Source organism: Dermacentor andersoni, chromosome 10 (assembly GCF_023375885.2).
Source record: "Dermacentor andersoni chromosome 10, qqDerAnde1_hic_scaffold, whole genome shotgun sequence".
NCBI classification, from domain to species: Eukaryota; Metazoa; Arthropoda; class Arachnida; order Ixodida; family Ixodidae; genus Dermacentor; species Dermacentor andersoni.
The window spans coordinates 112,364,727-112,436,815 of record NC_092823.1 but is presented as its reverse complement, the minus strand read 5'-3'; the positions used below and the strand labels follow the sequence as shown (position 1 = coordinate 112,436,815).

General features: G+C 44.8%; 2 protein-coding genes, 2 long non-coding RNA genes and 1 other non-coding gene across 7 annotated transcripts in view; 1 reads left to right on the top strand and 4 right to left on the bottom strand.

The window, feature by feature from the left end:
* LOC126544697 (uncharacterized) overlaps positions 1-7,905 on the bottom strand; it is a 10,145-nt gene extending 2,240 nt beyond the window's left edge. The window contains exons 1-3 of one of the 3 annotated variants that reach the window (XR_011890640.1): positions 7,866-7,905; positions 2,906-3,221; positions 1-853 (exon numbers count right to left, since the gene is read on the bottom strand). The exon at positions 1-853 is cut by the window's left edge and continues 2,240 nt beyond it. This is a non-coding gene — a long non-coding RNA (uncharacterized lncRNA). The other 2 variants (XR_011890638.1, XR_011890639.1) reach the window with 2 other exon arrangements.
* Positions 7,906-22,404: 14,499 nt separating this feature from the next.
* On the bottom strand, positions 22,405-41,046 carry LOC126543640 (uncharacterized). The gene is made up of 3 exons (XM_072284732.1): positions 40,931-41,046; positions 31,236-31,548; positions 22,405-25,348 (listed from the first exon to the last, which is right to left on the bottom strand). The coding sequence occupies exons 1-3, from the start codon at positions 40,998-41,000 to the stop codon at positions 22,468-22,470; spliced, it is 3,264 nt and encodes a 1,087-aa protein (XP_072140833.1). The 5' UTR covers positions 41,001-41,046; the 3' UTR covers positions 22,405-22,467.
* On the top strand, positions 35,784-35,858 carry TRNAS-UGA (transfer RNA serine (anticodon UGA)). Its single transcript has one exon. It is a non-coding gene; the product is annotated as a tRNA-Ser (tRNA).
* Positions 41,047-46,845: 5,799 nt separating the features above from the next.
* Positions 46,846-54,906, bottom strand: LOC126544702 (uncharacterized). Its single transcript, XM_050192157.2, has 3 exons — positions 54,760-54,906; positions 50,873-51,188; positions 46,846-48,542 (listed from the first exon to the last, which is right to left on the bottom strand). Exons 1-3 carry the CDS (start codon positions 54,875-54,877, stop codon positions 47,369-47,371), a joined length of 1,608 nt encoding a protein of 535 aa, XP_050048114.1. The 5' UTR covers positions 54,878-54,906; the 3' UTR covers positions 46,846-47,368.
* Positions 54,907-61,924: 7,018 nt separating this feature from the next.
* Positions 61,925-67,870, bottom strand: LOC126544713 (uncharacterized). Its single transcript, XR_011890632.1, has 3 exons — positions 67,754-67,870; positions 63,181-63,490; positions 61,925-62,307 (listed from the first exon to the last, which is right to left on the bottom strand). It is a non-coding gene; the product is annotated as an uncharacterized lncRNA (long non-coding RNA).
* Positions 67,871-72,089: the final 4,219 nt, after the last annotated feature.

The following is a 72,089-nucleotide window of genomic DNA, read 5'->3' as shown; positions in this document are numbered from 1 at the left end:
TGTGCCTCTTGTACTTGCTCCAACGCGATTATTTTCTCCTGAAGAAAGCGAAGCGGTACCGACGGCCCCGGTAACTGTGCCAGACCCGGAAAAGGGGCGTGTGACTGCACCTCCTACGGTTGCACCGGTACCTGCACTTCCTGCAGAAGGTGGTGACAGCGTGCCTACTGGGCGTATTCCAATGTTGATATTTCCTGGAGAAGGAAATGCGACTGTTTCCACCTTGCCCGGAACTGTGCCAGACCCTGCCAAGATTGATGCGGATGCACCTCTTGCGATTTCGCCAGTCCCGCTATTTCCCACAGCGAGTGATGTGGGCGTTATTGTAGTGCTTACTGCTACGCCGTTAGTTCCTGCAGACGGAAGATCTAGTCTTGTCACTGTACCGACGCCCACACCAAGTCCGGTTGTACCACTCAAAGCTGTACCCAAACTGTATGTCCCGTTACCACTCTCAATGCCACCTGTCGCACCAGGCGAAAGCGTACTTTCTGGGGCGGTACTGACACCACTCGAAATTCCTATTGCACCTCCAATATGACGAGCGAAGCCGCCTGCACTTCCTCCCCTGCTAGCATACCCTGCCTCGGGAAACTTGAAAAATGGCTTCGTGCGAAGATACCAGTCACAATTTTCCTGGCGCACACACATCTTCTCTCCGTTTCTTTCGAATTCGGCGAAGCCCTTATCACAGACGCAGTCGCCCCTGTAGCAAGTGATGATGCACTTTTTGGGAGGGCTCATGCCGCACTTGGGTCTGCAGCTGTAGACGCAGGGCTCGAATCTCGAGTGCGGAGGACACACCGGGAGACAATCCTTCACTTTGACGCACTTCCTCCAGTTCTTCTCATCTCTGCAGAAGAAATTGGTCAAGTTAGATGAAGGAGGATAGTAATGAGCACGTGCACTAGGGTAAGGTCATATTTGTACGTAGTGAGAAAAAGAACTTGTTAACGGATGCTACAGCAAAACAGGAAATTCGGCGTGTTTTCAATGCTGATCATACGTAACTCTAGCTCAAAACTGTAGCCTATTTGAATCAAAACCCTGGTGCCCGGATTATGTAAGAGCGAGACAATTTGTGTTCATACTTATCCGATACAACATGGCATGTCGTGCAATGTTTGTACTTATGCCGCTGCCCCACTTATACATATAATGCATATATAACGAGCTTCGGAGCTCTTTAAATGGATATGATCCATCAAAACTTACGAGATATCCTTTTAGACTGCTACTCTTCTACTGACTTTCGTACTCTGATCGCGGTCACTTTGTTTCAGTAGTATTGCATCTGCTAGGTTCTGTTGTACATAAAAGCACACATGTCAAAATATATTTATCATGCTAGTATAGCGCAGACTCAGTTTGCCCACGGCGTTTTCGCTATTCGACCTGTCACCTAGTCTAAAACAGTCACGTCTCATATTTCTCGTCTTCCTCGGGTTGGGATGAAGAGAAGTGGCGTCAATACACCCTTTTAGGCTACACCTGAGCGGGGGTAGGGGACGCTTAGTGAAGGTACATTTGAATCGTCGCGCTCTGGTTGTCTAGAACACTCAGGAACCACATTTTACATGAGATCGTGAAAGCGGAGCAGCCGGAACAGATTTGATTTGTTCAATACACCTGCAGAAATGTAGTACATGAGACGCGCTAGACACTGGGTGGTGTCTCAGTAGTCGTCCGCTCCATACGTAAGTGAATTGGCATCGCAGTATTTAAAAAAATGTATATATTCTATTCAAGAAACGTCGCTGTCACTTAAAATTTGATCTATATAAAAAATTGATGCTTGGGGAGCATCTCCAGCAAACATAATCTGTGTGGTGATAAGTTCTATGCTCCTGAGCAGGTTGGTAGTTTGAACAGATGAACCAAAGAGGAAAGCAAACTGCCCAAGAAGCTAGATTTTTGTTAGCCCAGTACTGAAAACTGCCAAAGATTTTTCCAAACGGGCCATTTCTACACGTGATTCTAATATCAAATAATAACTGCGATTTTTGGAGAGATTCGATATTACTTACTCTTCTACTATTCGCTTGCGCAAGAAAGCTGGTAATTCAAGAAAAGGTGTGCCAGTAGCATCGTGAAAGTCATGCCCTGTCTTTCTGGCCATATGGTGGCGCTTAGCTCCTGCTCAACCGTTTCCTTCCCGAATATTTTTTGTGAAAGCTTTCCTTAAACACTATCTATTTAAATGCTTCATGTAATGGGCATAATAAGTAAGTGCTCCGGAACGATATATTTATTCTGATAACACATAATATTATTGTTATATAATATGCGCGGTGCAGCTTGAAATTGCTTTTTTATTTGACAGTAACATAAAAGTTAACATCACAGCCATGACTTCAATGCCCTCAGTGAAATATCGTGCAGTTGACTGCTACGTGGCATCACATTCATGGTCATGTGCAACGTCCTTCCTTATGTTCCATCCGTCGATGACTACGGCATTCTTTCCCTTTGCCAACTTTAAAATGTTACCTCTATAATATTCAATCATTGAAGCCCCATATGTGAGGCCAAGCACACAACTAGACACATGGACGCGCTGAGATTGCCTTTGGCGAGATAACTTATCACGTTCTACTGTGGTCTAGGCGACTTCGTCGACGGTAGCCGCTGTGCAACAACGTGTGAACATGCCTAGCTAGTCTACAGGAAGTAAGGGCACTGGGAGGAATCTTTATCGTCTTGCTGGGTGCGAAATCGAAATCAGACATTTCCGTTCACGTGACCACTGCGATCGCTCTGGAATAAGCTGTACCAACGGCTCTGGCGTACTTTCCCAACCTTGAGCCTCTACAGGGTTCCGCATTGCTGGCTTCAAACCGAGACGGAACACGGCAGGAAGAAGTGGAATGCATCGTAAGTGAAGTGAACTTGAATTTGAACTCACAACACCAAGCCCGGAGGGCAGTCGCAACCAGGAACGCACGCCCTGCTGCACGAAGCAGTTATTGTCTTGTTGCACGCAACGGGACAGGCAGACGCGCATAAGTTCCAGTCCTTTTGCCGGCGGTACTTGCAGCGAATGCACTTCTTCCATGGAACGCAGTCTCCCCAGGAGTTACGGACGTAGCCACGCTTGCAGACACATTGACGTAGTTTCCTCGATTGCCAAGTGGGCGTGTGCCAGGGCCTGCAGAACCTGTCTCGCCGTGGTTTGCCGACCACGCGCACTTCAAGTTCATTGCATTTGGGAGCGTCACAACCTGCAAATTATGCAGTGAACATGTTATCCGCTGTTAAACCATGTCTTTCAACATTAAAGGCATCATAAACACGCACGCTCCGTTCGCAGTTCTCGCGGTGATGATCACTCTCTGAAGTGTACCAGAATAACTTACGCTCTGTGGACACGTCTGAAGATTCATACACACAGCTAATACGCACTTCTTATGGAAGAAAATCCTCGATTCGCTCATTAGGTGATGCTGCACTAGTGACATTTCCGCATCGTTCACACTGCAACGTAAGATACATAGTCACCAGTGCACGGAGTAACTTGCAGAATTTTATAAAAGACACAGCACGGTAAATCGAGCGTCGAGATGTGCCACCCAACAAAAACAGAAGAGAGACACAAACAATCAAGCTGTGGTTGCGAGGGCTGACATCGTGTCTAAAAACAGTCGCGCAGCAATTATCGTCAATGTTGGCTTGATTCTGATGGTAGATATACTCCGATGTGGTGTTGGCGACAGTTATTGTCTAACTCGCTTGGTTCAGTGCTTTGGGGTCTGTGGCTGATGCGACGTTGCACTGGTTCCATGATTTGCATTCGCTGTACCAACGGTATTAAAATCTACGCGAAGACACATATCTCGCGTGGTGCCAGGATCGGCCTACCATGTGACCACCTTTGATGCTATTTTCTCAGGGTGTGTGTGTTGGCGGGGGGGGGGGGGGGGGGGGCAATAAAGCTTCCTTTTATGAAGTAGCTGCGTCCTTCGGCTCCGATATATAAAACACGCAGCAAGGAACTCGCCGGTAGTAGCCGAGCCAACATGGTATAACTTCTGCTACCAGCCCCTCCTTCCCGACCTCCTAATCCAGCACAGCATTTGATTTTACCTCAGCTAAAACGGAAACCCCTTTTTTTTAATTGCTGCGGTAGGACAACTGTTATGTGGTGTTATACGAGTTCTACTGCATAACCAAATGCTGCGTCAAGGAATGGTGACAGGCCCTTTGAGTGAGCCAGTTACGATAACTTTATTCCACTGGAAAAATGTAGATGGCGTGGTTGTTTCATCCTATTGTAAAACCGCGGAGACCCTGCACGCATTTCCCACTCTCTTGGCGCTACGCAAAGAACAATACTAGTGCTTGTCCGGTCATCCGTATACGTCAGGCAGAACCTTGGCGCCCATTTTGTATGTCGGTTTTGCTTTTCCTGGAAACCCAGCCTGTATAAGAGACGAGTGATTGCTTGCATTGTTTCATGAAAGTAATGTAGTACCTTTTTCGAATTGTCCATACGTGAGAGTGGGACAGACTTTTGTCGATGGAAATAAATGCAATGAGCAATTTGGTGAGCCGAAAAATTAAAAGGCTGTCTTTAAAAAGCAATAAGAAGTTTTATTTATATCCTGTTTTCGATTCAGTAGTTGTCGTATTTCCTTTTGTAATATATTATGTGTGTGTGTGTGTGTGTATATATATATATATATATATTGTGTCATAATGTCATTTATATTTGTCGCTGAGCTCTGGCCAATGTTTGAAATTCTTTTTATTCGATTTTAAGCAGTCCTGTCATCATTTTGAGGTATAAAGAACACTGAAAGGGCGACAAAGAACCAAAAGGAGACAGACTACGCGAATAAGATTTATTATTTAGGTAGAATAAAGCATTGTGAAATGCGGGCGCCCTTAAAATGACCAAAGTTGCTTGGTTTTGAAACTTCATTTTTGTGTGAGCGTCTACTGCCCCTAAATTGCCATATCACTGGCAGTGAATGGTGTCGTCGCTATGGGATAAATATCCGAGTAATACAAAAACATGCTTTACGCAGCAACAAACTTGCCGCTCCAGTCAGTCACTTTATTATAAATTAGGTTCTGAGATATAGCAATCATAGAAATTCTCATTTCAACTCCAGAAACAATTCTTAGTTGCTTAAGGCACAACGGCAAACGTGCCACTTTCGGCCTCTTTCAGGAATTAAAGGTTATGTTAAGGGGTATGTGGAGGCCTGCAAAGTAATGATAATGAGAAGCAACCCCGTTGTGCTAAAGAAACCTGTTAGGCGGCAGAAACATAACTTGCTGGCTGCGGTATCTAACGAGAGTATGCTTGGGGAACTGTATCATCGGCTTATTTTGCAATGTGGAGACTTCTCTATAAAACACTTTAGGACTTTCGTACAGACCAGATAATAACATGGTTGTAATGCGATTGGAGACGGTTTCATTAACCTTTAGTAAAGAACAAAGTGAAGTGTGACAGTAGAAGAGGACTACGCACTTTTTGAAGTGTATGGAAACCGAAGTTGCATTTCATTCAGGCCAATCAGAAAACATCCAAAAATATACAATTCCACAGAAATAAATAGTACTTCCGTGCTGGTATCATTAACAGGTTATGTATATAAACTTCAGACGCCAGTGGTCATGATGCAAATATGTTACCTCTTTGTGCATTTTTGTCCACCTGCCGAACCACAATTGCTATACGCTGGTGCCCACACTACAAAGTGGAACACATCGCCTGGAGCATGCTACGATATGCGCAACGAAGTACTACCACTGTATAAAATATCAGCTTTTACTAGCAAGACTAGGTACCTGTAAAACACCGTACCCTTACCTACTGTTTGAAATATCAGCCTTAATGACAAGATAGATGCCTGTAAGACACATTACAGTTTGCCTACAACTGAAACATAAGTAACTCAGCGGTTTCACAAGTGGTACTAAATTTCGCCGGCATCTTAAGCCTGATTCCTCTGGAAGCTTGGTGCCACATATTTTTGCGATACAGTTCTTCCATACAGTCTTTTATCTGCCGATATCAGTGCACTAAATGAAACACTACTTGAATTCACGTTGTCATCCGCTAGGTATACACTACCGTAGCAATTCAGCCTTCTTGATATGCCATTACTAGGAAGCTCGTCGCGTAAGTACAGTAGGAGAGGAAATAATTACGACTGGTGTTTGTTCTTCCATGCGCTAGTGCCACACACTGCTTAGTATTTGTTAGTACATTTTCGGTAGTACATGTAATACTTCAGAAAGCTGCACTACTCACCTGTGCAGTTCAGCTCACCACATATCAAATCCACAGAAGCGATGGTTAGAAGAATCGTAATACAGCGCATCCTACTATCTCAAACACTTCAAAGAAGTTGTGCGGGCACGTATCCTTCATATTTCTAGAAAGCTTTATTTCTGTACTATGTACTGTGCACCTGCTCGTCGATCAGGATTAACCATTGTTCTAACGATGAAACGCCACTCCTTCCTTTGATTTCAAGAGATACTGAAATTCTACTCGCACAGCTTCAAACGTGTGCCTAAATGATGTGAAACAATGAGGGCAACGTAAAGGTTGACGTGCAAATCAGTTTCGTATGGCATTGCTGCACCTCAAGGTTTCATGCCAGGAAATTATCTCAGTTACATCAGAGCGACAGTTCTTACACGTGGGGACAAAATGTTAGGACGCTCCATGCTTTAATTCTAAGTTACTGATTTCACAATCGAAGAATGATGTATAGAGCCTCTGCGGAAAGTTGCGTAAATCGTAAAGTGAGTCCTGATATTTTTATATTTTAATGCCGTTACAACATATCATTGTTTAAAAACTCCATTAACTGATAAAGTGCATTCGTCGACTCTGCTTTTTCAACCTATCCAGCCTTCATCAGACAGTTGGTTGCATGCATTCGTTGCGACACAGTTGCGGTCGTCGTCGTGCCATGACCGTTATTCAAGCCATCATACCGTAGTCATGCCGTCGTCATACCGTCGTCCTCACGCTTTCGTCGTCGTACACTAATCACCGTATCATTCTCTTCATGTGGTCGTCGTCATGCTGCAACTTCGCTGGTTTGAAGTACATAGCTTGCATAGCTGGGCTTCAAAAATTAGTAGCATACTTTTTAGTCCAGGGTCAACAAGAATTCCCACACAACTTCATCGAGATTTCAAATGTTGAATGTCTCTCCTGAACACATGAAATAAATACCACAATTTTTCAAGCGCCTCTCCTTGGCTTAAATATGCTTTCTTGTCCTAACTCGTGTCGACTAACCGTGCTAAGAGCCTTACAATAATGATATCATAATGGTAATAGCCGTTGTATGGACACTCAAATCGAATTTTTCAGTGCGCTTCTTCCTATTGTTACTATGTACGTTTATTGATGCCGTTTAAACAGGCTGAAGTAAGCGAAAATCAGCTTTCCCATTTCGATAAGAATCACATACTTCCGGAAGAAGCCGACTATCGTATGCTCACGCTCGGCCGCCGCCGTCCGCGTAGGAACTTAACGTCGGCCAGACTGCGTATTGGTGTCGTAGCCATCTGGTTTCGCTAATTATTCTTAGTTTTGAACACTCAACTAGCCTCAAACAACGTTTAACTCAAGGTCAGACCACACGCGGGCTTGCCAGCGCGCGCTCACACATGGCCGCTTTCGGCTAGACACCTTGGCAGACTTCGCTTCGTACTGAGCTATTATTGGCAGCGCTTGAAAATGCGAAAGCTGGATGTGGCTACTGTTATTCCGTCAAGTTGGCGCAGGAGAACGCCGGTATGCACCGCGTAGCATGGCCATAGTAGAGCATATCAGCGCGAGCGCGCACACAAAACCTGTCGTAGGCAAAGCAAACGCTGCGCATACGCACGGCAGTTGCACCACAGAACACCTTGCACGTTGCAGCGACCTGCTATCCAGCGCAGTTGCCGCGGCTGCCGCGTGGTGGCGCCACGAGTCCACTCCCTGAGCGCACTACGGCTCGCTGAGAAAGCCGCGTTTGGCGCGTCGTAGGCGCCAGAATTTAAAAACAAGGAGTCCCGGCGTCTGCGTGAACATCCAAAATGCAATTCAACCTGCGCGCCGCGGTGACATTCCTTAGGCGGAGCGTTGTGGGCATGCCCCGCTCAGCCGCAACGTTTGCAGTGCACATCATAGAAGAACGAGCCGGAGCATGCCAATAACTCCGCTTCTGCAAGACGCAGTGAAGTGCGCGTTGCGGCGAAGTATTGGCGAAGCTTACACAATTTAACAAAGAAAGCAAGAAGGGTAGAGGAAATTGCCTGCAACCATTTCGCTTTCGCTCAATCAATGTCTATCTGATAGGTGTGCATAGGTGCAGGACTACCAGTATTCACGCGAAATTTAATCTAGGCTGGCCACAGGAGGCCAATTTGGTGGCAATTTAATGAAGAGGTATTATGTGCCTTGTTGAAGTCATAGCATTACTTCAACTGCGTTATTTATGTTATTTTTATGGCAACCTTTTCTTATGTGCTGGACTTCAACCCTTCTTTGTAAAATTCTATATGTGAATGTTAGTTTGCACAGGCAACTGACTGAAAGAAAGGAACTCAAGAAGCGAATGAGAGATTTGGAGGCATCCACCTGATTTTATTATCCTCCGACGCGCAACGGGCTAGTATTATTACCAGTCACACCTTCTTCTGCGTGGCCGTCACCGGTTGGTTGGTTTTTTCCGCTGTCCATACCTCCGGGGTACAATCTCCGGAAAACCATGAAGTTCCAGAAATTGACAGGTCCAATGGCTGATACACCTGGTGGCAATCGACCTCTTCCAGAGATTCCGTAGGGAATGCCATATAAAAGAAGTCCAGGTTGGTATGGAATGCCTGAATACATTCTGCAGACATCCCGACCATTGCTTGCGTTGCCAGCTGTGAACGAAACCCCTGGGTATAGTCCAGTACTAGAGCTACCAGCTCCCGTGGTTCCAAATGTACTCGCTCCCCCAGCCGCACCAGCTCCTGCATAGCTAGTAGCGGGCGCCCCGCCAGATAGTAAGCTGACGCCCGACCCGCTAACTCCCGCTGTCCCAAGTGAATTTCCACCCCCAGCCGCGTCACCTTCGGCACTGACACTTCCAAGTGCACTTCCAGCAACGCCAAGTGAAGTTGCTCCCCAATTGGCGCCAGATCTAGTGTTGTGACTTCCGAGCACAGTCCAAGGGAGTAATCTGACACTAGAACCACTGAGCCTCGCAGCCCCAAATGAATTAGAACCCTCAACCACACCTGTTTCTCCATTACCACTTGCGAGTGAATTCCCTCGGACCTATCCGAGAGCAGACTCACTAACTCCCCTAGCCCCCAGTGAAGTTGCGCCACCTCAGTCAGAACTACTAGCAATGCCGCCAGTACCAGCCAGTGTATTCCCTGCGGTATTACCAGCTGAGGACATGCTGGCAGCTGCGCTACCAAGAACTGGAACGCCAGGAAAGCCTCCTACAGCCGGGCTTAAGGTGATAGTGGCCCCACTTATACTATCACGACCGTTCCCTGAGGTTCCCGTTGTGGTCGTTGCCCCCGGCAGCGCTCCGCCAGTAACGCCGCCAGGTATTCCGATGCCAGGTAACCATACGCCCAAGGGGGCCCCTCCAGCACCGGTTGCTCGTGTACCAGCAGGTGTATTTCCTGCGGTAGTAGCTGGCATTAGACCTCCAGCTGATGTTCTAGCACCATTTCCACCGAGTAGTCCTCCAGCTACATGTGAGGAGACAACTGCTGATAATATTTGCGAAGCCTTGCCGCCTATGCCATCAGCTCCATGTAAGCGCACGCCCCCTGTGCCCAAGGAGAGACCCGCACTACCACCACCTAAGGAAACGCTTGAACCTACAGGGGATGTTAGTGTACTGGCAGGTGCGGTCACTCCTAAACCATGCGTGTCTATACCCAGCGAGCCGCGTCCGATATTTCCCGCGCCAGGTCCGGTAGTGCCAGAAATCGGTGTGCCTTGCCTACTTGCTCCGAGACCAGATTCTCTAATAACCATAGTACCACCTAAGGTACCACCCGCTGTGCCTCCAGTCATACCGGGCCGCTCCCTACCAACGATATTAGCAGGGGTTGCACCAAATGCAGACGTTAGTGTACCGACAGGCAAGTTCAGTCCAATATCATGTGCACCTATAGCCATCGTGCCGCTTCCCACACCGTCCATACCAGCTCCTCTGGTAAGAGAAATCGTTTCACGTCCACCAGGTATAATGGCGCCGGCATCTGCAATACCCACACTGCCTCCTACAGATGCACCAGCTGAGTCAAAATTAATACCGCCCGCGTTACTTCCCACAGTATTTGGTACACCTACTGCAGATGCTACTCCGCCAGCAGGAACGTGAACTAGAATACCATGCGCACCTGTACCAATTGTACCGCTTCCGACGCCATTGGCTCCAAATCCTGCAGTAAGAGAAATGGGGGCCCCTTCTATGCGTGTGCCGACAGCGGCATGACGAACACCCATTGTACCACCTACAGAGGGTCCACCTGAGCCTAAATGAATACCGCCTACCTCGCTTCCCGCCGTATTAGATAAAGATGTACCTATTGCAGATGCTAGCTTGCCAGCAGGGAAGATCCCTCCCATATCATGTGCACCTGTACGCATCATACCACTTCGGGCCCCGGCCACGCCAGATGCTGTAGTAGGCAAAACGGGCGTGCCTCCGGTATCCGTGGCGACAGTTCCATGACCAACAGCCATTGTACTATCTAACCTGGTGATTGCTGATCCTAACCCAGCGGTGTTAGTTGAGGGTACACCTGTAGATGTTAGGGTGCCGACAGGGAAGTTCACTCCAATACCATGTGCACCTACATCCAGCCTACCGCTTGCGACGTGACCTACACCAGAACCTGTAATAACATAAAAAGGCGTACGTTCACCGCGTACATTTATGCCGTCTATCCCAACACCCGTAGTACCAGCTAATGAGGGACCTGCTGAGCCTATACTAATACCGGCGTTTCCACTTCCTGCGGTATTTGTGGAGAGTGCACCTACTGGTTCCGCTACTGTGCCGGTAGGGAAGGTCACTCCAGCGCCACCCATTCCCATTGTACCACTTGCGACACCGCTTGCGCCAGATCCTGCGACCAGAGAAAGAGGTGCAGCTTCTCCACTTGCAGGGGCACTGGCACCACCAGCCACGCTTGTACCGCCTAACGATAGTCCAGCCGGGTATATTGACATACCTGACGGGTGAAGTCCTGACGCTCCAGGTAAATGTGCACCCCCTGTACCTACTACGATGCCGCCTGGACGGATAGCATCTCCAGACATGTTAACCCAGCCGCCATTGACAACTGACCCAGTGTTTACGAATAACGTGCGAAGGTACCAGTCACACTTTTCCTGGCGGACGCACATATGGTGACCAAAGTACCAGAACGCGGCAAAGCCCTTGTCACAGACGCAGGCGCCCCTTTGGCAACTGGTGATGCATAGCTTCGGAGTCGTAATGCCGCACATAGCTGTACAACTGGACACGCAGGGCTCAAACGTAGAATTTGGAGGGCATATCGGAGGAAAGCTTGTCGCCTCGACGCACCTTTTCCAGTTTTTTGAGTCACTGCGTAAACACATGGAAAAACAAGCATAACGGTCATCAACATATTTTGACCAAATCGACAAACATAGCCCAGTTAAAGCTATTATGGAGCAAGGGTACTGCTAAAATTAGTCTATACAGAGAACAGTAACGGGGCACGCTGCTAGGTAAGACAAGGTATGAAGACAAACGAACAACGACATACGCTCTCGAACATGAACGCGGAAAGTCTAGTTACCTGAAAAACCACTGGTAGAACATGTGCCCGGCAAAAAATATCACGGCTTGTTTGTCGTTCAATGCCCCATTTTGGGCATATGTTTCAATGCCACTCTGAATACATCATGAATGGCGGCTCTGATGTACGCAAACTAAAAAAAAGAACGAAGATACGACAGCAGATAGCAATTATAGACCTAGTGAATGCCAGAGAAATGAAGCATTGATGTTTATTTTGACTGCATTTCATGGTAAATTTGTACATCGCAGTTTAAATTGAGCCCGAACGCCTGCGCAGAATATTTTGTTTACTCAATACTTACTACAGCGATCGCCTCTTACGATTCACTCCCCTAGTTATTCTTGTGTCCGCCGTTACCCCTGGTGTCCGTCGCTGGAACCCCAGAGTGCTTCGCCAGAATTTTATGAAGAGTGCCGCAGAGCTTCGCGATGAATATCCGTATTCACAAATTGACAGCCTAAGGTTCCACCTGTCAGCCACTCTACCAACGCTTAACAAAAGGGTGTTGCGAAGGGACACTATTCTGCCTGGCCTTTCGAGCGCTTCTCAAAAGGGTTTTGTCACGGTGCACTGTGTAATTTATTCATAAAGCATTTCCTAGCTGTAAGCAAATGTAGGCCGAATCTATCTACAGTGATTGTCGATGCGATTTGCGCTTATAGAAGGCTATTCGCTTCATTATAGCAGTGATGCGACTTAAGGCACATATTTTGCTCCTGTGAGGTTATTTACGTAGCCTTAGTTGTTATCTTGCTTCACAGCGCAGAACACACTGCTATTATCCAGCTCTTCTGTAGCGGTAATGTCGGAGGCTCTACATATAAGCTGATTCTTGGTGAGTTTGTTCCTTCAAGCGGTGTGAGCTCGAAAGTGGATGGTGACAGCCATCCTCCTCTTTCACCGCATAAACCTTCTCTTACCGCCGCCAATAGGGATTAAGGCTGCTGTAGAAGAGGAGGGCTGCTCTTTACGAGCGTTGCACCACAGCGTCTAAACATTAAGCTGCCCAAATCAAGCTCCTGCGTGACAACTATTGCGTCTAATGCGCGTGTTCTCGGATCTGAGACGGCGAGAGCAAAATGGGCGAAAATGCCAAAGAAATCTATCCGCCTTAATTTTTGCGAAACCATTGACAAGAAACGAAATGCTGCACCATTAAATGAAGGCATAAAGAAAGTGCTGTTTCCAGCGAATCTGTATTCTTCGAGCAGTTGCATTAGGAAAATAAGACCTAGATTCGAAAGCACTTTAGGACTAAGACTAAATCAGACCGAGGGTCGACAGCTCTGTCATTACATTGGTTAACATAACAGATAGCGGTCTCATCATGCTTTCAGGCCTTGCTGAATACTTTTTTTTACAAAAGATGCTATTCACTCATTTCTAACTTCACGGGCGCATTGTTCATAACCTTCCCCGCATGTTCACTGAATTGAGCCTCTGTAGAGTTAGGCTTACCAATTAGAGTTTTTTTTTTACAATTTACGGAGAAATGCCGCAAAATAACGTGCCGACTTCACCTCTTCACTTTGGTTAATCTCAAGATGTGCATAATCTGTCAATGTGGGTCCGCATCACGTGACCGGACCCTTCCAAGGGGCTTGCTTGTGCTCGCTAGGCCGGTAAGAAAGCTTAAGGAGATTTGGATGTATTTCTACATTCGTGTTAACAAATATTAGCTGTAAATAATTTAGCGCCGTGAAATTAGGTCACTATAGCTTTCTCATTATAGTGTTTGTTTCCTTACCGAGAAAAATAGTGTGAAGAGCTTTAAAAGTCAAGTGGCAAAAATGCCAGAAAGGCTGCGCTAAAAAAAAAAAGAAACAGATGCTGATAAGTGGCAACATTTTTAGGAAAATAAACGCCACAAATTTGTTCCAAATTTAATTTGATAGAGATGCCGGAACTGCAAACCTCATTTGTTAGTTCTAGGGAAGTGGACAAAACCACGCATGGTTCGTAAAAGCCAGATAGTAAGACAATGCTGCGGAGTGATTCAATACGCAATTTACTGACTGGCTCACCCACATTGAGCTATGCAAAAAAAAATTACGCACATTTCCTATGACACTTCCAATACGTCTATCGTGGGAGGGATAAAAAGAGGCTAAAAAACAGTGGTACAGCTATTATTTTTCAAGGTCATATCTAGGCCGGTAACATTGAAGCTTTGAGAGGCATCACAGAACGCACCCCTCAGTTTTATTCGCACAAAACCATGCAAGAGTTACTGCGGATGATATTGCGACCAGTTGTCCGCATCAGTGCAGCACACTGTGGGGCCAGCTGAAACATTCCCCAATAGAATTTTGAAGAGACCTTCCCAATTCACTACAAATGCGAGACGCGACAAACAGTGTTCAATGCGTATCCTTCATAAGTTGTCACCGCAGCTATAATGCAAAAGTGAGGCAAGCTTTTTTTTCGCTATCGACCGCACCATGCCAGCGTCTGTAGGTGTTTTTCACGCTTCCTATGTCTCGCCAAAAGTTGTCAACGTACAACAAGGCGTTCGCCTTGTTGTACAAGGTCTTAATCGTCCCGTGTCACAGCTACAACGTTTTCGCCATAAGCCGTCCACAACTGAAATCACATGCCCGGAAGGTTTACAGTGCACGTATAATGCAGGAGTGCAGATTTTTGGGCTCGTTTGTTCGTTGCATCAATTGAAGTCATAGCACTAGATGCTGACACGGACATGAAAGACGACAGGACGTGCGCTATAATACAGGGTCGCACGTCCTGTCGTCTTGCTTGTCCGTGTCAAGATCCAGTGCTATGACTTCAATTGACGTATAATGCGTACTTATGCGCTATACTTCTTACTGGTATCCGGGGAAATGTGCGTATGCTTCAGATATTAACCATCGCTTTTACATGGCGAATTGCAGGCAGTTATTGCTTTTTTGTTATGGCTGTAATGACCCCATACCAGAACAGAACATATTAATTGGTGACATTAAAATTCTTCTGAAAGAAAAGCGAAGCACTTACTACGGCGCTAAATTTTCAAGCGTAATTGTTGCTCAAGGTAGTGCAATTTACAATGTCGTAGAATGTACACACGAGACTCCACCCATAAGCATCTTTCACTGCCGGGCACCGCTATGGCATGGCTCTCAGAGGACAATGTACAAATAAAAGCGTGTTTCCTTAAGGTGACAGGGGCTTTGAAAAGTATTGCCTCCACTGCTTTCTGAGGCACGCGTTACTTGTACTACTAACCACACGGTTTCGTACAGATGTTACTACAAAGAAAATTGGCCTTTGTGCGTACGGTCGCGAAAAGTATTGCAGAAACGTTAGCTTAGGAATAGTGCTTAGTAGATCAACTTGCCTAAACTTTATCCTCATGGCATCAAACCGCTTTGACACTCACCGAATTGATCCCTTCCAGCTTAGCGTGAAGTTACAAATTCAAGAACTTGCAAGGATTGTGCTTGTGCAATTGGTATGTATGTGCACTTAAAAAAAATGACTTCAGAAATTAGCAGATGAAGCACAACAAATAAAGGCACGAGAACGACTGAAGGCATAACAGGAAAAATCATTCATTTAGGTCACCGTGCGCATGTGCGGAAGTACGTTTACTTCTGAATATTACGACTACTGACGGCTAGTAAGAAAGCTTGAACTAGCGCTGAGTGCGACTGTAACCCTCTGATAACCAAAATTGAAGTCATAAGGCAATTTGGTAGGAAGAAAAGGCAAAAGAATTGAATCTAAGAAAGTGCACTACACAATTTCATGAGGACGTGTTACTCTGTATGATTGCTTTTACCAAGTGTTCATTTCTGCGTTGGCTCTCACTAGACTGAAGGATAACCAGATTGTCTGCTAATAGATAAGTTGCTTCTTTCCTTAATATACTGCCAAATCTATGGGAGCTTGATATTAGTCATTATAGAAATTTTATAGTTGTGTCGTGTCACTTGGAGTGACTTAAACATACATACTTCATGCATGATTACTTTTCTGACACGTTTGCACCATGTAACAGAAAAATATATGACATTAGAGGTTCTAGCACATTCACTAGCATTCCACGTATGAAATGGTTAGATAAGACAAATACAGTCACCGCCTTTTATCCCCATGAGGTGTCAACGATCGCCGATCCAGAATTCTCTCTAGGGTTCATATGACTAACCACGACCACGCACTTGCTGTGCAATCCGACACCTAAGCTCATGACGACGATGAATTGAAAGTGCCGAGTGACCGCACCAATTTGCATTTCCGTTCATTCGTGCGAATGGCCGTCATTTTAATGTACTTGCCTCCCCACCTCCATCGCCAGCAACTCGGATCCATATGCATTCATGAGCTACACCTGCAACAGTGCTCGAGAACTCTACCACTCCTCTCGCTAATTCTGCAAGAGCGTAGAAGTACTTTGAAATAAAAAGCAATTTTTTCATTTTTAGAAGGCTTGCTGCCACCAACTGCAACGGTCAATGATTAAGCCAATGAAATCTCGAAAATAAGGATTGAGAGAACAACTTACACAACCCAGCCTGGAGGGCAGTCGCATCCAGGAGCGCACATCTTCATGCAGATAGGTATTGTCATATTGGAAATCACGGGGCACGCAGATGCGCATGTGTGCCAGTCCTTTTGACGTCGTGCCTTGCACCGGCTGCACGACTTCCTGGGTACGCACTCTCCCCAAGAGTTACGGACGTAGCGAGGCTTGCACACGCATTCACGCAGCTTTTTCAGTTCCCAGAGAGGCGTGTACAAGGGTCTGCAGAAATTTTCTCGCTGAGCGTGGTCGGTAACGGGGACTTCGTTTTCACCGCATTTCGGAGTGCCGCAACCTGTGAATGCAATACAAGCGCCAAGTTGACCAAGGTACCAGTAAAACAAAAACAGGCGATACGCCGACTTCTTTCCTCCCATAAAAGAGTACAGATGGTGAGCTGCAACGCAGCTGAATGCTGGGCCTGCTGTTATTCGAACTTGGATAACATTTTTAGTGCTAGTAGACAATGACAGAAGGGAGATGTGAAAACCGCTGTTTGCTAACTTCAGTTTATTCACGGGAAAATTCACACATTTGTAGACTTTGCTAAAGACCTCCATCCTCACCACTGGTCAACATGTTATGCAGCTCTTTCCAAAACGGTTGTCTATTTATGAGGCAAGATGACAGACACAGTGCTAACGCAGCCTTCACCACTAAGCTTGAAGCTTGTGCCTGATAGCTTGTGTGATAAAATAAGCAAGACCAGATAGTCTGAGTTCACTCGCTCGCGCTTGGCGCAACACAATGCAGATTAGCGGAAATGGCCGTTGCGAGACGGTGGCTTTCAGTCTTTGAGGACAAGTTTGATGTCCTTAGTTGAGTCGTGGCGGCTAGGATTCGACCTGGGAAGAATAAAACACAGTGGTATTTTCGTCCTGTGTCATGACCTGACGTGCTATGCTCAATCGTATTTCAAACTAATTGCGGCGTAGCGTTCGGACGCAGAGCTCAATCAATCCAAAATAAAATACTCCAATAATGATTATTTACAGATGTTATCCCGAGGACTTCGGGTCTATAGCTTCAAACCAAATAAAAGTAAGGAAACACCGAGCTACTTTTTGTAAAGAATGACATATGTTTAAAAAAAAAAAGTGCCATGCTGAAAACAGTGGGCGGTACATGCGAACTGGCAAAAGTTTACGACCTTCGCATTTTTACTTCACAATAGTAAGTTCGATGCAAAATTGCACCCCTCGGTAGAAAAAAGTACGGGGAATTATCCGCATTAGAAACACCAGCAGAAAGCTAAAATAAAAAAAATAAAAAATTCTTTCTTTCTTAAGTGAAATTTGCCGTCCACTGTACGCAGGATAGGCCGAGCAAGAAACACAGCGTTTCTTCTTCCACCATACACTGTTCACCCGCATAAAATAACGTGAAGGAAGGGTATCGAGGGAGGTGAAGAAAGGTGCGCCAAATGCACAGCTTATATATATTACGGCTTCTCTATTTCGGCCTCGTTGGTTTGAGTAACGCCTTGAGTCAATAACAACACACCAAGGGAATGCGCCAAAGACGCGACGTAAACGTTTGTCTCAATCACTGTTACTTCAGTGCGTTTTGTAGAAGATAGACCCACTCAGCTTAAGTCATAACGCCAACTGCGCGGCTTTATTAGGACATTTTGTATTGCTGATTTTCAGTTTAGGGGAAGCAAGGATCATTACAAATTCACGTTTCCACTAGAAATAGGCCAACTTCGCTCCAATATGGAAGGATCAAGTACATGTATTATAATTAAGAATCGGCTATCTCTCTATGATCACGTAGAGTCACTCCAGCGTGCCTCATAAGTATAAATGAAATAAAAAATATTCCTTAGTTCTTGATCAAGATGTTGATCCCGACTTAAGAATCCCGCACTTCGACAAACATCCAGTTTCACCATCTCGCCGACGTAAGTCTGTATCGTTATTTACCCAGCTTTGTGGAGCTTTCAGCAACATTAGAAAGCGTCAACAGTATAGTTATGTCATATTAAATGTACCAGCGACAAAAGTTATCCGCATGTTCGTTCGGTATACTTATGAACAGAAAGGCCGCTTTACAACAGAAGTTATTTAAATTCCTTTAGAAATGTTGTACCTTGAAGTTTTCGAGCACCAGCTCACGGAGTGTTAAAAATAATCATATATGTCCTAGCGATCAGAGAGTCATAGTACAATGTTGAAGGGTACTTTGATGCACTGGTCCTCCAGTGCGCCTGAAGCGCTGACACATAGTTCACTTTTGGCGAAGTCGATGTTTTGGAACGAGGCGTGTAGGCCTCAGCAGATTTCGCCGGGGTAGCGGCCAACCCTCGTGTTTGTTTCATCGTCGAGGTGCATTTGTCAGGCGGGATTATCACGAAGCATGCATTAGATGAGCACGAGAATTTAATTATTTATCCTCTTGGCGGCATCATCAAAGGCTAATTTCATGAAAGTTTACTTTCAGAGAAAAAAAAATTGACGGATCCCCGGCATTGTGAGAGTCGATGTAAGTGAAGCTTTGCATGCTGTTTTCTCTGATGAAAAATAATGAGATGTGATGTTCGTGGCGAATGTGCAATTTCTTCAGCGTTTAGTCTAATACGAGAGTGGTGAGTTGATTTTAAACGTTACCTTTTGTACGCCACTGCTGTTTGTATGCGTAGAACACAGAAAACCCAGGGAGACGTGTTTGCTTGAGGCGTTGGTCTGCGTCATTTTTCATAATATCTGGGCGGGTTGAACATTGTCGTTGCCTCAAATGGCACATGACATCGTCGTAGAAGTGTTAAACCTTAACTGAAATATGGGGCTGTACGTAATTCAATTATTATTATATTTTTACGTATACATTGTATACACATATTCGCGGTCGGCACTGCTTAGCGGGAACACTCTTCTCCGCACGACAATTCTTTCGGCCTTGGGTGTCTTCGACGATGAGAGCACGCTTTGTAGCCAATTTTGCTGTCACGTGCTTACGTGCTCCTTCTGCAGGCTTGGCCAGCACGCTCTTGAGACGCCAGATCCAAGCGCTCTCTTTAGGCTATGAATGATTGTAATGTTTACACTATCACACCCAGCATTTTCATTTTTGTCGCATAGGACAGCAAGCACAGCAGGTGCCATAAGCACCAACTGTGAAACACTGCCGTGGCGGCGACGGCCGGGATGCGTGGAGGCGGGCACCATCTTGTGGTGTTGCAAGAAACCCAGTGGTGCGCGTGAACAAGACTACAGCAGCAGCTCCCGGAAAGTTGGGAGAAGAGGAAAAGAAAGGTTCGCTTTAAAAATTCTCCCATGTTCTTCAGGGGCGCTCCCATCCCTCTGCTGCACAATTTAGGGGAACGTTAGCAGAAAACTATTGGTCTGCGGCATACGACTCGCTAACGTTGAAGGTCCCTTGCGATTCATAGTAAACATTCCTAAGGTGCTATGACGTGAAGCCATGCCGATCTGTCTCCCATTTCTGGCACTAACTAGTTTAGTCAAAAATGCTTCGGGCCGCGGCCACTTCACGAGTATATCACGCGACATGAAGAAAACCGCAAACTTACCATATGATAGTGCGTGTACACACCGATGATGCGTGATTAAGCCAAACAAACGTAAAATAACTATTTCTGATTCTATGCCTTTTTGGCCACTATCTCTCCTCTATTGGTAACAATTTTCGGGGTTCCGCCTATTTCGCTTGTGTGTCACGCGATGTCATAGACAGCGAAAACTCGCCACGTTTATCATGTGCCCGCACTAAAAATGCATTATTGCGCCTAACGAATTAAATATTTATTGGGATAGCCGGAGGCTCCCTGTTCCTAATTAAATAGAAGATGGCAAGTGGCCCGCCAATTATTTAGGCACTGGCTACTCCGAGCTGCCGAGAATCAATTTCTCTGAGCATAATAAGATCTTTTGCGCGGCACTAGGACGTTTTGGGACCCTTTCGGCATGTATACTACATCGCTCAGACAACGCTTCTTCGCCGAGGATCTCTTTTAGTGGCATTTTTTAGCCATCCCTTGCACACCGCCACAATTTTCGATCAGCCTATGGAAGAAACAGCAAGGAGAAGCCGAACAATCGCAGTCGCGGGCACTGCCCTCCCTATACGGTTTTCTGCTTTCGCTGCGCTAGCTTGTATCCACTGAAACCTTCTATACTTTTGCATGCTCCACGTCTGTTAGCGAATTACAGGTAAAAAAGCCTGTAAAGTTAGGCAGTGCTACTTGCTTTCAATGAAACAATAGTTCCATCCAGTAAACGAGGAGAGCTTTTCATTGGGCTGTTCAAAGAACGCTTCAGGTCAACGCACGATGCTCGCATCGGACGTAAACGTAATTCGATGTCATGATGTCGCAATAAAATCAATATGGAATTGTTTTACGTTATAAAGCCTCTGCCTAGAACAGCGATGCCAATTATTTTTGGAAGTTTCCAAGCTTACAGCGCTGCTGCAAGACATATATCATTTGTGAGCGGACAAAGCAGCGTTTTGCACAGCAAGCTGCGGTTTTCAGACACCCGGCATTTCAAAGCTCACAAAGGCACAAATGCCCTTCTTAAATTTAATTCCGTAAGTCCATGTTATCAATGAGTATTACTATTTTATGCTTCGACGGCAACGCGCCCAGCTGGTGGGGCACGTCAAATTCTGTGGTCCCTACAGAGACCATGTAACTGGCCTGTGTGTGTATGAAGAAGCGGTAATGCTAACGCACACGTGTTACCGTGCGGCACGCCATGCTGTTTGTATTAGTCACCAAATGGCGGGTCAGGTGAACGCGTTCATGGACGTCGGTATCACATTGCGCTCTAAGAGTGTATGCTGGCGCCTCGCATCAAGTGGTACTTCATGTCGACATTTAACAGCAATGTTAACACATCTGCTGTCACCGAATATACAGGTGCGTCATAAGTTCGCCTTTATAATTAGCATCGTGGCCGTCGAACCGGGTTCTATTGAAATCGCAAGGTAAACACAAACAAGTTTATCTGAATGATTTCGAGTTCTACGTGTTATGACACATAAATGTAACTGTACCACTTCAGTCGACATGTGGGCAATTGGTAATGTTATGGAGATATTATTACTACGCAGATATTATTGCACAGAATGCCACGCAGTAGCAAATAAACGAAGGTGCTTACTCTACTTTTTATTTTACGCTACCCTGCAACTGGAAAGACTGCAAAATTGAGATGATGATGCATAATGATGGAAGCGGGAGGGCAACATCTGCTGGTTACTTGATGCACAAGGTTGAAGATATTGTAGCATTTTCTAATTTTTGTATTGCAAAGATGAAGAATGAGTGGCATTGGTCAAAATTTTCGCGCTTTTGCCAAAATAATCGTACATCGTAAGGTATTCAGAAATATGTCCACGAAGCTGAGTGTGTCATGACCACGCAATCAGATACTCTGAAACACGCCGACATTGCCCGAAGTCCCCGGGGAACTTCAGCGATCTTCAAAGCAATATTGCACAAACCTTGCCCAGATCAAATGTATGTTATTTGGCCAACTTTCTGGCAACAGCAGTGCCTTGTGCATTGTATGGTTCGTTTACCATTTAAAGGTAACTGAGTCGAGCACTTTTGTAACCCCTGATTTATCCGACGCCATGTTCTCGCATGTGGCGGCGGCTTTGCCGAAGCCGCCGTATTTAGGCAGGCTCGGTATACTTTCTACATCTCCGTTGCTGGTTGTTGGCCAGGTACGCATGGAGTGCTGGCTGAAGAACGCCGGCGTCCGGCAGCAAATTCTTACCAGTGCCCTGGTCATTAGCCGCCGCATCGCGGCTTCAAGGAAGGTTGCATTATAACTGTTAAGAGTGGCACTTGACAATGACTTCGCTGCTGCTAACCACTGATGGCCTTTCACGGTAGCCTTGGAATAAACATTGTGGTACTTCTTTACTACATGCGGAGTAGGTGTTTGAGGGCTCAACGAACGTCTGGTATTCCATAGCAGGAATACTTTCCTATTTCCTAATACATAAGGTTTTGCAACATTTTTTACTTAATTTGATCAATATACGGTTATTCCAGTGTACACAACTATAACAGGGTAAAAATTCAGTCGAGACGCTTTTATTATGTTACAACCATAGTTTTATTGACCTTCCTACAGAAAAAGCGAGTGTTACTTTAATTATTTCGCACCATCCTCAAGGCCTCCAGAAGCTGCTGGCCCTTCACCGGTGTCTATACCTCCGGAATTCACGCCCGTAACATTTGTGAACCCATAATTAACGACCGTGCCATTCCCTACTCCGCTAGGTGATATGCCAGTTACTATGACATATGTTGGGTAGGAAGAATCTGGGAGTAATTTGGTGCCAGCCCCAACAGTTGCAGTGTTCGCACCTGTGAGCACAACCACTGGGGCAATCCTGACGTTAGAACCACCAACTGTTGTGACGCCAAGTGAAGTTGCGCCCGCTCCGTTTGTGCGGCCACCTACAACACCTCCACTAGCCAGAGAATTGTGTGTGGCAATACTCGGGGCAGCAACTCCTGGTGAAATAACTACACTACCATGACCAGGTAACGCGGGTGTAGCGACGTGTGCGTTCGCAGGGCCCCCAGTGGCTCCATTTCCACCAACCACGCTAATTACTGTGGCAGGACCTGCTGCAACAGTCACTGGGGACAATACGGCGGCAGTGCCACCTGGTAGAGTGCCAGTAGCGACGTTTATACTTGCTGGGCTTGAGCCGGCAGGGAGCCTACTACCACTAATCCTACCACTCTCGACGGACCCAGCTGATGCTGTAGTTCCTGGAGGTAATGCGACATTAACGCCACTAGGTAAACCGACGCTCACTGGGTGCATTCCGGCAGTAGCACTGCTTCCAATAATCCTACCTATCCCTCCTGTACCAGATGCAACCATGCCGCCTGGGGATATTCCGCCTGCGAGGCCTCCAGGTATTGTGACTACGGATGAGTGCACACCCGCTGTCCCGACACCAACACTGGTACCTCCAACCCCAGTCCCTCCTGAGGCTGTAGTACCCCTTAGCGACGCACTACCTGGAGATAGTCCGGTACTGCTCGTTGCGACTCCGACAGGGCCATGTGAGGGTGTAACCCCTGGAACTGTTCCTGAAGAGACACCGCCAGTTAATACTGGTCCGTATGAGGGTGTACGACCTGTGTTCATTGTGACACCTGCTGCATTGACGAGAGAACCGGTGCCACTAGAAGCTGCACTACCACCTGAAGATGAAGCCTCTGAGGCAAGCCCAGCTCGACCTCCGCCGTGTACAGCGCCGCCATATACGGTTGATCCGCCCACGTGTCCAGCATGCCCGTGCAACGGTGTAAGCCCTGAGTGTATTCCGGAAGCGACACCGCCGACTGCTCCAAGTTCATGTGAGTGTGATCCTCCTGTGGTCATTAGGACACTTCCTCTTTCTATACTGCCACCTGCCCCACTTATACCGGCGCCACCACTTGGTGATGAAACCCCAGATGTTAGAACAGCACCACCTCCTGTATGCGCAATAGTACCAGGTCGGGTTGTACTTTCTGGTATTGTTCCACCAATTCCAGTGACATGCTCTGTTACAGCACTGGCAGATGCGCCTCCTCTGACGGCTGGGACACCGGCCGCGGCTGATCCGTGAGCAGCCGCAGAGCTCACAGCTGCTCCGTGTAGGCCGGTACCAGTGACGGCAGTTGGTCCGGTATGGTCGACAGCTAAGTGCCCGGAGTTATCCACATTGATTAGGCCATTTTCTACGCCACGAGACGGCTGCCGCTCACTTGTTGAGACTGCGGAGCTACCCGAGGCAGTGTTTCCTATGCCTCTTGTGGCAATTCCCATACCAGAAGTTCCCGCACCAGTTGCGCGTGAGCCACCTGCGTGTAAGCCGCTTCCGACTCCGCCGAATGCTATAGCGGTACCGGAACCTGTTCCCCCCGAGCCTCCACCAACTCTAACCCCACCAGCTCCTGTGGCAATGGGTGACGTTGAACCGACTGTAGGTGATCCTGCACCGGCTGGGAAACTCACTCCGCCACCGGGGGCGTGTATACTGGTTGCAGTGCTTCCTAAGCTACCCGTGTGTGATCCCGTGGTAAGGGAAAAGCTTGGGCTATGCACGCCGTTACCGACTCCTGTAACTCCCGCAGCACCACCTAAGGATGCACCTGCCGGGTTAACCGCAACGATGGGCCCAGTAGTTCCCGCGACATGCGATGTTGACATACCCGAGGCAGTTGTTACTGCACTAGTGGGGAGACTCACAGCGATACCAGGTACACGCACACCCCCTGTATTGAATCCGAAATGTCCCCCACGAGTTCCTGTAGAAATAGAAATTGGCGTACCTCCGCCGCCTAGACCAGCACCTAAACCACCAACTCCTCCATTACTACCTATGGATCCTCCCACTGAACCTACGCGGACCCCACCCATGCCATTTCCAGTGGTACCCGATGAGGATACGCCCGCTGCGGATGATATTCCTATAGGAATGCTCCCTCCCACACCGTGACTGTTTACAATCCCCGTACTACTTCCAGCCCCACTCACGCCAGATCCTCCGGTGTGTGTAACTGATGTACCTCCCCCTCGCACGCTGACGCTAGTGCCACCGGTTCCACCAGTACCCAATAAGGAAGCGCCTCCTGCGAGCATTCCTGCGCCGAACGGAAGAAGCCCCATCGCACCAGGTACCAGCGCGCCCCCTGGGCCCATTACCAAGCCGCCTGATTGACCTACACCTCCCAGCACACCTCCCCTAACTCCATTTATGATGGTCCCGTTGCGCGTCAATAAATTCCGGATGTACCAATCGCATTTTTCTAGGGGAACGCATATCTTCCCGTTGTCTGTCCAGATTTCGGCAAAGCCCTTGTCGCAGACGCAAGCGCCTCTGTGGCAGATCGTAACGCATGTTGTGGGCTGCCTAAATCCGCAGCTGGGGGCACAGGTAGACACGCACGACTCGTACCGAGAGTGTGGTGGGCATACCGGAGGATATTTTGCTGCCTTGACACACCTCTTCCAGTTCCTGGAGTCCCTGTGAAATCGAAACACGATACAGACAATCTGAATGTCAATAGGGCAATGACAAATGCATAGCAACATGACAATGCGAGGTGAGATACGAAGGTGAAGCTCCTCAAACTACCGTTAGATAGGTCACCCCAGCGTATATCACCACCTACGCTACGCCATGTGACCCTGAAGTAAGTTATACTAACAGGCGCACGCACATGCACGCAAAAGTAGACGATCACACTAGCTTAAACAGCGTTATGTACACATGAGCTTGGTACAAAATTGAAACGCTTTTTAGTACTCCGATAAGTAGAGGCAATGTATTCTAGCACTCCAGGCCTTTGCATTTGATCTCGTAACCTATGCAGCTAGTGTAGCAGTCTTCAACAAAATCACAAATATATAAAAGATAACGAAATTTTTATCACAGAAACAATTATGCTTTAAGCGCCAAGCATATCCAACTGCGTTTTTCGCACTAGACAAACGATTGAAATAAAGAAAAAGAATGCAGAAATCAGAGATGTACAAGCAGTATCATTATTAAAAAAAAACGTGGAGAACAGCACCGCATAAAGAAAGCAGACGAGAAAAAAGAAATATCTGTTCTTCAAAGCAAAGTGACTTTATCAATATGCTTGATGTTTTTACATTGATGCCGCCGAAATAAAATTAGTTTCTTCTTTGACTCACTTCGTTTTATTTCCGTTTCGTCAGTACATGTCCGTATGTCTGCAGAGTTTATGCCCCAGACAGACCTCGTTATTTTACAAAGAAATTTCCGACATCGCAACTGCTTTACGTGAGTCTTTTCCCTCTCTTTTCGTAAGCAGGTAAAATATTACTCAGGCATGTGTAAACGTTGAAAACCTTTCTTTGCAATATTTTGGTTATCTACGCGGTGGCCCTTTATAAAAAGGTGGGTGCGAGCACCTAACGGTGCTCTATGGGGGTAGCAAAGAGCGCCAGCAAGTGGCCGCAAGGCGAAGAATGGATGAATGGATGGAAGGTAGGAGCGTCCCCTTTGAAACGGGGTGATGGCAGTTGCCACAACGCTCAGTTTTTATTTCTGTTAGCTGTGTTGTAAGTTAACAAAATTTGCCATTTTCTTTAAATACGTCTTCCTACACTTTTAACCTTATGTCACCTCTCTGCTTTTGAGCCCCCAATCTTCGAATCGCTTTTCGCTAATTTCCACCGCATATTTATTTACATAACCATTGTTCTCTCTACAACCTAGGGCTTCAGCAAGCGTGACTGTGCCCGCATCGACATCTGGATGAATACCATCACATTTTAGTGTGAGGTGTTCTATTGTTTCTACAGATTTACCACACACAGTACACATGTCTTCTTCGCTAAATTTCTATTTATAGCTGCGCATTCTAAGACATCCTGACCTAGCTTCAAAGAGTAGGGCACTGCCTCTTGACTTATCATAAAACGCTTCCTTCCTGATCTGCTGTTTCCAGTATCCATAGAGTTCAACACTACGCTTCCTTTCCCTTGAATTTATTTAATGTTTACCTTCCGCGTTTTTCACCTCTCGTTTAATGCTCTGTCTTTCTCCATCCTCGTGTCTGGCATACTTACTGGTTAGCTTCCTATTTCTTTACCGCCATTGTGAGTCAATGCTCTTTCTGTATACGTATTTGAATACCTTAGCTGCCTACCTGTTGTCGTCCAATTTCCTCAGCCGTTTTTATTATAGGATCTTAGTATGAGCTTCCCGTGCTTGGAACGATGCCGAGCCCATATTCCCCTGTACTGTCTCATTTGTGGTTTTCCCGTGGGCACCTAGTGCTAATCTTCCAACAGCTCTCTGATTTACTTCTAGTCTCGACTGAACTTCTGCCCTTAAGCACAGGACCGCATTCCCGAAAATAAGCCCTGGCGCCATTATTCTTTTCCAAATACTTCTAAGTACTTCATACCTTTTGTACCCCTATAAAGCCCTATGTTTCATTATCCCGGCATATCTTCGCCATTTTACAATGAGTGACTGTTCGTGCTTTTCCGTGTAAATCTGCCCTTTGTTTATCCATACCCCAAGATATCTGTATTCGACCACACGGGGTATTTCATGGCCTTGTATTGTAAACTTCTGAACACTTGTATCGTTGAAAAACATCCCACCGGGTTTAGCTGCGCTAAAACTTAAACCTAGACTGTCTCCTTCGTGTCAACAATAATTAACCGGAGTTTGCAAATCTTGCTCGCTATCTGCTAACAGTACAATATCGTCCGCATAGTTTAAAACTGGTAGCCGTTGCTCAACAACTTTTCCGCCTAATCTGTGCGACATATTATACCCTAGATTGCTTCCTTGTAGCCTTCTCTCCATACTAATCATATAAAGCATAAACAGCAGCGGTGATAGAGGACAACCTTGCCCTAAGCCTTTGTGTACCTCGACCAGTTGTCACACTCTTAATTCCTTCCCATGTTATTTCAACATTGTTTTCTTGATATATTTCCTGTAGGAAATCATCGTAGCAAAACCTGTAAAAAAACCTCATGTAGGAAAAACCTCATCCTATAGGAAAACCTCATGACCGATACCTTCATATTTTAATATGTTCCATAGGAGTTCCCTGTTCACGTTGTCGTATACACCGCTTATGTCCAGGAAGGCTAGATGCAGAGGTCTATTTCCCCCCTTAGTTTTTCTATGCACTGGGTAAGCACGAACAGGCTATCATCTAAGTGCCTACAACTTCTCAGCCTGTTCTGAAGTTCTCAGAGTATTCTATTATTTTCTCCCCACAACTGCATTTTCAATTTCGCCACCTGCATCGCCAGCCTGTTATAATTGACGTTATCGTAATTGGTCGGAATGATTTTATTTTCGTCTCATCGCCTTTCCCTTTGTAAATGAATTTCATTTTACTCTGTTGCCAGCTGTGCGGAAATTGCTTATTTGTTATGACTGCCTCCATTGCCTTTATCAGCGTTTCCTTGCTTCTTGGGTCATGTTCATTAATTAACTTGATTGGAATTTCGTCTATCCCTGCGGACGTGCATTTTGCAACATTTGCTTCCGCCTTTTTCCAGTTAAGATTGGTCAGTTATAAGCCGTTTTCTATTGTGCTATCCTATTGTGCTATCCTATTGGGCGATTACCCTATCGTCTTTCCTAAATGACTCAGTTAAACGGAACCAATGTAGATAACAGCGTCATCTCCCTCTAAACATTCTCCCTCGGCATCGTGAATCTGTTCCTGGTTTCTGTGATTCGCTTTACCCAACCAGCTTATATGGTCCCAGAATTTTCTCGATCGCGCTTTAGTTGCATCGCGAACTTCAGCCAGCCAGCGATCAGAAGACAGCTTTATTTTAGCCTGAACGAGGACCTGCACTTGTTTCTTTTGTCGATAAGATTCCCATTCTTGGCCTATTTCCTCTTCAGATAACTGCGCCCTCTTTGCGTCTCTGTGTTCCCGTGATGCCAGCCGACGTTGTTCGATGGCCTCCCTAATTTCCTTATTCCACCAACTTCGTGGCTTTCTCTTTCCTGTCCAGCGGTTTACTCGTTTTACTTCTTTTATTTTTGTACTAATGAGTAGTTCTAATTTATTATAAACCCCCTTTTCCATGGGATTTTTCTCTATTGCTTCATCTATGCCAGCCGCTATATGCGCTATTTGTTCGTCATTTAATTTTGCGTACTCTTTTTGACTTCCCTGCATTTCTCTTTTGGGCAGGGCTCCCAGCTGAGGCTGGGTGCCCGGTACTTCTGAGGCTGTACTTCCCCTCTTCGTCTATTCCCATTATTGCGAGCTTGCTATACATCTCCTGCGACATTAAGCAGTAGTCAATGCTCGTTTGCACCCGCCGTGGTTGCTCAGTGGCTATGGTGTTGGGCTACTGAGCATGAGGTCGCGGGATCGAATCCCGGCCACGGCGGTCGCATTTTGATGGGGGCGAAATGCGAAAGCACCCGTGTACTTAGATTTAGGTGCACGTTAAAGATCCCCAGGTGGTCTAAATTTCCGGAGTCCTCCACTACGGCGTGCCTCATAATCAGAAAGTGGTTTTGGCACGTTAAACCCCATAAAAAAATGGTCGTTTGCCTGTTACGGGATTCCCACGTGATTTGTCCCTCACACTTGGTTTCTCTATTTACTATAACTACGTTGTGTCGCTCACAGGAGTCTAGCATCAACTTCTCGTTGCAATCTATGTATACCTCCAGATCCTCGATGTGACCATTCATGTCACCCAGCGGAATAATATCGGCACCTTCTCCGAACTGCTTTATATCGTCATTGAGACACTTCACTATATCCTTGTTCTCTTGCCTGCATTTGTCCCTGTCCCTAAATAAACTACTCCTAGCCATTTCCTTTTACCGGCAATTGTACCTGATACCCAGACATGTTCTTTGCAAGTTGACTTTGTTCTTTTCCAATTTGTTCCTTGATGTATCAGCATACCTACTCCTCCTGCCTTCCTCTCCATTGTTGTTCTGTTGCTCCCTTCCTAGACGTAGCCCTCAATAAACGGTGGGTCTTCTAGATCCTTGAGAAGTGTTTCGCATAGTGCGTATGCACCTACTTCTTCGTCCTTTACCTGCGGTTCTATTTCTAAGTACGTCTGCTTTTAACGCCATCTATCGGCAGCCAAAATAACCAGGCATGGCCGATAGGGAAGCGCCTGCTCGAGTCAGCTATACACCCCTCCCCCCTCCCCGGCCCCTCGGATGAGTGTCGTGCAAGGAGAGGGGTACAGCGCAGCCTCTGCAGCTAGAGGCCGTGCTCGGTACTCGAGGGAACTGGATAGCAGTATATAGCAGCAGTCTATGGTAGCAGCAGTCGTCACCGCTTTCCAGATATACGCAGGTTGACGGTAATATTGGGGGCAACGCGGCGGAATACGCTACTGTGCATTTTTTACAGTCAAATTTAACCAGGAATTTTTGACTGCATTTCCTCTACCGACTCCTACCATTACATAGGTTTATCCACACACTCCCTACCTTTTGATCTCTAGGCACAAGAAGGTTTGCCATGACACTAAGCCAACAGAGTTGCCCTTCAGTACGCTAAGGGCGGCTACTTCTGACTGGCTATGAGACGAGAATGGCGCAGTGAATGTCTTCGTGAACGGCGGTAACTATCACGTCGTCGATGTTCTTCTTTTTGGTATTTGCTTAAGCATACTAAACATAACAATGTGAGTGTCAGCCAGCACCACTCAATGGACAGCGCACGCGTCATACGAAGCAGTGGGCTTGCCTTACAGTGGCGGCAGGCTGTTTCTTTGTTCCTGGATTTCTGTTTTCATTGCTATTCCGGCATTTCAAATGGAAGCGCAGCTAGTTTGTCCTATATGCTTTCCATCACTTCATATAGTCATTACAAACAAAAAGAAAGGGTCAGCCAAGTTTCGACGCATAAGACGACAAGTTTGACGTAGTTGCATGGCTCTAGGGATTCCGTAATTAAATGTTAATTATATCTCCATTCCGTTTATTTCTGCCTCTTTTTCATGCTCATTATTCCCTAATTTTCTTCTTATTCATATATTTTACGGGCAATTACGTCAACATTGTCTCCTTCATCTTCGACGCTTCATTAACCCTTTCCTTTTTGGAGCGTTTGAACTCTGAAATCCAGCCCTGCGTTTTAGTAACACCCCAGGGCAATTCCTGAGTAGTGTTACATCTTCTTCACTCTGGTACGGCACTGAAATCAAATCCGTAGAGTGTAGGAAGTGTGTATCGTTAAAACAAGGACGTAAGACTGCATCCACCGACCTCTGAAGACCGCAGTAACAAACTCGACTCGCCTAGCTCTGCATACAATCTCTTTCGACTGCCCAAGAGAGATCTGCGCCTAATTATCGAGCCCGCTCGTTCTTCAAACGGTTCTCGTTAAGGGAGAGGAACGAGATATTCAACTTACACAACCCAATCCGGAGGGCAGTCGCATCCGGGAACGCACATGTTGCGGCAGAAAGGTACTATCAAATTCGAGGTCACGGGGCACGCCGAAGAGCACAGGTGCCAGTCCTTTTGAAGGCGGCTCCTGCAGCGCCTGCAATGCTTCCTGGGAATGCACTCGTTCCACGAGTTGCGGACGTAGTGGGGCTTGCAGATGCACATGCGGAGCTGCGAGAACAGCTCGTGGGGCGTGATGGCAGGCCGGCAGAACCTGTCCCGCCGAGCGTGGCCTCGCACGGGAACTTCGTTTTCGCCGCAAATTTTGGTGTCGCACCCTTCGAATGCAATACAGAAAAAAGTTGAGGGGAAACGATCCTTTCGTACAGACACTAGGAGTTCACGAATTCGTGATATCCGGTATTCTCGCGAAGTGTTCAATGATCCGTGTTTATACAGATCTGATATTGCGCATGTAAAAATGTATATTTTACGTTCTCCGGTTTATTATTGCTATCCTATTAGTAATACCATGTCCTTTCAATATTCTAACATAAAAGTAAAGAAGGGCCCTGGTTATACCATTTTCGATATGTTTCCTTGATGTTCTACGTTCGCTTTTCGACCGATTCCGGCTATGTGCCAATGGTTAAAATGACATTACTCGCGATCACTTCTCACAGGATTGCAGCGTTACGCAGAATAGTTGCCAGGGCTGGTAAGCTATAATGGCCTCGTGCGTCCGAGCATAACGTCATGAAGCTTATGACTGGCTGCTCTGTTTCGGTGAGCGCAGGATCCCGTACACCCTCTAGAAATATAGTGAGCCCGCTGAATAAAAACTAACTTGAATCTCTTGATTGCACTCTCTGTGCAGTATTAGGAGGCAGTTTGAGACTTACAACTCTAAGAATCTGAGGAAAAAAACGGAATAGTTATCATATACTCACCTTATCGCTATGGTGTGGTGTTGCAGAATAATATCAAAAGCAAATTGAGCTAAAAACTTGGGGAATCCGTTTTCACAACAACAATACTAACCAGAAAATTCGAGTGTGAAAAGCAACACGGTGCGAAATTTGGGAAACGTTACGTAATGGCTATAAAAGCTGAATATTCAAGTAAACGAATTGATTTCCGACAGCTATCCACGCAAGCTTTCGTGTTACTGTTACACCTCAGACGTAATAAGACGACATCTTTAAGAGTTTAATACTCTTCTGACAATTAAAAACTCATGTAGCTGTTTATGATTCTGCACCAGTAAAGGCAAGAATTGCCTGTGGGTCAAATGAAGATTTCAGTTTTTTAAATAGATTTTTCTTGCAGGTGCTTTGAATGCTATGAAGCACACAAACTTAAAATGGAATGCTTTCGTGTTTTCTGAGTTTTTTTTTTTTGTAGTGTGGAAGCCACACAACAAATCTCCCTCTACTACTCGAGGCGAACAGTGACAACGTTGCAGGCAGAAGGCGAGGGGCAAGTTTACCGTTATTTTTTTCAAAGCGACGAACGTACAGCACACATTCAGCAATCGGAGAGGCTCCCGCAAGCGAACGGCGCTTTATTGCAGCGGTTTACGAACCAACGTGGTCACCGCCACAAACCAACAGGAGAAAATCAGGCGCGCATAAGAAACAGTGTTGGACTCCAAAAGAAAGATATTCGTACTAGAAAGATATTGCGCTAAAAACAACACGCACAAGACGACGACACCACGGGCACCCGTGATGTCGTCGTCTTTCTTGTGAGTGTTGTTTTTAGCTCAAAATCTTTTTAGTATGCAAGATCACCAACTAGCCCAGCAGAGAACTCTTCTGAAGCTATTCGCTTTCTCACAGCTGTGGTGCTTGTATCGTCGGCGAGTTTCATGTAGGAAAAGCACCGTGAATTTATCATGAGATTGTGAACTACCCGGAAGTCTACAATGGACAAAGCTTTTAGCCGAGTTCCTCATGTACTTAGCAAGTTGGCGAGCAGGACCACAGTGAATGGAACTCGGCGCCATGACATATGTTTGCGCTTGCTAGTGCGACGCCCTGTGATTAACGCGGTTAGTCAGGTATGAACAAACACTTATATAGCAAAAGATTCGCCCTTATTCTGTCTAGTATCACAGCCTTTTCAGTATGTTCTCGTCAAACTTTTGTCGTCCTAATTGAAAGAAAAATTGCGGTAACCATGCTTGTGTTGCAATACGTCAGCTACCTAGCCGAATTTAAAATATCTGTGATAATGATGATCATTTCTGTTGTAATCTCGTTGCAAACGGACGCCGACAAATACTAGTCACCAAGCCTGTTCGAGCTAATCAGGCTTTGGTACACCTAGTGCAACCTAGCACACTGCATATCAATCTTTAATCTCTCGCTATTCATTAAAAACCTCATATCATTATTGTGCATGCGCCTGAAATGACCCTGGATATAGCTATATTTTTCTGGTTTTCTTTTCTGTAATAATTTAAACATTTCCTGCTTCTGTCGACGGGAGACGTGTTAGTGCCTTCCATTTGCGATAAATTACAACTCCTTTCGATCGCAAGCGTTCTCCAGGTTTTTTACTTGGCGAATATCTCGACATCCCTTTAATATGTGTGGAGTAATCGCCATACATTTGCAGACGTGGCACATGCCACGCCCTGTTATGAATATTAGCTCCGGTATGTTTTTGTTCTCAGACAGCCCGCGCTGGCCTCAACTAGCAATGCACTCTCGTTTCTAGTAATGTAACGACTGTCGCTCCCGATTTCTTTCTTGTCGGATTTGTGAATATGCATCCACCACTTGCATCCAACTCACTGTTTCTGTTGCTCTGAATTCTTTTTTTTGTGTGTGTGTATGGCCCTGGGCTGTCTAGTTATACTTTCAACGACCTTACTCGGTTGCTATGTTCTTTGACATTGTCCTCCACTCCGTATTGAAGCTTTTGAGGAACACATATTTGCGCATTTACGCCTGCTATTTATTTTCGCCCATGTCGCCGAGCATTTCTCTAAATTTAATTTTGCTCTGAGCTTGTCCAACTTTGAAACAGCCCAATCCATGTCACCCTACACCAGCTAATTTCTTGTTTTACCGTGGAACTCCAAAGCTAGTGGGCCTACAAACTTTCGACGAATTTCTAATCCTGCGACATCAATGATTTGAAGCACAGAATGGCATTTTCAAAATGTAATGCTTGCATCGATATCTTTTTCCGAATTTCTCGCATCACGTCATATTTATTGCAGACCCAAGGTGCCCCAAGTTACAATATTAGTGAATTGTGCGTATTCTATTTACTGAAATTACCTTGGTGAATATTTGACAAAGTCTTTCTGTCGGTTATGTATAAACATAGGCATTTTATGACTTCCTTATTGGTATGGCTTGCTGTGGAATCGGTAGCACGTCCTTATTCGTCCCATTATTAACGGTAATAGTTCTTGACTTTGTTGTAATAAAATTAGGGTCTCGATAGGTTAATTTCTACACTTATTTGGAAATATCTGTAAATGTCGTGCACTGTACGCTAGTAGAAATAAGCTGTCCAAATACATCCACCCATAAATCCCGAGTCATATACACATACGGGTTTAACCTAAATGAAAACCTAGTTCACGCTCTTTTCCAGTCGTCTTTGAAACGTCCAGAATGTAAAACATTAAAATTAATGGATACAGCAGGAATCCTTGCTTCAGTCGCAGGTGAACTGACACTAGTACTCCGTACATCCGGCTTTCCTTTCCAATATGTACTAAGCTATTTTAGAGCGCAGCTCCTGGGCACCCGTTCCAGCGTTTAGCGTCGGCGTCTCCCGGCGTCGTCCCTCGGCGTTGTCCCGTGGCGTCCGCCGTCGGCGTAACCGACCGAACGAGTACAGCGAAGAATGAAAGAGCCAACGCAGAACGCAGCGGGGGGAAGAAAGAAGACGGTAGCGAAGAGGAGGAGGAAATCGTAGGAGAGAGTGCAGCGGAACCATGAGGCGGAAAGCAGAGGAAAAGGGTGTGGCGAAAGCGTGAGAAGAAAGCGTAGTGCAGCGCAAGTGGCCCTCTGCGGTGGCGACTGCTAGGACATGGTGCCAGAGTGGCGCACCTCTGACTGTTCACCGATGGCAAGCGGAGAGCGCGTTCACCGATACCATGTATGGAAACGAAGCGCTGCATGAGCGAAAGTCTGTCTGCGGCGGCAGCTGCGAATCGCGCCCACTCGTCACCCAAGCGCTGCATCTCGCGATATCTCGCTTAGCGAGGCAGTCGTCCCGCACATCGCCCCGTTTGCAATGTGCCGCACGAGAGAGATTGTCCGCGTCAGCCAATCTATCGCGAAATGAAAAAAACGTATAGAGCTTGACGTAGTAGTTCTGCGGAAACCAGCAAGGTGGAGAGAAGTAACTTATGAAAGGAAAAATCAGACAGCCACCCGTTCGTAGCAGTTGCCACAAAGGAAACCCAGACGGGTTCCTCGAAAGAAAAGCCTCAGAGTTGACTTACTTCTCTCCACCTTGCGGGTTTCCGCAGAACTACTACGTCAAACACTTGCTCTTGCTTCGTAAGGTCGACAAATTCCACTTTGCCCTGCCATCTGCTGCCGCCTGGTTAGCTCAGATGGTAGAGCAGCTGGCCCTGAAAGGCGGTGGTCCCGGGTTCGAGTCCCGGACCAGGACAAATTTTTCTTCAACTCTAAGGCTTTTCTTTGGAGGAACCCGTATGGGTCTCCTTTGTAGCAACTGCTACGAACGGGTGGATGTCTGGTTTTTCCTTTATTAATTACGTATAGAACTGCGCTCAAATTTCTCATTAGGGAGTATCGTGATCATCGGTATCCCGATGATCATCGATATCGCGATGATCAGGCCCATCGCACCCTACTTACCTTTCTAGAGTTAAATAACTTAGGTTCACGTCTGTAGCGTGAACATTCAACATTCTGTAGTAGCGTGAGCTTCAGTGACCGACCCCACTGTGTGTGATCTGTACTGTGTTCTACTTTATTCTTCAGATTTGTCCTGTTGCTCTTCCTTTCCTCTTTCAAACCCTCCATCCTAACTTCCATTTCTGTGTTGTTCCCTCCCTTCAGAAGGGTAGGCAGGCGTTCTGACCCTTCCGTTGGCAGTTGCCAGCCTGCTCCTCGCTTTCCCTTTCCTGTTAACTGTGTATATGTGTTCAAAACAAATAATAATTATAATCAGCATCTCTTTGCAATTCTCATCTGGCCCTCTATCTTGAGAATATACTATATGAATCGAGCCGTCTACGTCGTCGCAAGCCCACTTAATTTCGAGGAATGCTATTAATATAAGTAAAGTTGTCAATAAAATCACATCACAGGTATGTTATATTGAAAAATATTGTGAAACTTCTGCACGGCACTTCGTCTAAACGGTGACTTTATCTTTACACGCCTGAGTAAGTAACCAATGAATAACTACGCAGCGAATCTAGGGATATATTAGTAGTCACTGCTTATTAATTTCCGTCGCCGGATATTTATTTATGTAATCCGTGTTTGTAAGGTATGTGTGCGATGAATTGGTGTAATGGCAGTGACCCACCGCAGGGGCTCAGCGGCTGTGGTGTTGCGCTGCTACGTACGATGTTGCGGGATCAAATCCCGGCCGCTTTGGCTGCGTTTCGATGCGCGCGAAGTGCGAAAACGCTGGTGTGGCGTGCATTGGGGGCATGTTAAACATCCCTTGGTTGTCACGATTATTCCATAGCCCCGCCTCATAATCTAATAGTGACTTTCGCGCGTAAAATACGCGTATTCAATTCAATAATGGCAGTGCAACTAAGCGAGTTCTGCTCCGTGTTTTGTGAATAAAACATCGCTCCACAAATATTCACCTGCAAAAAACGTTTGCATAGCTCTATAATAGCGTTATACTTCCAGGAAAAAGAAAGCTTTTAGTAATTAAGGACCTTGTCTTACCAACGTAATCGCCAAAAAAGACAAGTGAGCTGCTATAGCAGCGCAAACGTTACCTAAGTTAAACAAAATTAGGCGTTCCGATAATAAGAGAAAGAAGGAACCAGGTAACACTACGGAAATGAAAGAAAGGTGCTGGAGCCCATGAATCCTACGCAGCCAGAAACCTGCACTTATTAAGAAATGTGCGGTTTTATCTACCAACTAGCAAATATAATATTGCACAATGCTACATAGCGTATGCTGCTCAAGTATCCTTCTAGTTCCGGAACAGCCTCGGCTTCGTGCTTATGCGGACTGCAAAACATCTATAGGTGGCGAAACAAGAAAGGCTGTCGTCTGTATTGTTATGTCAAACCGCTGTAAAAACTATCGGCCTGCCTTTCTACCATATTCTGCACCTATAACAATTCATGCAAATAAGTTACATATGTAGCGGTGTTATCGAAGCTAGAAAATCTCTCGCGCTCAGTGAAATAACAAGGCAGCCCAGGTCTTTTGTCGCCTTTTTAGACTTGTTCGTTTCCTGAAATATTTTAGCTCAAAATGAAGCTGCTTCACTTTCATTGTTCTTCGCAAAAGTGCTGCCCTTCGCGAAGATAGCCTTTGGCTTCTATAGCTTTCACAACCAGTTGTTTTTTTATCGACTGCGACCGCCGGGAGGGCTGAAAAACAGAAATTGAGATATCGAAAAAAAAAGTAAATATTAAGTAACAATTTGGGCCACCTGTGAAATCGCGCTTTGAGCTTACCACTTCCAGAGAAAAACAAAAATTTCCTTGCTTCAAACATGATTTTCCTGCCAAATTCGGGATTTATTCACCTGAATGTGTTATTTAAAAAAAGTGCGATCAGTTGTCTCAAAAATTATATAGGCACGTTATTTCAGTTGAACTTTCAAGATGGCGCAGTGATGTTTAATGGGAAATGTAAACATGAAATGAAGTGAAAGGTCTTCTTGAGGCTGAAGGGGATGTCGACACTTAAAGTCCTGCACAGCAATTACAACGCATAAAAAGTTGTTATTCATATTGTTGGACACGTTATCTTAGTGGGAGCTTAGAACAGTTCAGTGTCACGTTGTTGTCAGCACACTGATGTACTGCAGACCTATGACTCCACACAAGCAGAAATCGCTCTTGAACAGTTACCAAATGAACTAGAGATTATCTCGCCCTTTTATTTAGCCTGCCAAGATGTCGTTTGTTCTACCATAGTTGTGCTCTTGAGATTCTGCACAGAACTATTAATTTTGGCTTATAGGATCTATTTTGGAGTCACATTTAGTGTAATCCGTCCAGCTTCCTTACGCAGTTGCATAACCCTAAGGTTCATTTCAAAAGCGGAAACTTATGAGTTCCATTCATACACAGTCAAGCAGAGGTTACTGCACTTGTATGCACTTGCGTTGAACTGCCTCCTGTGTACAGCTACATGGCTAATTTCATAATGTCATTGGCTTTGTTGTATGGCTGAAGCATTGAACGCTAGTTTGCTGAATGTACCCAACCTTCTTATACTCATTTTGCTGCAAAACAATCGCACATTCATGTCGGAACCATCCTGTATGGAGCTCAGTATAGGGGCGTTTCTTGCTTCCAAATCATTTCCGACATTAACACAGTGTTTATAAGGGGAACATTACTACTTATGTAATCAACGTTACTGTTGTGATCAACATCAGCCCAGCTGATGGGAGTTCAAGACAAAGAGCTCTCCGAACAACTTCCATTTACCATTGTCTTGTGTCAGCCTTATCCAGGGCATGCCTGAAAATTTACTAGCCTAATCATTCCACTTAATTATCCCTAAATATATGTTGCCCACCGTTGAATTATCAGAGTCGTAAAGTTATGCCGACTGATTGTGTAATAGTGGCAGGTACAATAAACGCGAGGACGTGGCGTTGCATTGAACGGTGCACGGAAATCCTTCAGCAGGGTAGCCGCTTATCAAATGTTCATTATTTATTCAGTTTACAAAAACTGTCAGCTTTGCACAGTTTTGCGCACTGTTGCCGTGAATTTGACGGTTCTGTCAAGGAAGGCCGCCGGAAACGTGCACATACAAAGGGCTACATTACAAGCTTCCAGTGCCTACCAACACCACGTTCTCCGCACTAAGTGGTCAGAACTTCGTCCCTGGCGTGTGTGAACACAATGTTCTCGAGAGTGCCTCTAAATTAAAGAAACCTTTTCTTGCCAGGCGCCTTTTTATAGGGCTGTATTTCGTTGGGATGACCATGGGAATAGGCCCCAAGAAAACGAACTGCAATAACTGAAATGACTGTTTCTCTATTTAAGAGTTCGACTACATGTAATAGCAGTGATCTGATAAACCAAAAGCAATGTTTTGTGACAATCGCGTAATCGAGTGTTCAGTATGTAAGTAGCATCTACGATAGGTTTACGAGAAGTTTTCTTTCAGCGAATTCAAGATTAGAGTTGCGGTAGTACTTGGTGTTAGCTGTCTTCGTTTTATTTTCATTTTCGTGCAAAGTATACGCAAATTTCTTGAAAGTACTTATTCTGGGAACACGTATATTTATTAGTGTCTTTTATTGTCGATATTGTAGGTTGGGCAATTTGCTGCTCCATAATCGCTGTCTTTTCCCAGAGCAATAAAGAAAGACGTAATAAAGAACACAGAAAACGCTGAACTAACAAAGGAACTCAAGTTTCCTGAGCACGACTCCAAATGTACTTTGCACAAATAAAAAAGCAAACAACTCAAGTAAGACACACAAATGCAATCTACAAACGCCAACCCACCGCACGCGTCACTAATTTGTAATAGAAAATTACACTAATTTTCTACAACGTATTTACGATCCTCTTATAATCCTCCTCATCGTTCGTTGCCAAATGGGTATGACGTCATATGTACCACAGGAACGCGAAAATCAAATCAGGGTTGTACAAAATCTCGCTGTAGCTATGGACACATATTACACGTTATCTTCGTCTGAAAGTTCCCCTGCGTGTAACACAACTGCTTTTGATTTAAATTCGCGTAATTATTTCCAATCCCGAACGCAGTCATGAAAGATAAGACTTTTCTCTAAAGTACGATTTCCTTACTGCACAAAATTCCCGCTTAATTTAATATAAGTACAAGTATTGTGAGCCTTCGGCAATTAGTTCGAAAGGAAGAATATTTCAGCTTATGCAGCGTTGTGCGTGTTTGAACCACTGTTCGCGCATCTTCAACTTCATGCAACTTCACTTAGAGTGGTAAAGTTCTTGCGCTCATGAACTCGCGCTTTCAGCATTGTTCAGCGTGTCCACTTGCTATATTTAGCCCACAAATGGGAGTGTTATTTTGCTTACACCAAGTGATTGTCTTCCGAACTTTAGGCAAGGAAGCAAAAAAACTTGCGGGGAAGAAAACATAACATGGTCTTGGAAAAACAAATTACTGCAGAACTCATCTCGCGATGGCTGCCGCTGGTAATACGAATATGTTTCGACAACATGAACTAGCGAATGAGCCTTTTCGTTTGTTTTATCTATGTAAAGCTTTCACACACTCTCAAGCACAAGCTGAGCAAATTTCTATCGTGCAGTAATGCCGCTTTTTGGGCTAGTGCTTACTACACCGGCCGTTTATTTCGGGGGGAGGGGTAGTGAGAGAAGGAATAAATGCAAATGATTTCTAAACCTATTTGTGCGACGACAGGTCCATGACAGGGATATGAAACCTAATAGTCGCAGCAGCTCCACACATACAGAAGCCCACTTGAATAAGGCAAGGCAGAGTGTGCAAGTTGCCCCTACATCTAGAAAGCCATGATGTAGAAAATGGCACTTACCCACACAATTACTGTGTCCTTTTACCGCCGCAACGGAAAAGGCGGCTAGGACAATCGTTATGCGGTACATTTCGCGTGGCAGGGCACTAGTTATGTAGAAGGAAGCCCACCCTCAACTGCCCCGCATATTAGTTCGAAAGGGTGGAGTCTCAACACTGTGTACCTTGTTATTAAACAGGGAACCTATTGTTCGATATAAAGGAAGCATCACTTCTCTCCTTGCCATGGGTAAAGCAAGACATGTTTGCGGAATTTTGCAAGCTACGCGCCATTTCCTCATAACAATGCTTAGAAGCTTCTGATGTGAACAAAAAAATATCAATGCGACATTTCATTGTCTTCTTACTGTTCTCGATACCTTTAGTACCGGAACTTGCCTCACGAGAGCCGCACAAGAGAACCGCACTGTTCCGCCTATGAAACAAAAATCGACCACTCTGTGTATTACCGAAATGTGCTGAATATATATATATATATATATATATATATATATATATATATATATGTATGTATATATATATAGTGCCAACTTCTGCTGAAGCAATCAGCACGAAATTGTCTACTATAGCATGCTTAACTGCGTGGATTGAATAAATCGCGTCGTCAATTTGTTTGCAAATATTTCATGCACCTCAAGTTTTATGTCTTCTGTGGAGAAGCTTTCTTTTTCTTTTTCGTCAACAGGAACCAATCAACCTTGAATATGCTGTGGACTTTGTATTCTTACCAGACCTGTATTTACCCTTGCTTTGAACGGCAAATAACTATAAAGTCACATAACACTATTGGCTTGCTATACTAAAGCACTGGCAACGCACCCTCACGCAACGTCATGTAAAACTAGTGCAACAATGCGAAAAGCAGTCAAACAGCCCATCCTTATGTTGGTGCAAGAGTAGAAGACGACACGTTAAAACAAATCTAATAAACATTGTGCAGTGAAATGAGCCAGTTGCAGCCCTTGCTGTGAATGATTGCATCCTTTAGCTATAAACAGTTCTTGCACGCCCACAGCTAATCAAGTGAGCAGAAGTATTGTTTCTAATAAGCTTGTGACCACATTTAATAGTGTGTAAACCCATATAATGATATCCTCTGTCATTACTACCTTTTTAAATAGGGAAGTACCACGCTCCTTGAAAGAGCAGTTCACCTTGGGATAATAAAAGAAATTTCTCCATTTCAAATATACACATAATAATAATAATAATAATAATAATAATAATAATAATAATAATAATAATATTTAATAATAATAATAATAATAATAAGCCTGTTTTATGTCCATGGCAGGACGAGGGCTTCTCCCGGCGATCTCCAATTACCCCTGTTCTGCACCAATCGATTCCAACTAGCACCCGCGAATTTCCTCATTTCATCGCTCCACCTAGTCTTCTGCCGTCCTCGACTGCGTTTCCATTCTCTTCGTACCCATTCTGTAACCCTAATTGTCCAACGTTATCTAACCGGCACAACAGATGACCTGCCAAGCTCCATTGTTTCTCCTGATGTCAATTAGAATATCGTCCATACCAGTTTGCTCTCTGATCAAAACAGCTCTGTTTCTGTCTCTTAACGTTATGCCTAGCAATCTTCGTTCCATCGCTCTTTGCGCGGTCCTTAACTTGTTCTCAAGCTATTGTGTCGTCAGTGTTTCACTATAGCAAGCCAATAGGGTTATGTAACTTTATAGTTATTTACCATTCAAAGCTAGGGTTACTGCAGGTCCAGTAAGGATACAAAGTCCGCAGCATATTCAAGGTTTATTGGTTCCTGTTGAGGAAAAAGAAATAGAAAGCTTCTCTATCGAAGAAGGCATACAACTTAACGTACATGAAATATATACAGATATACACAATACGCATTTCATTAAATACAGAACCACAACCAGCTTTCTTGCAATGACGCACTCATTTATTGCAATATTTACCTACATATAGGCAAAAAAGAAGACAAATCTGTCGACAACGAAATTGTTCTGCAATTTATTCACCGGCCACTGTGGCTATGGCAGTCTGCTGCTAGCACAAGGTGAAGGCTGGAATTGCAAGCCGTGGCAGTCTCATTTCAATGGGAGTCACAGGTAAAGAAATTGCTCTTGCACTTAGATTTAGTTCATCCTCATTTACGGAACTCCTAAGCATCCAAAGCCGAATAAATAAGCGAGTTTGCATATGTAAACTCTAAGAAGCAATACTAACACCAACCAAAATAAAGGACACAATTGTAAAACAAGCATGTTTTTGATACTTTGAATCTGGCAAACATTCAATGCGTCAATACGCAATGTTCAACAGCACTGCACAAATAAACATGACCAGGCACAGTAAGCACTCTGCAAGGCAGCTGGTTGTACGGATGTATAAATTTCAAAAGTCATGAACATTCATGCTACAACATGCACACAGGAAAAAGAAAACATTTTGCAAGAGTTGTAGGGACAACTCTACTGACAGGTAAGACAGGTACTGACAGGTAACAGTGGGCGGTAAACAGCAGAATCCTTATTAGAGGGCGTTGTGTAATACCGCTCATGAAAGAGCCAAAATAGTACCTGTCAGCTGAACGAAGTTCAGCTGATAGATACTTTACATTCTCCTTTACTCCTTTACAGCAGACGCTGCCTTATTCGATGTAAAACGAAAGAATAAAATGGTAACTGTCGTGGAGGCTTAGTGCTTATGGCGTCGCGCTGCTAAGCACGAAGTCCCAGGATGTAATCCCGGCTGCCGCGGCCACACTTTAATGGGGGCAAACGGCAACAACATCCGTGTACTGTGCATTGATTGTGGATCACATAACCAGAGGTTCTAAAAATTAATCCAGAGTCCCTAACTACGGCGTGCCTCATGATCAGATCGTGATTCTGGCACACAAAACACCGGACATTACGTTATTTTCATTGAAGAATAAGACGAGCTGCTTGTCAGGTACGAAGATACGAAGCAATTTGTCAGGGTAACTGAATGAGAATTTCCCTTATGAATGCATCTTCATGCTCAGAGCTGTGAAAATGTTGTAAGCAACTCATTTACTGTCACTGTTAAGAGGAACACAAAGGACGGCAGATTCAACCCTATGTAGAGCGGGTAGGCTGTTAAGTATCGCATGACAACCAAGTGAAATGAACACCCAAATATTCATAAAAGGAATGGTACGGATACACTAGCCATGAACAGCCTTTCGTCGTAGAAAAGGTGTATGCTTGCTCGTCGAAGTATTTATATTCATAAGCCAAATAGTGCACGATCCACTCAGTTGGTCAAGGGCTGCGCTGTAAAGTACTGTCAGATGGCAACTTACCTTACCTGCAAATCACACAATAATCGAAAAATGATCGTCATTACGTGATATGCCATTGCACCATGAACTTTGTATATATCACACAATCATTGATAACATAGGGAAAACAATAAACATTAATGCACTGGAACATAAGAGGATGCTCAGCTTCTGCTTGGAATGCATTGAAGATGGCTTCAAACCAAAACTGCTGTCCAGCTGATCAAAGAGGAAGCAGTGGTCATTTCTTTCATTTCAAGAATTTCTGCTGTACCTTGCCGAAGCTTTAACACACTGAAGATGTAGCCTGTAGACGTGTGTACAATAGAACGCGCGCTCGATTTTCGATCAATGAAAAAACTGAATTTCACAACACAAATTACATTCCACGTTCAAAGTTCACACACAGATAATTTGCGGCTTCCTTCAGGGGCAGGCGTGTGCTTTAGGTTGGGGTTGGTGGTCGTTGCTGCGATGGGTGCAATAATTTGGCTAGAAGCAGTCGCCCCTTATGCAAAATCACGAACGATATACAAACAATATTTCTTCCGAAGGGGACGCTGAACCCGGGTAGCCCGAGGATGTCGTTGCGTGGACAGGACTAATTTGCTGCAGCCGAATACTTGTAATTGTTGTAGTTGGTCATATTGTAATTTGCTGTAGCGCTGGCAGCATAACATGGACGTAGAAGGCAAATGGGACAAAACACAGCGCGTGTGTGACACATAGCGTGTGTGACGGGGATCCTTGCTCCATCAAGGGGCGATGACGAGCGGCTACGAGTAAGGCTCGACGTGACACTCCCTTGGGAGGTCTCGCGCTGACACTGGTGGCGGGATTTTCCCGCGACGAAAGGCCGCTTTCGCAGTTGGTGGAACGAAAGCGTGAGAAGAAAAGCGTAGTGTTGCGCAAGACGGGCTGTGCGTTGACGATGTTTAAAAGATAGTACCAGAGTAGCGCTCGTTGTCTGAGTGGAAATAAAGCGCAGCATCAGCGGAGGTTTGTCTGCGACGATCGCTGTGAATCGCAGCCATTCGTCATCCTAGCGCTGCCTCTCGCAATCTCCCGATTAGCGAAGCAGTCACGTCACACTTCGCTACGTTTGTAATGTGCCGCGGGAGACATTGTCCGCGCCAGCAGCGCTACCAACAGCGCTCTTCTCCTCCAGTACTCACCCGTGCAGTGAGCTTCCTAAATTGGTTGCTGTAAATAAAGCACTTACTTACTTACGAATAAAAGCCGTGTACCTATATAACCCTAATAAAAATAATTGACACGCGAAATGAAAACATGTATGTAGCTGCGCTCACATTTCGCATTAAGGAGTATGGTAATCGTCGGTGAATTCTTTTCACTGCATTAGAAGAATTATGTGGCGTGTGCCATGAAACCTGGCAGCAAACAAACCTGAACTTCGCACTAGCCGCATTGCTGAAATCTCAATCGTGTGAAATTAACTCTCTAAAAATCACACTGCGACGCGTACTATGGACCGATTTTTTTCACTCCAGTGGCAGCATGTGATACAGGCTTACGTCGAAGGCAAGCCGAAGAAGAAAGGTGTCAATTTTTTCCTACTGGCCCCTCCAACGCATGGCACTGCCTTCGCATGTATGAACTCCGCTTCTAACTTTTTCTATTTAACAATTTTTTTTGTGTCCTCATAAAAGTAGCATTCCTCGTGGCATCAAACTTTGTCCGATCGGCAGTGTCTGGCGGTTGCGCCTCCCCAACTTTCGTAAGTTATATTTTAAAGGAAGGTATTGCAATACATTCAAGTAAATCCCGCATCTCTGTCATCTAGCAACATTAGGTATTCACTCAATGATAACTTGCTGGTTCAATCAATGCTTGCTGCAATTCGCAACGTTGGTGCTTGGCGGGAGATGTTTTATCAGCCTTTACTTGTTTTTCTCCTACAGTACCATGGTTGAGACCCCACAGCAGGAAGTAGGCAGTAAGCACAAGCATAGTTCAGCCCAATTAACGGAACTTACACAGACGCTCGTAAATTGTATTTCTTTCTTAGGGCTCACCCTGACTCACTCACCAGAGTTAGATGCAGTCAGGACCACTTGTGGAATGCTCTCACTTTCTGAATCTTTATCAGTTATAGAACATCTAAATTATCATATAGGCGCGAACTTCGGAGTATCTCACTGCCCCGGAGTCGCTTTAGAACGGTCAATCTTATCAGACAACAGTTCAAACCGACGCACTGTGTCCGAGTGTGGAAATGCGTTGGCAACAATAATATTTTATTTCAGCAGGGATGGAGAGTGTCTAAGTGAAAAGGCCACAGAGGCTGCTTCAATGTCCCTCTTTTGCATGCGGACATCGTAGCGAACCTTGTGACTGTGTGGCTGTATAGTGCAGCAGTTCAGAATCTCTTGCTCCAGCAAACAAATCCAGTTCACGAGTTGTTACAGATACAACCATGTGCCATGTGGGACATATTATAGATAATGTCATGGTGCTAAAATCTCACATATAAAATATTTGCCGCTCACGTCAACCAAGAATTTGAAATCTCGGATATAATACGTGAATCGTTTTGTCAGGGTCAAAGAGGTTTTCAAATAATAAGGAAGAAATGCCATGCAAAGTAGAAAAGTCATAACGCTGTGCGATAGAAAAATAGAATTTCATTTTACTTTTAACCCAAAACAGACGAATCAGTAGTGGAAGGAAACAGCAGCACAGTAACTCTGGCCACTCTTCAGGACTCGATACGACCGACTAAACAGCTCCTGTTTTTATTGATGAGAAATTAACATCAACATACATATTTGTAACCTAATTTGTCTCTCTTTCAGTTTGTGTCAGAGGCAGAAGCTCCTAAACAGGGCGGTCGACTCTGCTAGAGCTTGTCACTCACCCAATGGCTGCGATAACCCATACATGTGTTTCACAATACGTAATTTCACAATACGTAATTTCACAATACGTAATGCATTAGTTAACATGGGAATTATGAATGGCGGCCTAGTTTCGTTTGATAAACTTCATAAAATCTGGCGGAACAACACGAAGTCACTTGACTGCCATTTTTCTTTCCTCGAAAATATCAGGCTTTGGCTACACAGGCTCCTTTCCAGTGCATTTTATAGCTGTGATGTCATTCGTGGGAGAAATGCACTGCTTCTTCACCGAGAGTTATAGAGACGGAGGAATAGGCTGCATATTTGGTGGAATCATTAAGGTTGTTGGTAGTGGTTGTTCTTCCCCAACGTCTAGATCCTCATCGAACGGTGGGTGACCTAGTCTATGCCCTCCGATGCCAACTGTTGTGGGAAGGGTTGGCGTGCCAGACAAGAATGCACCAGGCAAGAATGCACCAGGCTGGTGAGAAGATGTAACACCTAAGTGACCGGGTTCACTGCCGAGGGGTGGTGCAATCTGAGGCAATGGCAACACGCCGGCTGCCTGAGGTGTCCTAGCGGTAATTGCGGCTGTGCCGCCTGGCCCATAGCCGATGCCACCGGGCATGCCTTGACGTAGACCTGTGCCGGCCAAGGAGGTGGTTGCGCCGCCAACAGACGGTTGAAGGATAGGGTTTGTAAATACACCAGGCGAAGGAGTTACCGCGGCAGTAATTGCTGTTGCACTCTCCAGCCGTGCTCCGGCAGCATGCAAACCCACGCCACCAGGTTGTGGCGTAGATTGAGGGTATCTTAATATACTGGGTAAGGATGGCGGCCTAGAGATCATTGTAGCTACACTCTCTCGACGTCTTGCAACAACCTCTGAGCCGTGCCCTGCGGTATTCACTGAAGGTGCGCCCTGAGTTGCAGTCGAAACAGCAGGAGGTTCACTGGCCGTTGTGCCAGTTGCAGTTGTACCTTCTTGCCCTATCCTTACAAGTTCCAAGCGGTGTCCCGCGCTACCTTGACGCAATCTCAGATGAATCGTTGGCAAATGGCATCCCGTACCACCAGCTGTTTTTTGATGACCGGTCGTTTTACTTGTACCGCTAGATGTGTGCCCGGAGATTTCAGATTTACCGGCGGGGAACAGGACGACAGGTGCACGGGCTCCGCCGCCTATATACTCGATTTCGTTTCTTCCGGCTATCGTCGTCGCCGGTCTCATGAACCGGGAGCACTCCTCTTTTGTCACGCAGGCTTTCTCGCCGTTTCGCAATAACTCGTAGTAGCCCTCGTGGCACACGCAGCTGCCAGTGTAGCAGCGGGTGACACAATTTTTGTTGGCCGCACTTCTGACGCAGCTGGGCGCGCAGGTGGACGAGCACTGCTGGTATTTCGAGTGAGGAGGACACTGTGGCGAACATCTTTGGACCTTGACGCACCTTGTCTTGTCCCTTGAGTCTCTGCAAAAAGAGAGTGGCAGAAATAACAAGCAATGCTTCTTATTGAGTGGAACTGGGGATATGTTTGCTCACTGGGTTTAACATACAGTATGAGAAAACATTACAGTACAGTTGCAGACGATATGCCATACAAGGCCTTGCACTTGACATCTTGTGCTTCATTTTACAAAGAAAAGTAACGAGAAGATGAGCACGTGCGATTGCAACCAGAAAGGCAGCTTGTGCAGCACCATAAGAACGAAAGACGAAAACGGTCGCGTAGAGGCGCCTTAGAGGATGAGAAAAAATACCTCTATAAAATGGAAGGTTCGCCTGAAACGTCTGCTTTGAGTTCTTTGCAAATTACGTTGGCAATGTTACGGAAGTGAAAATTTGTCAAATTCTGTCAGTGCATGTATTTCTCCAACAAAGTAAAGCTTTGCCAGCGTTTCAGACCCAGATCCCATTTAAGCCTTTGCATGACTATTACCGTGACTTCTGTTCCTTAAATACGTTACGCTTCTTTTTTTTCTGTGGGTGTTTGACAGTGTTAAATTATATGAACTAGCAATCACTCTGTATGGCGCGTACGTATAGGTTAGCCTGGGCATGGAGGGCTGGCGGCGACCAAGCAGGAGTAACGTTTCTGCAGCATTTAGGCCCAATTATAGCAATGAAGAGAAATACACTTGCAAGGTAATTTGCACTGACCATGTCCAGTCAATATGAACCTGTTGCAAAGGGGGGGAGGCGCTGAGGAGGGGTGGACTAGAGTTCTCAGAAATAACATGAGACCTACAAACCTTCACTTTCGATAAAACAAGTGCTAGCAGTCTCTATTTACACCTGAGTGGAGTATCACACCACAAAGGACAAGTGTATTTGCTTGCACAGGAAGTCAATGGAGGCATAGCAACTGGTGTAATTAACTACGCTAGCTCCATTTGCGCACTGCAGTAACAGCACGTAAAATATTGCCAACATTTATTTTTTTATTCTTTGGGCTTCAATATATAGTTATGCAGAACGCCACCTTTGACCTATGCACTCGAACAGTATATTGATAATCTCCTACCAGAAAGGCCTGAAATCTAGGGCCGTGAATTACCCCGCAGTTCGAAGTTCAGGTTAAAGAGATCAGCACTCCACTAGATGCTCTGTTTTTTGAGGAATCGTTTTCCATTTGCCAACTGTCTTTCTGTTATTAAGTGATATTAAAGCGAAAGCTTTACTGGCCGCGAACGTGGGATTTAACCGTGGCCGTGCTCCAAGGAGGCACATGACGTCACACCGTGTTCCTCGCCACAACGCGTTCCTCGTCGTTGCGTTCGCCTCCGCTCGCTTCGCCAGTTGCGTCACATGCCTGATAACATGTCGGAGGATTGAAAAGAAGAGCTCGCGTGCGCCGCAACCACAGTTGAGGCGGCAGTATAGACGGCGACAATTCTGATAAGCAGGAGGAGGCCTGGAATCGACGTCGGAACGTGATGAAGAAGAAACGAATCGCCCAGGAAACAGACGAACAGCGTGCAGAATGACTGGCTAAACGCCGCAACATAGCTACACAACCAGACTAACCTGGGCTTTCATTCAAGGTTAAGCAAGGCTAACCATGCTATGCCTTAGCTTTCGCTACGTATATCCTGGCATAGCCGAGCTAAGCCACTGACAATTCTTTTAGGAGGCATTGGCACCTTCTGGCCACACCCATTATTCTTTCCTCATATAACACGTATATAGTAAAATGAAATAGCCAGCCGACATTTGACAAAGGTAAGGAAACAACGAAAAAGTCATACAGTCAAGCAACGTAAATGCACCGAAACATAAATATACCAAAAACGAATTTGAACATTATCTGACAATGAATTAGAATGGACGACTCACAACAGATTAGACCTAAAAGTAAACTCACACAATCAATGAAAATCACAGCACGTCTCATATAAGACACCCTAGAACGTGATGTCAGCTGTCATACACTAAATACAGAAAACGCGAAGTCAGTTCCTCGCCATTCAAATAGTCGTGGCGCAGATACGGATAGCAGCTGCAATTAATCATTTCCACCAATAGTATTCTCTACCGAAAATCTTTAGTGGACCACGAGCGCCTGCCTTTCCATGTGTGTGTTGGCCCTCGGTCTAGGATCTTTTTAATGGTCACGTGCCTGCGGTCAATTGCCGTTAAGGGGCGCATCAGATGGTGCCTTCTAGTATCATGTCGCGATCAATCCGGCCTTGGTTGGCGCCTCTTTCTACCATGTTCTCTAACATGCGAACTGATCTGCGAGTGCAACCGAACGTTCTTACGCTACAGTGGAAACCGGTAGTGATTATGCGTGAACTCACACCACCCAACCGGGAGGGCAGTCACACCCGGGACTGCACTTCGTGCGGCACATTTGGGCAATGGGCTCGTTGCAGCGCGGGGGGCAGCCCGACGCACAGAGGTTCCAGTCCTTCTGCGGTCGGCACTTGCACCTGGTGCACTGTCTCACGCCGACGCACTCTTCCCAGGAGTTGCGGACGTAACCCCGCTTGCAGACGCAACTGCGCCGTCTCGTGAGTACGTCGCGAGGCGTCACGTGTGGCCTGCAGAACCTGTCCCGGCGGGGATGACCTTTCACTCTCTCTTCGTTGGGGCCGCATTCCGAAGAACTGCAGTCTGCAAATGGTGCATTAGCGTCATGGTTAGAGCTAAAGCCACATTTGAGTGAACTAGTGACTGTGACAAAGGAAAGTGGCGTGTGATGTCGTCAGAGAATATTCCCCGAATACACTATTAGAGACGACGTCTTTATTGGCGAGTCACTGCTACTTTTCTGTATGGGGTATGTATGTTTAACGTTTCAAGCTATTTTGGTACCAGAGATAGTGCACATTATAGTCGTCGGTTCTCCTCCTCCCGCTCACGCGAGAGGTGACGCGATAGAGTGCCGTGCGCAGAGCCTTTGCCTGTAGCACATGGAGGATGGCTACCAGGCCCTAGAGCGGGGGAAGCTTCAGTACTTCAGGGCAGTGGCATGGCACGAGACCAGCTCTCACTCACTCACCATGTGCAGCGCCAATTCCCCCCACCCTTCTTCATAAAGAACATTCGCATCATTCTCACCCACCATTCGCCTATGAAGACATTGTCTTTCACTGACTTTAATTAGAGTTTGAGTCGCATTCTAACATTTTTCCTTTGCTAACTTGACGCACCACATCCCTGTTGTAAAAACAAGCATGTCCTACTTGCGCATTGTCATTAATGCTACGTGGTTTTACGGGTTCCAATATATGAAAACTTGCATGTTCCATAAGCGTGAACCCATTGGTTCATGCATAACTGTTGTATCGAGCATGTGGGCCTTTATTTGTGATGAAGTAATTCTCAAAGATTTCGTTGCACATGCTTGTTTCGCTTCCACTATGAACAAGGCAATAGTTGATTAGGTAACAATTGGTACGCAACATGTAGCGGCTTCATTGAGATAATGTGGCATACACTCCAGTTGTGCTGCCTGTTATCTGCTGGTACTTCATTAGTCCCAGCCAATGGGAATCATTCGTTGTCGGTGATTTTTTGTAATTCTTATTCTATCTCCGGTAACTCATGTTTGAGTGATGCTATATATGGTTTGCGCTATTATTTTCTGCTTCTATTTCAAGAAAACTCGGAAACAAATTTGCTGACAAATCATCGGTTCTGCACTGCCATCTGCGCGAGAACTTTCTGCCTCAACTTGAAAAGCCAAAGGCCGCAGAACATCTATTCGGCAGTCTCATCCTCATTGCAGCTGGGACATCTTAAACATCATTTTCATAGGTTATTCAAATACCAAAACTCATACTGGATGATTCCGACTAAGTTCTCAAGCTTGTTATACCATCAATTCTAAATTCGAGAGCAATCATCAACAAACTTCGCTAAGATGTACATTTGCACATCGCACAAACGTTTATTTTGATTCCTTTCTACCAAGAACGACGGATGACTGGAACCGCCTCCCTGCCTCCATCACTGCCATTTCTGACACCACAAACTTCAAGAATATTGTTAACGAATTTGTTTGTAATATTCACCACTCCTCTCTGTAATGCCTCTGGGCCTTGAGAGTGTGACAATAAATAAATAAATAAATAAATAAATAAATAAATAAATAAATAAATAAATAAATAAATAAATAAATCTGTATTTAGTATAAGGCTTGAATGAGCTTTCGTTAAAATCAGTTCTAAAGAAAATGAGTAGCTGTGCTTGGTAGTAGTAATCGCAATGGCTGCATTAGAAGATACCACTCACGCTTCATGGCATCTTTGTTGCAGCGTTTAGCACAACATACATTTCTTTTGTGGACTGCCGCCAATAGGCAATTACATCCTCTACTTTTATCTCTAAAGTATGTGGGTTTGTTTCGCAATATGAGCAACATAATTCTAGTTATTCGGAAAACCCCACAGTAAGGTGGCGGAGTGTGAGATGGCAGGTAGAATATTGCACGTAATCTCAGTTATAGCCTGACAATGCAGAAAGAGTGTATAGACCATATTTGCCATTACAAACCTTTTTACTTATTTTCGCTATGCGAACTGTATGGAATATCACTATTCAAAGGAAAGGAGGCACCGCGGGTGCAACCATGATGCTGTGAACATTAAACACCGGAGGAAAGTACTGAAATATCATTTCCAATGTGGTGTATTTTAAACAAGCAGAACGAAGGAAAACGCCTTCAACCACAATTATGGAAGCTTTGGTAAGTTACAAATTAAAGATAACGCTTGCGCTGTGCTGTGTACGAGTTCTAACGAATGCAATAAACGTGTGTCCATCATGCATGACATACCTATATACTTCAGCGCTGTATGGTCATATTTCCGATTAGACGAGATGTAGTTGGGCAGGGTACAGGTTTGGTGAGGATCTGGAGATCGAGTGTCATCTGTCATTCGGAAACTAATCTAACATTAGTCACAGCATAATGGTTGCATTAACGATATACTTTGTCTCATACCTAAATTATAAGATATGTCAGATCTTCTCGTTGTAGCACCCTCAGTGAAAGTAACTTGTTGGGAATGAATTTAACAATATAACTAAGATTTCAGAATTTTAATGTTATCAGGTTACCAATTTGTTACTGAATGGCAGTATTACTACATAGAAAAGCAAAAAATATACAACTTTGGTGATGCGCAGATTCCCTTAAGTGAACGAAGTGCTAGTTATACAAATAATAGTTGTCTCTCGAAGACCCAACAGGCAATTTAGTGGCCAATGTTTGACGCGTCTTCTGTATCGATACTCGTCCTGTGTAAAAGAAGAATATAATAAGATTCAAATATATATTATTTGTCGAGTAACACGTTCATCGGCAAACTACATTTTTTTCCGTTTGTGCTGCATGCCTTGTGCACATGCATTTGCTACTGGCAATGTTTCATAAATTCAAAAAGTTTTGACGCCTGCTTTTACCCACCAGCGCAGTAAGTGCACGGTGAACGCAGCCTGATGGTGATGTTCTTCACCCCTTGTCACTTGAACTTCGTCACTTCACTTTTGTGTGCAAGGAATTACGAACGACCTTAGTAACAATTTGCACCTTTACCGTTCGCGATAAAAAAGCGCGCAGCGAAATTGCATGGTAATAAACCGTGGGAGCTTCCCATGTTGAGAAGGCCACCTTCGGATGGAACCTTATAACATTCGGTGAAACTGTCAGCTCTTTAGCAGGATTGCAGTTGTACCATGAAAACCGGGTGTTTTGGGAGAATAAATATTTTCATATCTGGGTTTGCCTGGGCTTTAAACGTGCTAGTTTACAATGATTAAGTAACATTCACACTGTAATGCCCATTCCGATTATTATGGCTTCCTATATCCCAAATTTCAAAACTAAGTTCTGCTCAAACCATTCTTCTACAGACTGCTGAAAAATCAACTGGTCACCTTTTCTAAATGTTCTTTGCTACAAGGTTTTTTTTTTCTTAAATATACTTTTTTGAACGACTTTCCTTCTAAATGATAATCTGGAAGCAATGTATTTCCGCATGGTTAAAGTTTAATTTTTTAGTTCGCTTGTTATGTGTCGACATTGTGCACTATTGACACAATTGCTACTACAATTTCTGAGGCACTCTTCATTTCCGAAGGCTCCATAGTGCAAAATATTTAAACTAGAAACATGCCGTGGCATTGATGATTGGGAATGACATCTTTTACAACGCGGCTTGCGGGAGACGGTACTTACTCGGACACTTGTTTCCACAAACCACAACAATGCAAAATGCGGCTATCGCAATCTTCACATAATACATTGCGCTTCCGAAGGTGCTTTCTCCAAGGATGTCGCAGGGCAGTTTGCTCATATTTCTAAAATTGGGTGCGGTCACATGCGCCCCCCACCTGCAGACTAGTGCACGATAGACATTGTTCTAAGTGGGCACGTGCAATTTTCATCCTCGACACAACTATGACGTCTTTTTATCATCATACATACAACAAAACTGACATTTACTTGAACACAATGAAGGGCAACTCATCAAATTTGTTTAAAGAGGTCAACAGCTGCTCCACGTGTCTACATGCTGTCTGGTTTAATCTTGTCACGAAAGAAACCTTCAGTACGCCTTTGTCCTTCTAAGAAGTTATCATGAGAGTAAGCAACTTTCAGGAGGAGAAGGGGGAGACTTTGCAAGCTTTGCGTGGAATAAGGTCCTCATTGCTGTTTTTATACGTGGCCTTATCATTGTCACTTCTGAATTGTTACAGGGTCTCAGCCAGTTTCATTGCCATTACGCTAGTTCCTATTCCGTAGCCAGTAACCATGGCTTAATGATTTAGACACTAGTCCAGGTAGGGCAATCTCTTTTGGACTAGTCACCATGGGCCCGTTTATTGCTTTTGTAATTAGAAATCTTGGTCCCTTCGTGACAATATTTCTAACTATTGTGACACAATACAGAGAAAGCACAAGGTCCAACTACTGTAGTATCAGAATCAAATTTTAAAGTACTTTTGAACATCTGCCAAACATATTAACAAGAAAAGCGCGAGTACGGTTTTGGAAACAGCGAGCTCCCTGTGGCAGCGCTGGAGCTTTGGCGTCCGTCGCTGACAACAGGGTCATGGGCTCGCTACTTGCCACGGTGGCTGCATTATGAGGAAAGACCCATGCGAAAAGTCTGGTGCGCTCTGATTTGGGCGCCCATTGAAGAAACCCAGGTGGTCAAGATGAATCCCAAGCCCTTCCCGATACAGCGATCCTCATAGAAATAGTTCCGACCTCCTTAATTTTTTTTGTGCATTTGCTTTTTCTCTCAGCTGTTTTTCCCATATTTATTTCCCATTAACCCTACACCTAGCGAAGAGGAGCAAGTCAGAAGTGTTCCGGCTAACCTCAGTGCCTTTTCCATCCTATTCCTCCCTGTGGTCACTGTGCCATTTCGGGGTGTTAAAAAACCCAATTCAGCCTTCTTTGAAAAAGAGCACGAAACGGTGACCACGTAATTGCTATTCTGAAGACATGGGCAGCGATGAAATCCCGCATATGTTCAGTATCCAATGCAAACGTTGCCTGATGCACACGGAAATTTTTCCCTATGAAAAATTTATGAGCCATCCCTCTCTCTGAAGCCGGACGACCAGCGAAGCTGAGAGTGGCTGGCAATGCTTTATGGCTTTAGGGTAACGGCAGCAGTGCTACGTTAGAGTAATGGTAGTAACCGGAGTAATCGCAGTTTTGACAGCACGCCACCGACCATGACACTGCAGCAATAGCATAGAAATTAGTTGCTAGGCTCGTTATTATATATACGAAAGGCTAGGGACGTCAAACCCCACGTCGAAAGGTGGCGTCGCCGCCGCAGCTTCCAGAACGGCAATCATTACCGGGAAGCATTTGCATGGAGCGCTACTGCTTCGTGTTGCTATCACGAGCGCCTTATCATCAATCGGGCTGTTCCGTATGTTGTATGCGTGATTCCAAAGAGTGCCAGCACATGTAATTTCACTTTGCTTGTAGGCACTGCCTGATGGGGTTAAGAGCCACTGCATTTTTTGCTTGCTTACGGGGGTATGACCCCTTGATGATTTTTTTGTTGATGGACAACAAACATACATGGAACCCTAGCGATGTACAGCTTCGCTGTAATTCCCAACGTTGTTATAAAAAAGTATAGGCACCCGTGGCTAGACCACAGTGAGACAGTTATTCATACTTAGAAGTGGTACCCCAAGGGCAAGTTGTCATCGGTAGTGCGCTTTGGAACGTGTCAACAAAGAAGTTTCTGCTTATTGGCCCCTGATACAATATGCAATATAATGTTTGTTGTCAATTGAGGAGCACAAAAGTTTAACTACTAACAGAAAAAGTTAACTATCAACTGATTATTGATGGTTTCAGACACCATAGTGAGAATACTTCATATGCCTTATGCCCCATCCATCATAAGAAGGTGGCTGTAATTTTAGTATGGCCACTATACTTCACAGAATACATTTCTGGATGATACAGTGTAATAAACGTGTCACTAACACAACCTCTGCCGACTAGCTGTACCGCACGTTCTGACCGGTGTTGTAGGGTTTGTAATATTTCTAGCACTGGGTATTCTTCAGGAATGCTTTTTCTTGAACACGAGGTGCCGTGATAAAAGCACGGTAACGTTGTTATAGCATTGTGTTATCCGCATGTGTGGAAGTCTTTCCTCGACGCCTAAAACCATCCATAAACATTTGGAAGTTGGTGCTTGTCTGTGTGTACTCTTTTCCTGTTTCCATATTTGTCGCGTTGCGGCAAGTAGGGCGATATACTATATCAGTCCTCGACAGCAAACTTGCTGAACATGAACATCGGATTTATCATTGTTCCTCAAGGTACGTGGTCTTGTAATATCTTCACTTTATTATATTACCAGTTTTCATTTCCCGCTATGTCCTTCAGAATGCATCTTGGTGATTTTTATAACTGTCCGCTTTTTGCGTCCTTACTTGATTAATCGACGAACTGGTCCGCTTCCTTCCCTAAGCGGCCACGCTACCGAATGCGTACAAGTTCCCTAGTCTGCCAAGCCTGCAACATTCTTGGCAAAGTCATTTCAGAGAGTGAAAATCATTGGTGCGGCCACGTACCTCCTCACTGCCTGCTTTGCTTTGGGTGGAAGGGTTTCTGAAGAATGCTACTTTAGACACGGCCGTAGGGCTCGCTTGACGCGCCCATACATCAAGTATTATATGCTTAAGCTTTGCTGTTTTGTTGAGAATACTTGATCTTATTGAAGCGAGCAGTGCGAGAAGTAATACTTCATACAAAGGGAAGGAAGACTATCACAGTGCTATGAACTAAGGTTTATTGAAGTTACACAAGCTCAAGCGGTTACACTCAGAATGCTACAAACAGACACATACCCCACGCAAAACAGACTACACTATTACATGCCTGAGATCTACAAGTCTTATTGCACCAATTGCAGTACAACTCTTAACCTATATCATTTACTCTGGCCGTGCTCGCAAGCTCACATAAACTCCGAACCGTACAAGCGCAAGTTTGAAAAAGCAATCCGGAGCGAAGAACTCGCTCCCCAACTCTGGGCCATCCAGCAGGTCCACGACGCCGCCAGGAAACTCAACCTCCCGGTTCCGTCGTGGGAGACGCCCACTCCATGAGAGCCCAAAACTCTCGTGGCCTGCAGGACCTGAATAAAGTTTATTTCCTTCCTTCCTACATAAGTATACATACTCTAAGCAAAGGTGGCCGAAAAAAAAATTTAATGGCAAAGTGAAGAGGCAACAAAGCACTGATCACTCAATAATGCGCATCCAGCCATTTTATCTCTGGGCATGCTACATGGCAGATGGCTATCCTTGTATGAACTGTTTTATTTTGCGCTGCTGGCCTCAAGAGTGAAACAGCAATTGGACGAGAAAACATTCATTCTCATTCATCAACGGAATATAGTTTCAGCAACTGGCGTGTTATTGCCGTTGTCCCTCTTTTTGTCCTTCTGACCCCACGTTTTCTGTTGTCGGGACTGTAGCATGTTTTTGAAGTAAATGCAACTGCGCTTCTATCTGCTGGACCGCTTTGTTAGGGGTTCCTATTTCCATTTTGCTACTTTTTTGAGTGATTCGTGGCGATTATACCTTCGGTTCGAAGCTATTGTAACTAGACAGTTGTCTACTAGGGAGCTTCGTTTAGCCTCGTGTACCAAAAGAACTCGCTTTTGCATATATCTGTACCTTTTTGTAATCATTCTTTCGACGGAGGAGCGCTGTGGAACACGAAGTTGTAATTGTGCCGATTACAATGCCAGGATATATATGCTTGCCGTAGACGGCTAAATAAACAGCTATAAACACACCGGCCATCTTAAGTTTCGGCACACTTTTGACAAAGCGGGCAAGAGAGACAACCTCGTGATGATGGCATCGAAGTGGCAAACGATTTGAGATACAGTCACATTTTGTTATGCGCTTGATGTAAGCAACGGCATGTTTTTCACAGGACTGTACGTTCGATGTGTAAAAATACAGTTGTATATGTGCTTTTTGTATTGTACAGGGGATTCTAGATGTGTTTCATTACTTTGGCTTCAAGCTCCTTCTTCAGCTTTCAGTGCAGACCGTCTCCAATACTCGCCAGGATTGAAACATCAATCATTGAAATTGAGCAATAACATGTAATTTGCGGAAGAACGAGTGCGGCTATTAAATATGGCATTCTGAAGCTACGAAAAAAAGAGAACAAACATAGCAAGAGTTAACTTCATGTGTGCTTACTGGGTTGACATGTTTCAATTGGGGCCCTAAAGTTTATAAAAATGAAGCACCAAGCAACACTAGAAATGCCACGCAGAATAGAATCAACAATGCGTTGTTCAGAGCTTTTGTTTAAAGAAGCATCCGACATATATCCCGATAGCTCCTTTGTATTTATTGAGTGCAACGTAGACAAAGTATGACATGGAAGTGCTTCGTTTAATGACGTCCTCCTCAACGGTAATATTTGCCTTTAAAGATGTCTTTTTGATCTTAGCTTGTTGCTGTAAGCGTCGGCAATGAAAGTGTTTCTTTTTACTAGCGGAACTAACTTGGAATACCCGATACTTTGTGGCAAACCCTTAGAAAGAACATGGGTTCCATAAAAATTGAGCCGGAGCTGTCGCTTTCACTGACGGTAGCTGCTGAGGTACTTCTGTTTGGGAAGTATGCAATTTCGGTCTTTCTAAGCCACTCTTCATAACTTTATAAATTGAGCGGAACGAAAATCCTTTAATGGGGAAAATTTATAATGTATTGAAAAGGATCTTAACCGGAATGTAGTTAGCGCTGGACATTTCCACATGAGGTGGTGAAAATTTGCAATTGGCTGTTTTATGCCGACATAATATATTGTGACGTATGATGTGACTCAAGGCAACAAGCTACCAGCGCCTGATAAAGGAGAGGGTAACCGTAAGAGAGGAGGAAATTGTGGAAAGCGTTCGCCGCTGAATGCAAATTAGGTCTCTCAGACGCAGGTGAGAGCTTTGTGGTGTCCGAAGGTAGTTGCTGGTAGCCGAGTGTTTGAAAAAAAAGTGCTGGAGTGGAAATGATGTTCCGAAAGTGAAACTGGACTGTTGCCATCTTAGGACGGGCAGGAGAGAACATTAGCTACTAGTAGATCTTCGAAAGTGATGCAGAGTCACTATGAGAATACCTAAGGCTTGGAGATCATGTAGGGCGCTACTGAAGTGCCGGCGATATGGTACTTCTACACACTTGTTTCTGCTGCAGTTTACAACGTTCTAGAATTTTACAGCGGAGCTGTATACCTCTACCCCCCCCCCCCCCTCATGAATATTTGGTGTCCTTGGGCGAAAATCTCAACCAATCCCAACGGGAGGTGTGTGCCGCATGCTCCGCTGGGTTCCTTGCAACAATACCAGATGGCACTTGTTTCTGCGCACCCGCGGCAACGGCGGCGGCCGCCGTGCGGTGGGAACAAATAAGACCCAGATCGCTCACCCTCGCACATAGCGTTCACCGCAAGCGTTTCGCGGTAAAAATTGCAGTTGCATAAGCTGCAGTTGCTGGGAAGCGGCAACTCTAGCGTAGGAAGCAGGCGAGGACGTAACTGCACTTTCATGTATATTTAAAAGAAGAATCCGCCTAGCAACTCATTTCATGTGCGTTCTGACAGCGCTATGGAAAGGCCATGCATATACAGGACTGCCGAAGAGCAGCGTGAACACAATGAGTGGCGACGGGAACAGCAAATTCAATATGCACAACGGCGTCATGCTCAGGCTCTGCAGGACCCAGTTTAAGGCTACGTCACATTGGTCGATCGGATCAGGTGCTACCACTTCACTGGCCAACCACCTTCGCAGAAAGGATTCGAGCCCAGTTTTTTAATCGCGTCATAGTCGCAGAGCGGTGTGAATCTGGCTACGTATGTACTTATTCGTTACTGCTGGAAACACCACAGAAGATTTACATTGTGGCCTGCTTACCTTGCTTGAGGCTGTTAGTTGGCAGTTCAGCTATACTACTCCCATAGCGTGGCGCTCGCCGTGAAGAGCTATGTGGAAGGCATGGTGAGTATATAAATTTTTTTAAAGACATGGCTTCTCGCGTTCTTTTTACGCGGCACTACAGTTTATGAAACCTTTGCCTGCATGTTCACTATATGCTACTGCTTACGCGAAGCCAGAGAATTAATATATTAGTGAAGACGCACAAAACCATTAGACCAACGACTACCGATTGAGTAGACCAAAACTGACTAATGAAGGGAAAATGAGGCATACACCAAATCGAACGAATTGCTACAAAGGAAACCCATACCGGTTCCTCGAAAGGAAAGCGTCGCAGTTGAAGGAAAATTCGTCCTGGTCCGGTACTCGTACCCGGGACCACCGCCTTTCTGGGGCAGCCGCTCCACCATCTGACCTCACCAGGCGGCTAGCAACTGGCAGGGCGAAGTCGAATTTAACGACAACTCGAAGCAAAGGCAAGAGTTTCACGTAATAGTTCTGCCGAAACCCGCAAGGTGGAGGGAAGTAAATAATAAAAGGAATTCTCATTATTGTTATTTATTTACTGCAACCGCCCTGCTTAACACCCGGAATTGGTCTGTACGGCACGTGAACAAAAAATAGCATGCATGAATTACCTCCTTAAAAACTCTTGTTTCTGTAGGTCTTTAGGGGTGCAGGGCATCTTAATATTTTACTCTAGGGGATGCAATATCAACTGATTTAAGGTCATGGAACTGAAAGGGGGAAAAAGCGGGAAAGTTCGGAAATGCCTACAGAAAATGACAGCTTGTGAGTTACACAACCTTTGTTAAACCCATAAGATGTCGAAAGCAAGAAATGCTGTCCATCATCCTGCGCTCGTCTCACATCGCAATAAGTTGGCAGAGACGATTAGCGTACCTGAATTTTATTGCTGTGTTTGGTAGACGCATGGACAAATTGAAGTTACGTTTTGTCTAAGGAAAAAAATCGTTCAATGTCTTGACTTTCTTCTTCGCAGCAAGCGCACGCAATGTCATCAGATTTCGTTACGGGGCAAATATTGACTGCACTGGAAGTCGGGCACGCAGCTGATGGCGCCACCAATAACGACCTCGGAGAAGCCTTTGTTGCAGACGCAACCACCCGTGGTACAACGGTTATAGCAATTGCGGGGTTGTGGTCTACCGCACATCGGCCTGCAGTTGGACACGCAGAGTTTGAACGTTGAGTTCGCAGGACATTTTGGCGGGCAGCAGTCCGCCTTGACGCACTTGTCCGCGTTATTTCTGCCTCTGCATCACAAAAAACAAGACAAAATAAATATAAATCTGAAGACACGTTTCAAAGGTCAGTGCAGAAAATCAAGATATACAAAGTAGGCGCTGCAATAAAGGCTACTTAAGAAGGGTATACACATTATTCCATGCGAAGAAGGTCATTTGCTAGGTTTCTGATAATACAATTCCATAATGGCATCGCAAATATTATAGCCCTATAGCGTGAACTAGTCCTTTTGATGAGATATGAACGTTCTTGCTTTAATATCACGTACTACGTTATACAACTGGTAGGATTGCTAATTAAAAGAGGGTAGCTGCCTTTCAAATTATTTTTCAACAATCACAGAGACAAATACGCTTACTCGAGCTAGAATACTCATGGCAGTCAAGTTTGCGCACTACCATATATATCTAGTTACTGATAAGGAATAGCCGAAAGCTTTTAAGTAAGCCTCCTCAGTACTCAAACGTCAAATCTATAATAATCAGCCAGTGCCTCCGATAATCAAGCGCAACTAAGGCGATGGTGCATTTCCTAACATTGGCCGAGTTAGCATAACCTAGTTGAGTCTAATGTTCCTTGAACCTCCGTTACTAGTCCACTGCACGTGATTCTCTACCTTTGCTTTGTTCCCTTTGTAAGCCGAAGGAATGCTGTGCCTGTTATCTGTATGAGGCCATAATTAAGCCTCTGTTATTGTACATGTTACTGTCTTTGCCATAGCACCTGATAAATCGCTCTGCCTCTGCACATCTAAAGGCCTGTAAGTGGACATTTACTGTCGTTTAAAGGAGCAATTCACCTCGTCAAGGTACTACACCTAGTAGCTTTCAGTGAGCGCTTTCTTCTTGTAAAACTAAAAAAAAATTTAGAACGATACTTACAGCACGTATCCAGGAGCACAGTCGCACCTGACGACACACCGGTTGGAACATTTTTGTACAGGCTGGTCGCACCTCAAGGGGCACTCCGACGCGCAGAGGTTGTAGCTCTTGTGTGGATACGTGCCACAGCGCTTGCACTCTTCCAGGCTGATACAATGACCCCATGGATTACGGTAGGCGCCGAGCCTGCAGACGCAGCTGCGACTTTGGTTCTTCACCGACGCCGGCGTATTGTAGGGGCTACACATGAGGTCTCGACCCGGTCCACCCTTCGCTGGACGTTCCAGGCAGCCGCATCGCCTACAGTCAGCTGCGCAGAGTATTGAACAAGGTGTGTTTGTGGCAAATGTCTTAACAATGAAGAGAAGCCGTTGTGAGAAAAAAAAATGAAGTTCTGGCTGGGTAATAAATGCAATAGTTGCCAATATCTAAATGCGTGTTTGGAGAGTGGCCAAGACGCGAGTGGCACATATGCTGCCCTCAAGTAACTCTTTGAGACGATCAGCGTGTATTGACGATAATGGTGATTTCCATGCCATTGTACATACCGACAACCGGGAAACGCGCCCGCGTGTTGATAGCGACGATAATGATTTCCATACAATGATACATGACCAGAATTTTAGATGTGCCGCTAAGCACGTCCGCGTGTTGCTGGTGGTGATTAGTTCTATACAGTGGCACCTACTCACAATAGAGGATGGGCCAAGAAACGGCTGGTACTCATGTCGTCACGACCTAGGTTTTTGAGATGATCGTCGTGTGTTGACGGTGGTTATTTTACACTGCGGCACATACCCAGAACGGGAGTTCGGTCAGGAAACAGCCGGTGCATTTGATGTAAACCAGCATAAATTAAGAAGCACAAGTCAATATGAGATTTGTCAGATTTCGTAGAACCGGTACGCGGGAGCACAAGTTCGGGCCCCTTTCCTATAAACAAAATATGCAGGAACAAAATAGAAAACCTTATAGCACTACAGTACGCTCTCCACTAAAGCTTCGCTTCACCTGGATTCCAATGTGTTTGTTTCACCCGCATAGTTTTTTTAGCAATTTTCTGGACGAGGTGGAGAAGGAGAAGTACCATTTTACATGCCAGATTACCGGTTGACCCAATCGGGCTGTTGCTGCGTGGCAATTTGTCGAGAGGTTGTGTTTGAAGGACCCATCGATGTTTTACAACAGAGCTCCAACCCATCAATCGTATCTTGTAAGTACGAGTGGTGCTGTGCACCTTAGGCTCCGCCCAGTTTTATACGTTAGATTCAATGTAAACGTGTACATAAGTGCCTCTAAATAATCTCAGTTAGAGTGTCATGGTTTTGAAAGTGTAAAGTGTACGGCCTCCCATCTCTCATGGCAAGAAGCAACGAAGGCGGTAGCACTATTTGAAAACGATAGTTCTGCTTCCAAAGAAGCTGGCTTTGTTGGCTTGAGCCAGAAAGGAGTTCGAAAAATGTTGATACTAGTGAGGAACCTGGCGCGAACAGAAGTATAATATTATGGACAGACTAAGACACGAATGCTCACTCGCTAGTTATTTCAGGTTAAAAGAAAGCAAAGAAATATAATATTATTATGAACCTTAGCAACAACACGCAAACAGAAAGAAGGTCCATGCTGAATACTACCACTTGTGAAAAAACTATGCAGACCACCGGACACGCGCTTGTAAAAAAGTTTATGGGAAGAGGAAACTAATGTTGCGCTAATATATGTTGCATCTTTTGTTTTTTTCTACTGAAAAATGCCTTGACATTACCTGTATGCCGGACGCAGTTATAACTTTATAGAGATACATACAGAAATACAGGATGTAGTGTCATCATTATTATTAAGCCATCAATAAAAAACATTGTTGATGTCCTACGTCAGAAAGCTAGCTATCCTGATATTGTGCATAAAAAAGAACAACAGCGCTGCTCTCGTTTCTTCTGGCTGTGTTCTCATGTGTCGATCATAGGAACAAAGTGAGCTAGTTCATGATGCGACATCATGGCACATTCAATTCCTTGGTGCCGATACGAAAACTGATCGCCTGAAGTAAGTTGTCCTGTGAACTTTTTATAGGCTCTGATAGGTGTTCTTATTTTTTTATGAGGCTTATGAAACTGGTACCTTGGTTCTGTGTAAATGACCAGTCGGAAATGTCGTTTCAGTACTACATGCACGAATTCCATCAATACCCTTTCCTCATTTGTAGTCCTTTTTTGCATCCAGATCACGGTACATCTGCCGTCCCATCACCAAGGATCCCACGAATAAGACAAACCAACGGGGACGTTTGATTGGCAACTGCGATGACATAAATATAGAAACGGCTGTGCTTATAGGGGCATACCATGCTCGCGGTAGTAAAATAGGTCAAGAAGAAGACCTGAAATTTTTATTAGGCACTGTACGCTTTCGTAACACAGAGGCGAAGCACAACGTGTGCATTAGGTATCGCATGGCCTTCAGACACTTGCATTTAGCAGGTGGAACAGCGTGGTGCAATATCATCTCAAATGTCACCGGTGAAAAAGATTCTGATAGCGCGAGACCTCGTCACTTCTGGTGGTGTTCACACGGAGTCCACCAGCGACGGATTGCTTACTGTGACAAAAAACAATCTCCGAGCTCAGGCTTTTGCGCACTGCAGGCACCGGAAGCGCGGTCACACGAAACTATGTGCAATAAATGACTGCCATCGCACCAGCTGTCGCGAACGCCATCTTCAGTAAGCAGAAATTTGGTCTTTGAGATATATGCTCATGACGCGGACGGAGCCATCGCTGGGCGATTGCTAAGTGTATGCATCATCTCATGAGAATAGAATGATGCCAAATTTCGTGTGGTCATAATGAGACGAATGAAAAAGCTCCGCTACTGACGCGTAGCCGATGTGCTTGAACATGATAAATGAGGTCGCAGTGGGCAGCTGATTTTTCCGTTGCAAATATTTTTGTTTACCCCTGCTCTAAGTATTTTTTTGTGCGGAGAGTAATGCCATTGAGTGCACTCAAGCCATTAAAGCAAGATATTCCTGGGTGTTTGTGCGACACGTATTACACCACCTGTCTTTAAGACCGCCTTTCTGGCCTATCCCCCGTAGTGAGTAAGCAGGATAGTTTGAGGAGCAAGGAAGCGAGAACGCCATTACATATTTGTAGGCAAGATTGCTGAACTTGAGCTGCAGTTGCAGCAGCGCCTGCCCATGTTTAGGTACTTGCCACCGGTTAAGACCTTGCGTCTTCAACAGATTCTACCAGAAAGTTGCTGTGCCCATGGTATGTGAGAGACGGAAACTCCTGCTTCTGGCGTCAGGGAGCCTCATCTAAAGCCGTATTATTTGCAGCGCGACTTCACCCTACTATGGTTGTCTAACTTGCTCTAATTCGCAAATATATAACAACGTCCTGGTGTTTATTTGGTAATTATTAAAAATAAGATCTTGCTCATATCGTTGCTCCTGTGTCTAGACACCATAGTTTTAACCATTGTGCTTTTCATGAGCATGGAACAATACTTCTCGAATAGAGGTTGCCTCTTTGACAAATAGATGCATTCCAGCAGCACGCATCCGTTTGGGCAGATGGTCGTACAGAAACTTAAGTTGTTTGAATCGAACAACACACATGGTTAATGCTACGTGATCGTAATTGGGTTATACGGTGGCAATCATCTCGGTCAACCATTGCTATCATGAATATCTGAAACCAGTTTCCTGCTCTTAAGGTGCTGTTCGCGTAGATTTACCTAATCGACGTACCTTGACATTAAATAGACGGCCTACACACCTCCGGGACTGTATCAGGGGCGGCAAGTAGCATAATGATGCATCTGTACACCAATTTTACCTGTCCTTTATAGCTTTCAGTTGCTATGAACTTCGGTTGCTATGAAGCTTGCGTGTTAGGGGTGCTCTACGGCAGCCCACCGATAGACCCCACGGTGGTGTTGTTTCATTTACCATCTATATTTCTAAATGCGTATTATCGGGCAGTGGTCGTACTTCCGTATTTATGAATACGTATTCAAATGGGACTTCATCTTGTAACTGTCACAGCATTTCTGAATTCAGCGGATGACATCTTGCACAATTACTTTGAAAAACATTGAGTGAAAGACTGAGGTGCGTACTGTGCTCTACTTAGTGAATGAGGAAAACAAACTCCGATAGTTTATTATAAAAAATTCTACCCATTTTAACAGTTATTTCAATATGGCCGTATAGTTTTGAGGCCCAGGATGTTCTGATGCCCAGAGACACCAAGAATCGCCATTTCTTGTTCGCTAATAAAGTGCCTCCATTGTCATTTTGTTTGGTATTTGCGCGAAGGGTCCTGGCGTTCGCTAATACCGATGGATACTTCTCCGCACAAAAAGTACAGCTGCCCTCAATTCGAACATTCCCTTTGCATTGATGTATTTTTTTATTTTATTGAGATTCTTAGCAGTATACATGTATAGTGCTACCTAATTTTTGCCCCGGATTCGTGTGCATAAAAGCAGGAGGCATTAGTTTTGTTGCATAGCAGCTGTTTATACTTTGTTGTACCACAAAGAAAAATATAATTGGTTAACTTACTAATTTGAGGACCGCTTGAGAGTAAAATGCATATGATGGCTAACGAAATTTCCTTCGCATACATTTCGCTTCCAGCGATGTAGTCGCAAAGAGGTGAGCAGGCTGATCGTTCAATTTTGTGGGAAAGCTTGAAGTCGTCAGCATTGTGCACGTCTACGTCAATCCCATCTCCCATTGTTTCGACGACGCTCACCTGTCACTCGTGTGCTTGAAGACAGTACCATGTTATTTGTTCCCATGTCTGCAAGACGGTTCTCAATTGCTTGTATGGAACGGAACGAAAGCTTTGGCCTATATAGAAGGGCATCAGATCTTGTTCCCCGACAACGAAAATACCTGACATTGCTGTGCAATCAACGATTTACCCTGACTAAACCAGACGTACTTTGTGCATATAATATTACTCATAAAGGCATTACATTTCACCGTGCTACCTCGGAAAGCCTGTAGGGGCACACAATGAAGGGTGGGTGTACCCATACAGCAATGATACATTCAATATACACTAGTTATGAATCAATGTGGTTAAATTATAAATACAACACACATGAACGGCTGAGATAAGTAGGATATGTGCATTCACGAATAGCACAAATAATGAGTGCAAGAAATGGCTTCGTTGCTTATTCTAAAATGTGTTTTGTTAATTTTTTTGTTTCGCTTCAATATGTATACACAACTAATGGCGGCAACTTGGGGGGAGCAGGTCGTTGCAATCTGTCGCTGCTTGAAAAAAATGGAAGGAGCCTTGGAAAGCGGTAGCATTAAGTGCGAGTGCGGCCTACTTGGCAACGGTTCCGAGTGCGATGCGATATACTCGCATTGTGATGCTGGTTGATTGGTTCATTGGTTGATATGGTGGATGATTAGGCGGAGTATTACAAAGCTCTGAAAAGGGAAAAGTGCTAAGATAGAGCATCTTTTAGAGAGGCTAAGTAGACCACATTCTTGTGTGGATGATGACTACTCAGACATCGAAAAATAATGGTGAATAACTGAACCGCATCGGAAGAATTCTGCGGTGGTTCAAACAAGTTGATTAGATATGCTTGACGTGCGCTCCATGCGGCATAAGCGCGTTCGAATTAAAGTCTGATTACGGTTTGATAGGTTCGGAATCTCGCGCGTTTGGGGCTTGATTTTGGCTACGCTGTATGAGATGCAGATATTTATTAGATAAGATGACGTCGATAATGTGCGCTCTCCAAAAAAGTCACTAGTAAGGGGAGCATGATGGTATGTCTGAGACTGCACAGTTTGTACGCACTTATTATCCGGGGTGTTGATCTTTAAGCCCATTGGAGTTTTCAAAAATCGCCTGTCGCAGATAGCGTTATTCTGAAAACATGAAAAATGAAAAATAACGTACTCAAATACCTAAAAATATTTAATTACCCTACAAGAACTTACCAACGGCCGATAACAGGACTATAGATGAAAAATTTTAAGAAATTTTGAGGAGCGTGAGAAAAACTGGTTTCTTGCATGTTTTTTTTTTCAGGAAAATACGAATGAAAAAAGAAAAGACGATTGCGCCCAGAGCTGAAAAACCCGACACATTTATTTTTCTAAGACTGAAAAGAATATAGTTGTTACATTATTGCATCACAGAAGTCCGAGCAGAGTTTCTGGGCCGAAAATCTTGGCACGATTTGGCGTCAAGGCGTTGGCTTCCCATCAACGCGTCAAGACCGACATTTGTATCAATATGTTTCCGATTCATTTCCACTTGATGCATCAACGCTTCGCTGGCCAGCGGACCAATCCTTCCAAACATGGAGCTTCGAGTGCACATATACAAGTTATTGCGCGCGATTTCCTGCGAACCTCTTGCGTATAGCTTGGTGTGCACATTTTCAAACTCGTGTGAGTTTCTTTCACATGCTGCAGAATAAAGGGGTATTTGCAGTACGCGATAGGTGCGGCCGATTAAGGGTTGGTTGAAGCAATGTCCTTGCCAACCCGTGAATGGATCCAGATGGTTCGCAGACTCCCTAATTCCTTCTTTTGACAAAACTTTTTGATATGTCGAAAGGAGACGCATCGCAAAGAATTCGGCGGTGAGGCTCTGTCTTTTTTTCTTGTTTAAGTTTTATCCTGGTTAAAAGAAAACGTTCTTTTTCGGAAATTTTCGATGCTTTTCCAACCGCTTACATCTACAGATGGGACAAGTCCTCCTTTCTACTCGGTGTCTATTGTAATTGGTCAGTGCCTCAGCTGTGACAGAAAAGGGCATGGCCTCCATGGTAAATATGGGCAAGATGACTGAGAAAGTAATGAATATATTTTTTCTTAGAGTGTGTCTCACTGGAGTTCTGAGCCCTTAGCGCCCAACACAATGAAACAAAGCTTTTGCTCATATTGGCGACATGTTGTCCATATTTTCCACGGAGACCAAGGTCTTTTTTAAATAACATAGACGGTGTACTGGGCAATACAGGCGGCGGACCTCCTTGGCCACGAAGCACAATCTGCGCAGCTGTATTTCCCCGTGACAAATCTTAGCACAGGAACACACGCACAGATGTTTTACAAGTGTGACGTAGGAAGAACCGCCTGCGCGTTTCTTCCCTACGATTTGTCATGACGTCAAAAAAGCAAGCACAAACAGTGACAATGCTATACTTTCCCACTCAATAATTCAGTCAGTGCTCGTTGCTGCACTTACTACCCCAGTTTTTTTATCCAAACGGTGGAAAGTGCGCGCACGCATGGCATGACGATTGCAACGTTTAAATTTTTCCCCGTTTCTTGCGCTATTCGTGCTTAGGCGGTCAGTGCGCTGCCGTACTGCGATAATATAGTCAAAAGTATTCAGGCAACGAAATTTCAGAGACTCGCAAACGCACAACTTGTTAACCATAACAACACATTACACAAGTTGCTTATAAATTTTACAATTCAGGCCTATGGAAGCGTGTATTTGTATGCGTGTCTTTGCACGCTTGCGCGTTTCCGCGGTTGCCTCGTTGACGTATTCGTGCATATATACAGGCTAATCCTTTTTTTGTTTTATGGAATTTAAAAAATATCGCTTGTAGCATATAGCGTAATTCTTGTCTTGGAGATCGATTATTTCAAGAAACGGACATTACTAGCGCGTGAAATCAAAATACGTTTTTATCTACTTAACAGAAACTCACGAATTGACTTCCGAATTATTTACGCTACGGCGCATATTTCAATTTATGAATCGTAGCTGGTGAGCTTGCAAGACGTATCCTCTTCAATATTGAATGTGTCTTGTCAGAGTGTGTGTCTGATAGACGAGCGGCGTTCATAAATTTTGCATCATTAATATCATGTGTTTGAAAAATCATTAGTATTCAACATGAGTGCACGTCTGTCTAGATTTATAAAAAAATATATTGTGTTCTATGTAGCACTGATGTTTGATCACTAGGGGCGTCAAACCAGAAACGGCGGCGTCCATTGAGAAAAATTGTTGATGCACAAGCAGTGATTATATACCGATTTTAAAGTGACAAGATTCTGAAGAGCTTCATGCCCAGCTTCATGGTATGCAGGGTTGTTCGCGGCATGCCGTGACCAGCTTGGCACGAGTCTTCTTGGTATGGTGTTTCTTAAGATACAGAAAGCGCATTGCGGCTCACGCTTCAAGCACCTTCTTCGATGTACACTGCCTTATTCCTGCTTGATGACCCTAGTGGCGTTCCGCGATGTTATATAGAACACAATTTTCAATCTAGCTAAAATATCAGAGCCATGGACTCACCTTGATATCTATTGCACAATCTTGTTCCAAATTTATGGTACCGATAATACAAACTGTATGAATGTGCCCAGGCTAAGGTGAACCGAAACCTTGAATTTCTTCTGAGGACAAGTCCGAATTTCAAAAAATAGCAGCACTTCCAGTAACTCTAACACATAAAACTTACGCATACCTATTTGAAGTAAACCGAGGGCACATCTTTACGTTCAATAGTTGTTGTCCTTATGATATAGTGCAAGAGCCACCATGTTGAAATGGTTCTTTAGTCGTATACCAAATGGTAATGACCCTATTTAGCGAATTCATAGAGACGCTACCTTTTATCGTGTTTTTGTCCTGCTATTTCCAAGCACTAACATTCCCTGTACTCTAAATTGTCATGTACAGAACATCTGTATTCTTGCTGTAGTTTAGTTCAATTCAGGAAACATCTGTGATTGGCTTCCAAAGTGTTCGGCAGGTTGGTGTTACTGTGCTGTGGGGGAATAACTTGAAGTGTTTTCATGAGTGTTCATGCTGAGAGGAATGCAGCACGCAAAATTCTTCACAAAGATATATGTACAAGTCATACTTAAGCGATACATGGTATGAAAGCATTAT

Coding starts and splice junctions, on each gene's coding strand:
- LOC126543640 (XM_072284732.1), bottom strand. CDS start 41,000: ATGTACCGCATAACGATTGTCCTAGCCGCCTTTTCCGTTGCGGCGGTA. Junction 31,549..40,930: donor AGGACACAGTAATTGTGTGG/GTAAGTGCCATT, acceptor TTGCATTCGAAG/GGTGCGACACCAAAATTTGC. Junction 25,349..31,235: donor TGCCCTCCGGATTGGGTTGT/GTAAGTTGAATA, acceptor TCGATTTCACAG/GGACTCCAGGAACTGGAAGA.
- LOC126544702 (XM_050192157.2), bottom strand. CDS start 54,877: ATGAGCAAACTGCCCTGCGACATCCTTGGAGAAAGCACCTTCGGAAGC. Junction 51,189..54,759: donor TTGTGGAAACAAGTGTCCGA/GTAAGTACCGTC, acceptor CACCATTTGCAG/ACTGCAGTTCTTCGGAATGC. Junction 48,543..50,872: donor TGCCCTCCCGGTTGGGTGGT/GTGAGTTCACGC, acceptor CTCTTTTTGCAG/AGACTCAAGGGACAAGACAA.